The sequence below is a fragment of the Pseudopipra pipra genome, chromosome 1 (assembly GCF_036250125.1).
Source record: "Pseudopipra pipra isolate bDixPip1 chromosome 1, bDixPip1.hap1, whole genome shotgun sequence".
Lineage (NCBI taxonomy): Eukaryota > Metazoa > Chordata > Aves > Passeriformes > Pipridae > Pseudopipra > Pseudopipra pipra.
This window is the reverse complement of record NC_087549.1, coordinates 153,996,750-154,066,828: the sequence shown is the minus strand read 5'-3', so window position 1 is coordinate 154,066,828 and position 70,079 is coordinate 153,996,750. Positions and strand designations below refer to the sequence as shown.

At 42.7% G+C, this 70,079-nt stretch overlaps 2 long non-coding RNA genes across 2 annotated transcripts in view; one reads left to right on the top strand and one right to left on the bottom strand.

Moving 5' to 3' along the window:
• Positions 1–1,508, bottom strand: part of LOC135421896 (uncharacterized) — a 1,660-nt gene extending 152 nt beyond the window's left edge. Inside the window, exon 1 of the long non-coding RNA XR_010434245.1 lies at positions 700–1,508. This is a non-coding gene — a long non-coding RNA (uncharacterized LOC135421896). The remainder of the gene's footprint in view (positions 1–699) is intronic.
• Positions 1,509–23,669: 22,161 nt separating this feature from the next.
• Positions 23,670–24,381, top strand: LOC135421849 (uncharacterized). Its single transcript, XR_010434239.1, has 2 exons — positions 23,670–24,102; positions 24,190–24,381. It is a non-coding gene; the product is annotated as an uncharacterized LOC135421849 (long non-coding RNA).
• The last annotated feature ends 45,698 nt before the right edge of the window (positions 24,382–70,079 follow it).

Below are 70,079 nucleotides of genomic sequence, written 5' to 3'. Positions count from 1 at the left end.
GTACAAAATCATAACATACAAAGGGCTGTCTGCCTCAGAATTTCTCAAATTGGGATCTTCATCCTTGACTGGCCTCAAACACCAGTTTCATTAAGAACCTGAGCACAGCAGAAAATCCAGCCTTTGGTTTAGCCTCTGTTATAACATAATATTTTTCTCACATGGCTTAAAGTAGCCCTGAGATATTAAATGATTCAAGTGAGGGATAATACATAAAAATACCTGTCTCACCTCTACATTGGGAAGACAACTCTTTCAAGTTTTTCCTCCCCCCAAATAACTCCCTAAGCCAGACCCAGGAGGGAGTCTGGGGGCTGGGGCAGGTTTAAGACTTTCCTGTTAACCAGGAGGAACTTCTCCTGTGTCTGTGCAACCCCTTGGGCTGGTCAAGGCCTTCCCACACTTGTTGTGACAGATGCTGAGCTCCACAGCCAGGGCTGGTGGGAATGACATCACCCTCCAACCCCACCCATGGATAAACCTTCGGAAACAATCCCACTGCCAGCCCCTTTCCTTGGGCTTTCTGTTATCTTGGAGTCTCTCTTTCCTGGCTGGAGAGCCACAGGAAGCCTTTAGTAAGTGGGTAATAATAGTTTCCTGTTAATAGGAAATAACAGGCTCTTGGAAGTGGCCATATGGCTGCTGAGGACTAAAAAAGGACCCCACAGCTCTCAGAGCATGTGTGGGAATCCCACAGACCTTTGAAGTGCATCCAAAGCACACAGGCCTGTTTAATTCTTCCATAATTGCCAGTGTCAATAGTCAGCAGGGATCATTTTGTCATATATTGTTTTAGTCTGGGAGCAAGGGAGTCTGACAGAGGGAAAAGTGGCAGGGAGAGAGAGGAGGGGGCGGAACAGAGCACTGAGAGTTGGGGGATAATCCCTCTGTGTGCTGAGAGGAGAGAGAAACAGGAATCTGATGGAAACGAGGGCACAGAGGGCACAGGCATAGAAACATAGAATCACGGAATCATAGAATCACAGAATCACAGAATCACAGAATCATAGAATCATAGAATCACAGAATCACAGAATCATAGAATCACAGAATCATAGAATCATAGAATCATAGAATCATAGAATCACAGAATCATAGAATCATAGAATCATAGAATCACAGAATCATAGAATCATAGAATCATAGAATCACAGAATCATAGAATCATAGAATCACAGAATCATAGAATCATAGAATCATCAAATCATAGAATCATAGAAACATAGAATCATAGAATCACAGAATCACAGAATCACAGAATCATAGAATCATAGAATCACAGAATCATAGAATCATAGAATCATAGAATCACAGAATCACAGAATCATAGAATCATAGAATCATAGAATCACAGAATCATAGAATCACAGAATCATAGAATCACAGAATCACAGAATCACAGAATCATAGAATCATAGAATCATAGAATCACAGAATCATAGAATCACAGAATCACAGAATCATAGAATCAGCTGGGTTGGAAGGGACCTCTGAGATCATCAAGTCCAACCCTTGAAGTAATTCTGTATTTCCTTCCCCTTTGGAAAATAAGGTTTATCTGCAGTGAATCTTTGTGGGCCTGAAGGGCGTATTAAGTCAATTTGAATTTGGTGTGTTGGAGAAATGATGAAGTTATGGAGCAAAATAAACATCTTTTAATTATTATAATATTATTTATTATAATATTATTTATTATAATATTTAATTGCTACAATATTTCATTATTATAATATTTAATTATTATAATCTTATAATCATTTAATCAAACAACATTTAATTTCAAATGGCTTTGAATTTTGTGCGTTGGAGGCAAATGAGACATGATGAAGTTATGGAGCAAAATAAACATCTCTTAATTATTATATAATTTTTTATTATAATATTTGATTATTATAATATTTAATCATTATAATCTTATAATCATTTAATCAAACAACATTTAATTTCAAATGGCTTTGAATTTTGTGCATTGGAGGCAAATGAGACCAAAATAAACATCTTTTAATTATTATAATATTATTTTAATAGTTAGCTATTATGATATTTAATTATTATAATATTTAATTATGATAATCCTATAATCATTTAATTAAACAAAATTTAATTTCAAATGGCTTTGAATTTGGTGTCTTGGAGGCAAATGAGACATGACAAAGTTATGGAGCAAAATAAACATCTTTTAATTATTGTAATATTTGATTCTTATAATATTTAATTATTATAACCTTAGAATCATTTAATTAAACAACATTTAATTTCAAATGGCTTTGAAGCCAAAGGTGCCACTTGAGCTCACACCTTTTTGACTCAGAAAGGGGGGTGTTTTAATACATTTTGCACATTTTAATCCACTTTGCACATCTTTTGCTTGAGTATAAATGTAAAAAATACACAAAAATTCTAAATTCCTTGGCAGAGACGGGTCCAATTTCTAACTATATAAGGGACAAATCTCTCATCTCTTCCACACAGACCAAAGAAGGATGAAGGACGTGGGGAAATTATGTTCTCATCTCTCCTACCTCCCACCTCCTTCTGTTTGCTCCTCCTGGACATCTTCCAAACTGGAGGCTTCCTGGAACTGCTGCTGGTTAATTTGGCCTGAATTCCCACTCCCCAGAAATTCCCAGGTTTATTTCTTTTTTCCTGAGGATGCTCTCAGCACTCGGAAGGTTTTTCCTGCGTTTTCCGGCAATGAGAAGCTTCAAACTCGGGGGGAAGAACCTCAGGTTGGAATGGAGAGAGCTGGGAATGTTCACCTGGAGAAGAGAAGGATCCTGGGAGAGCTGAGAGCTCCTAAAGGGGCTCCAGGAGAGCTGGAGAGGGACTGGGGACAAGGGATGGAGGGACAGGACACAGGGAATGGCTTCCCACTGCCAGAGGGCAGGGATAGATGGGATATTGGGAAGGAATTCCTGGCTGGGAGGGTGGGGAGGAACTGGGATGGAATTCCCAGAGAAGCTGTGGCTGCCCCTGGATCCCTGGAAGTGTCCAAGGCCGGGTTGGAGCAACCTGGGCTATGGAAGGTGTCCCATGGCAGGAGGTTGGAATTAAATGATCTTTAAATTCCCTTCCAGCCCAAACCATTCCATGACTGCGATTTCTCACTGGGAATAAATGTTCATGACATCAATTGTAAACAACAACAGTCAGATTCTGGAACTCTGTGGCTCTTATTGTTTTAATATCACTAAAATTAAGCATGTCAGATATCTTTAGGTATGATATTTTCAGCTATTATTCCCTTATAGTGCTGATTCCCACAAACACTGGAATCAGTGGGAATTAAGGACCCGAATACCTTCAAATTGCAAATAAAATATCAATTCTGACCACTTCTCCTACTAAGAGTTTTTCACAGGATTTAACCTACATATTTTGAAGTTGTATCCTCAGTCCTGAGCACTGAAATTTTCTGGTCTTAGGACTTCCACATTGCCAGTCCTGGGATATATGGTCACATGTTTGATTGGAATGGTCCATATATATATATATATATATATATATATATATATAGTCCATCCATAGATATATATGGTCCATCCAAACCAAAGCATAAAGCGCCTGCTTTGCTGAGGAGGCTTCCCAGACCCTCCACTAAAAAAGAATAAAAATATTTAACCTGTGCATCCTTTTATTTTTGCCAAACAAGGTCTCATAACTCTCAGGGAATCCTAAAAAAAAAAAAAAAATGAGGAAGGGAAATGGGAAAAGAGAGATGAAGTAGAATACAAAGGTTCTGGGGATAAAGGAGCAAAGAGAACACTCAGAGAAAAACTTCCACAGATTTTCGTGACTCCTCCATGAAAGACAAGGATATTTCAGAGTAGAAATAACAGAGTTTCTTTCATTTTAAAAAGAAAATTTTAAAAGCCCTGGCTGCAGGGTTGTCCTTCCCCTGGTCCCCTGGTTCAACCCAAACTCCTGGATGTGTGCAGAGCTTGTTTTGCATTTCAAATGGTCACCCCAGACCTCCTGAGGGGCTTCCAAGCCTTTTCCCACAACAGGAATAGGATAGGGATACAGATAAGGATATAGATACATGTATAGATAGAGGTAGAGATGGACTCATCCCTATTTCCATAGCATTCCAATCAAACAAGACAGATGGATATTTAATTTCCTTTCATTTTTTATTACGTGGATCCCAAATTTAACGTGTCCCAGTGTGGATTCAACCAGTCCTTTCCCAAAAAGACATCCCATGGCTACTTGGGATGGTGAGTCCAGGCAGAAATATTTGTTATTCCTTTATCTTATCCTTCCCTCCCAAGCCCCTCATTGCCTGTATCCCACTGGGATCCAACAAGGAGGGATCTGACACTTTTTGGACCCTTTTAGGACAATTTGATGCCCCACAAACTGTCCCACAAAGGGTCCCTTCAGTAGAAGGGTCATGTGGGCTGCAGTCCTGCTCCAAAATGAAGATATTCCAGGGGAAAAGAGACATTCCCACCTCTTCATCAGCTCCATGGATACTTCTCTCCATGCCCTTCAAAGCAGCAATAGTTTGCCAGCCCTAAAGAATGTTTGGATTGTACTTTGATTTTTGGGCTTTCAGCAACACTGTTGTCACTACGACCCAGCCTGGAGTTGGAATGTGGCTCCTACAATCCCATAAAACAATTCTTTCCCTCAAAAATGATGGCTGGTGAAAGATTCCTTGACCTGCACCAGGTGGGAAGGTGAATTTAGGGAAGATTTTGAATGTGGCCCTTTCAGGTACATGGTGAAAATCTTCCCAGGCAGCTTTTTCTCTCCTTCCCACCCTCATTAACTCTGTATTTTTATTTATCTGTTTATTTTGGCCTGGATGTTTTTCCCCTCTGCTTCTTTTGTGTGTGTAATAATAGTTTAAACCTCCATCTGACCGAGCTGTGATTATTCTAATTATTGCTCATCTGTGTGCAGTGACACAGATGTTTTCACAATGGGGCCTTTATACAGACCTTAAATAAAATGAATGGTACAAAAAAAGGTCCAGGTTGGGAAAATTAATTTCACATTTTGGGAAGGAACAGGGAAAAATACATGTATTGAGAGACTTATTTGCCTCAGGGCCCAAAGCCTTGGGGTTTTTTTCTGGGGGAAGGAAACTGAAAAATGTAGTAAATGAGTGATGATTTGATGTGAAATAAATGGGTGATGATGGGATGTGACAGAAATAAGGGATGAGTTGATATGACAACGAAAATATTTGATCCCAACAACTGAATATGTTGAAAAGACAGAGCCCAAAATCCCTCAGACAATGGGAAGATCAGTGGGAGGATGAATTCAAAGGACTGGAAACCAGTTCAGCCCCAAATCAGCTCCTCAGATGAGCCAGAACTGCCAGACTTGGGTTTGCTCAGACTTGGGGTTTGGGGTGTTTTGACAGGGCAATTAATCAAGACACCTTATTATTAAATTTTATGGTCTAACAAAAAGGATAAATTGGAAAATGTGCCACAAAAAAATGGGGAAAACTGCCTATGTTTTACCTAAGAAATTCCAGGAAATGTACTTGTATGGGGAGCAGGAAATAATCTGAGGACAGAGATGGGAAAAGCTCTCCCAGGGTCAGGCCTAAAGCAAGAAAAGCCTAAGGACTGATCAGAAATAATTTGCTTTCAGTTCTCAGGGTACCTTTTACCTCACAGACACAAGACATTGATATTTAATATTTCTTGTAGCTTTTTATCCAAGATGGTGTCCAGCTGCTTGGGGGGATGTAAAGCAATTCATTCCCAAATTAATTCCCAGTCAGAACAGGGTGTGCCAGGATGGAATACTCTTGTGTGGTTTGTTTTAGGGTTTTTTTGGTTGTGTTTTTGAGGAGATTGTGCTACTTTTAGATGTGTTTCCATGGGATGTGTTTGTGTGTACATATCAATGAAAAAAAACCCACCCTGTATTTAGGTTTTCCATTATGTTGTGCAGTACAGGATACAGGGAATGAGGTTTGAGATGGGGATTGAAGAGCTGGGAACATTAGTTAAGAGTTTAGTTAGATTTTATGGGAAAATTCTCCTCCAATTATCCCAGAATCCCAGAATCACTGAGGCTGGAAAAGCCTTCCAAGGTCCCCGAGTCCCCCCTGTGCTCTAAGCCCACCTTGTCCCCCAGCCCAGAGCACTGAGTTGTTGGATTCCAAAATTTGGATACGAAGAAAAGAAAACTGCTGGGTTTAAACAAAAGCCTTGGGGTGACAGAGACTGGGGAAAAACCTCCATCTAGAGTCCAGCCAAGGATCCATTGATGCCACGGGTTTGGAATGTCCTGCCCAAGCCTGGAGAAACCATGTCCTGGTCTCATTAAACCTGGGCAGAAGACTTATTGTGTTTTATCTCTCCCTTTGTGCTCCCTGGATCCTGAGCATTCTGCAAACCTGAATGCCTCTTTTTCCCTCTAAATTCCCCCGGGATAAAATGGGTTTTCCCCTATGATGTACATGTTGAGACCCCAAATTTGTTAATCTGGGTTTTTCCCCTGAAACCCCCTGTTTGTAGTAGTGACAACCCCCTGTTGAATCTGTAGATCCTAAACCCTTTAAATATGAACTCATGAGTCCAATAAAACATTCCAGTTTCCTGCCTCTGCTGGGATCATCACAGTTATTGACTCCCTGCTCTGAGTGCCCCATCCCGGTCTTCCTTGGGCACCTCCAGGGATGGGGACTCCAAACGTCCCTGGGCAGCCCCTGCCAACACTTAACAACCCTTTCCACGAAGGAATTCCTCCTGATGTCCAACCTGAGCCTCCCCTGGCACAGTTTGAGGTTGTTCCCTCTCCTCCTGTCCCTTGTTCCTGGGGAGCAGAGCTCAACCCTCGCCAGCTCCAATCTCCTTCCTGGGAATTACAGGGAGCCAGAAGGTCCTTCCTGAGCCTCCTTTTCTCCCCCCAGCTCCCTCAGCTGCTCCTGCTGCTCCAGCCCCTTCCCAGCTCCCTTCCCTTCCCTGCACATGCTCCAGCCCCTCCATGTCTTGTCTGAGGAACCCAAAACTGCCCCCAGGATTTGAGGTGTGGCCTCACCAGGGGGACAATCCCTGCCCTGCTCCTGTGCCCACACTGTGGCTGATCCAATGGCCAAGGCCACCACTGACCCGTGTCCCCAAGTGCCACATCCACACAGGTTTGAAATCCCTCCAGGGATGGGGACTCCAAACCTCCCTGGGCAGCTGTGCCAGAGCAGTCACCTATTGAACACATTTTTCCCAATATCCAGCCTGCCCCTCCCCTGGCGCAGCTGGAGGTCGTTCCCTCTCCTCCTGCCCCTTGTTCCCTGGGAGCAGAGACTGATTCCACCCTTCTCCCCCCTCCTGTCAGGGGGTTGCAGAGCCAGAAGGTCCCCCCTGAGCCTCCTTTTGTCCAGGCTGAGCCCCCCCAGCTCCCTCAGCTGCTCCTGCTGCTCCAGCCCCTTCCCAGCTCCGATCCCTTCCCTGGACACCCTCCAGCCCCTCCGGGTCTTGTCTGAGGAACCCAAAACTGTCCCCAAGATCTGAGGTGTGGCCTCACCAGGGGGACAATCCCTGCCCTGCTCCTGTGGCCACACTGTTGGTGTCACAAACCAAGTGACCATTTTGGCCATTTTGGCCACCTGGGCACACACACTGGAAAACAAAGCAAATATTTCTGATCTTTAATAGTTAAAAAGGGTTTTGGGTCCCCTGTTCCTCTGCCAGTGGGGATGTGGAGACATTCAGATCCCTCAGATGTGACACCAAGCGACATCTGAGATATTCAGGATGTTCAGGAGATGAGACAAAAGACCTTGGAAACTCATGACCAGAGATTTTAAAGGGAAAAAAAAGCTCTTAATGCTCCTTTTGAGCGTGAATATGACAAGTCTCCACAACATTTCTGTTCTCATCATACAATAATTACTTTAAAATATTATGTCAGATGGATGGAAATTCAGATTTTAGCATAAATCAAAAAACATCCCATCCAAGTGCAAGCTCTTATAATTTATTTGGGTACATGCAGAGAAAAACGAAGTTAAATTAAACAAAATACTTTTTACAAGCAAAGTTGTTTTCTGGAGAGGAAATAAATTTTGTCTGAAGAGGAAAATAAACTTTTTCTGAAGAAGAAAATAAACTTTTTCTATAGGAGAAAAATGATCATTTTGCATTATTTCTTTAAAAAATGGTTTATTTTGAACTTTCATTAAAATATAAGTTAAAAAATCACGCTTTCTAGAGAGGTGCTGAGTTGAAATAAAACACCCACTTCATTGGGATTTAAGTTTTCCTTTGTGGAAACTTTGGAAAAACAAAACCCAGCGTTCCAGCTCACGTGAGATGGAAATCTTATATCCCAAACACACATTTTCACAGGAATTCTCCTGAAGGGGTTTTTGTTTTCAAGCAGGGGATGTCTCTGAGCATGGATGAACTCCCCAAACTCTGCTTTATGGAATTAAAATTGGGATAATTGCTCCAGCTGTCCCGTGCTGCTCCAGGGAATCCAACGATGACACTGGAGAAGATGAAATGCCTTGGAGACACCTAATTCCATGTGTTAATTCCTGTTTTGTGGGAATCATGGAGTGCTGCCTGTCTGGGGATGGTGCAATTAAATCCCTGAGTCCTCCAGTGTCATTCCCTGATTTCCACCAGGGGTTGGAGACGAAGAACAAGACCTGGAAAGTCCAGAGAAGATGCCAGAGGGATTTATGGGCAGGGTTTTCTCTGCCTTGAACCAGGAGAACTTCAGATTTAAAGAATGGGAAGCAAATCCAAAGGGAAGTTTTGCCTGTTTTGGTTTTGTTTCCCTTTTTTTGCTCATTTGTAGGACTAAACTCCCAGACTCTGGAATGTTTTATGGAATCCTGACATCCCAATTTTAGTGGTGCAGTTTTGCCAGGGTGTGTTTTCCTTTCTAAGTTTGGATTTGCAGAACTCCTGCTTTTAGAGATTGACCCCTCCAGTGTCATTCCCTGATTTCCACCAGGGGCTGGAGACGAAGAACAAGACCTGGAAAGTCCAGAGAAAATTCCAGAGGGATTTATGGGCAAGGTTTCTCTGCCTTGAACCAGAAGAATTTCAGATTTAAGGAATGGGAAGCAAATCCAAAGGGAAGTTTTGCCTGTTTTGGTTTTGTTTCCCTTTTATTATTAATTTGTAGGACTAAACTCCCAAACTCTGGAATTTTTTCTGGCATCCTGACATCCCAATTTTAGTGGTGCAGTTTTGCCAGGGTGGGTTTTCCTTTCTAAGTTTGGATTTGCAGAACCTCTGCTTTAGAGACAGGTCAAAAATGAAATTAAAGCAGGGAAAAACCAAGGATATCACGAGCTGAGACTACTCTTCCATATGTTGGATAAAATCCATAGGGATGAAGAAAGGTTGGGAGCTCACCAGGTAAGACATAGAAGGAATATTTGGTGACAAACAGCTTTAAAAATGAAATATAAAAGAATATACATAAGAGACAGTGACTGAAAACTCCCCAAAAAGGGCTTCAGGGGCCCAAAATATGCTTTTTTTTTTCATTACTAAAAGAGTTTTAAATGGTAAAAGTCCAATCTTTAGTTCTCAACACCTTCTTTTATCTTCTCTTAAATTGTCTGTGATGGAACTTTAAGATGGGAGGACACACAAAGTCCAAAGAAACTTTTCTTGCTGGAAAAAGTACAATTTTTTTCAGGGTAGAAATGATGAAACACCCTGACTTAAGGGAAAACATTTATTTTTATTTTCCCAATCCTTATTATATAGGTTATTTTGACTTTCTCAATCCTCATGATGTAGATTATTTTTACTTTCCCAATCCTTAGGATATGGATTTATCTGAGCATTAATCATGGATTTAAAGGAACATTTCCACCCATTTGCTGGCAGAGACAAGTCCTGCAAATAATTACTAAAATATCTCCTCTCTAGGGAGAGAAAAACAACATTTTCAATCCTCACACAAAACCAACCCCCAATCCTTTATTTTTAGTCTTTTCTGAGTCCATTCCCTTGGATTCATTTGCCCCATAAGTTTGCATCAAAAATAGCATCAAAATAACTAATAAATGTTATTTTTTTATCCTTTTTTTTTTAATATTAATTGTCAGTGAATTGTCAAAGAGCTAAAAATCAGATGTTTAGGTGGAGGTTAAAGACCCAGCTCGGTTCTCCTGTATCCAAAAACTCCAAAATCAGGTTTTCCCACACGAGGGTTGAAACTCCACCACCTCCAGGCTCTTTCAGAGGATGGGAAAAGCAGATTTCCAGCTGACCAGGGCCAGGATTTGGTTTCCTTGAGTAGGAGAAGCACCTGGAACGAGGCTTATTTTTAACAAGGGAGCCTGAAGTGACGTTATCCTCAGCTGGAATAGCTCCAGAGTCCTGCCATCCCAAAACTCCATGGCAAGAGGGGAGGAATCTCGGGAATGTGTGAGCCCACGGGAGCTCTTGAAGTTCAAACCTGGGGGGAAAAAAAGAAGCTGAAATTTAAAAAACCAAAATAAATAAAAATTATTCAGGTTTGTCCCTTTTTTTTTCCAATCCTTGCAGCCCGTCAGGATGGGATGAGTCCAGAGGAGGCCACGGGGATGCTCCAAGGGTGGAGCCAGGCTGGGAATGCCGGGCAGGGTTCACCTGGAGAAAAGAAGGCTCCAGGGAGAGCTGAGAGCATCTTCCAGGGCTTAAAGGGGTTCCAGGAGAGCTGGAGAGGGACTGGGGACGAGGGATGGAGGGACAGCACACAGGGAATGCCCTTAAGCTGAGAGAGGGGTGGTTTAGATGGGATATTGGGAAGGAATTGTTGGCTGGGAGGGTGGGGAGGCCCTGGAATGGATTTCCCAGAGAAGCTGTGGCTGCCCCTGGATCCCTGGAAGTGTCCAAGGCCAGCTTGGAGCAAGCTGGGATAATTCAAGGTGTCCCTGCCCATGGCAGGGGGTGGAATGAGATGATGTTTAAGTTCCCTTCCAACCCAAACCATTGTAGAATTCCATGACTACATGAACATGGTCCCCCATGGAGCCATGGCTGGGGAGGGTCATCCAGTGCCTAAAAGGGCTCCAGGAGAGCTGGAGAGGGACTGGGGACAAGGACATGGAGTGATGGGATGTAGGAATGGCTTCCCACTGCCAGAGGGCAGGGTTAGGGGGAATATTGGGAAGGAATTGTTGGTTGGGAGGGTGGGGAGGCCCTGGCACGAGTTTCCCGGAGAAACTGTGGCTGCCCCTGGATCCCTGGAAGTGTCCAAGGCCAGGTTGGAGCAAGCTGGGCTAGTGGGAGGTGTCCCTGCCCATGGCAAGGGTTGGAACTGGATGTTCTTTAACATCATTCCCAACCCAAACCCTTCCTTGATTCCGTGGTTCTGTGCCATTTGTCCACAGGTCACCCCCACACCAAGGAAAAGCACCGAGATCCAGCTTGGCTGCAACAAATGGGTGGGAAAAGAGGAATGCTGGGGCACAAAGAGGAATGGGAAAAGGTGGGAACTCTGCACCAGATCTGCCTTTGCACAAACTGAGGGTGGGTTTTGGTGTTGGAACACCAAAAAGTCCTGGAAAAGGGATGTAGGGAATCTGTCACCTCCCTCTGCTGCTGGTTCACCCTCAAACCTTTGGATCCACGGAGAATTCCCTGTCCTGCTCCTTATGGTAGGACACTAACCCACACAGGACATGCTGTGTATTTTCGTGGGCATTTTCCAGGCTTTTCAGTGAGTCCCAAACCACTTTTGACCAAACTATTTCAAGTCCAGGAGAGGGAATGGAGATGCTTTAGCACCAAACATTGGCTCATCTAACACGTGTCCCATCTCAGCCAGAAGAACTCCCAGAATACACCTAAAATCCTCCACAAGGTTAATATTTCCCTCTTCTGCATCCTTGAATCATTTTATTTCCTTGTGGTAACTTTACTAAAGGAATAAACCCCTTAATTCCTTAGACAACACTCCCACCCCCACAAGCTGATGCCAAGTTGAAGAATGGTATTTATAAATTTTTTTTAGGTTTTTCATGGAAATTAAATAGGAAAAAAGTTAATTGTGAAACTATTTCAGGACTAGATGAACAGAGAAAATTTATCTCAGAAAAGAAAAAGGATGTTTTCCTTAGTATTAAGAAGAAGCTGCCCTTAATTATCTTAAATGTGAAATAAAGTCATTTGACTATTCTAAGAACTCTTAATAATCCTCAATGTGAAACAAAGTGATTTGACAATTCTAGAGACTATTCTAAAATTACAACATCCATTTTTAAGAGTGAGACACTTCTGACACCTGAGGCAATATTAGTAAAATTAGTAGAAATAGAATTAATAGAAATAGAATTAGTAGAAAAAGATTAAACACAAAAAATAAACAAGACATTGCAAGATGAGAAAAAATAATTCCTCCAAATATTTCATTGAACTTTTTGCCTTGGGTTTTGTTTTGTTTTGTTTTCCCCAAATATTTGCTTTTATCCCCTGATTAAAGATAAATGACGAGATCTTTGAGAAGGAAAAAGGTTTTCCTTGAAAAGAACGACGTGGGTTTCCATGAATCTCCTGGATTCCCAAGAACTCCTGGAAGGTCATTCCCAAGCAGCCACTTTTGGAACACGCATCTCACCTCCGAGTTTTCCCTCCTCCAGAGCTGTGCTGCAACATCACAGGAACATTGGCCACAAATTCCTTTTTTTCCCCTCCACCACAAGCGAGTTTCGAGTTTTATGGTTGCCATAAAACTGCTTCATGTGGCTTTTCCCGAGGACATTTGGAGCTCATGAGCTGCTGCAAAACAAGCCTTTCCTCAATGTCCAATCCCAGAATTTGTTCTGAAGTGTTGGTGGTCCTCTTCCTGCCCCAGAGGGCTCAGAAATCCAAAGGCAATTGCCTATTTTATGGATTTGTTTAGTGGATAAGGGGAAGGGAGGTGTGGCCTGGTTTGTTTGGCCAACCTAGACCTGAAGTGCAGCTCCATGTGAGTCTACAGGCCCCACCCAGAGTATTCCCAACACTTTGGCCAAACTCAGGGGCTCTTTTTGTGGAAAAGATGGGATCTGAGCAGTCCAAAGGCTGCTGGGAGCCAAGGGGTGAACATCCACCAGGAGGGGTGTCTTTGGTGCCCAAAGGGAGGGTTTTGAGCAGTAAGAAATCAGTCTTCTTCTGGTCTTGGGTGGTTGGAGAAGACTCCTGGACACACTTGTGTTTCAGCTCCTCCTCCAAAAAAATCCAGGTTCTGTCCACTTTGTTGAAGAGACTGAAAGAGGTCTGGGATCTTTGGTGGACCAGAAACACAGCAGGAAGAAACTGGAAGTTGAAAAGAGATGAAGCAGTAGAAAACATCCTGGTGGGACCTTTGGGAAAGCTGTCGGATCAATGTTCTTAGGGATTGATCCACAAAAAGAGTCTCTGTCTCAGTGCTGGTAGTTGAGGGATGTGACCAGTGCAGAGAGGAGACCAAAGGCTGCTGGGAGCCAAGGGGTGAATAACCACCAGGAGAGATGTCTTTGGTGCACAAAGGGAGGGTCAGGAGAAGCAAGAAATCAGTGTCCTTCTGCTCATGGATGGTTGGAGAAGACTCCTGGACACACTTGTGTTTTAGCTCCTGCTCCAAAATAATCCAGGCTCTGATTTACTTCCTTTAGTTGATGAGATTAAAAGAGTCTGGTGTCACTTTTGGACATCCAGAAATGCAGCAGGAAGAAACTGGAAGTTGAAAGGAGATGAAGCACTAGAAAATATCCTGGTGGGACCTTTGGAAAAGCTGTGGGATCAATGTTCTTAGGGATTGATCCACAAAAAGAGTCTCTGTCTCCACGATGGTAGTTGAGGGAGTGACTTAATTGGAATGGAATAATTACATCCATTTCTGGACTGGATTCCTCAGGATCCATTCAGTTTGACCTTCAAAAGCATAAGGGAATCATGGAGAAGGAGATGGTTCTCCTGCTCTATCCTTACCCTTTCCAGAGGAACAAATGCACCTCTCCAGGCCCTTCACTGCTGGGCAGACTGAGATGCCCAGATAACTTTCGTGTGCAAAATGCAAAGGAGATATTTTGGATTGGGATCTAAGAGATGATTTTATTTGACTTTATCTCTCCCATTTCTCAAAAAAAAAAAATAAAAAATAGTCAGAAAACCACCAACAAAATTGAAAAAATCTGAAGTAGCAGCAGTGAATGTCTGTAAGATCTTGTCCAATTCCTCCTTCTCTCCCTGTCTTTCTTTCCAACAGTGCAGCTCTGGTGTGCTGACCTGGAAAGGCTGGAAGATTTCATATCATCCCATTCCCACAGATGGAAGAAAAATTGCCTTCAAGTCCTTTTTGAAAGCCGAGGGAAGGGGAGGCGGGGGAGGTAAAGGGTGGATTTCTCACTTCCTGGCAAGGGCTGTGGTGGAACCCCCAGGTTGGTCAGAGCCTGGAGACGGATCAGACGGTGCCTTTTGTGAACAGAACATGTCAAAAGACAAGAGGGCCCATCCCACAGTCGGGTTCCCAACCCGTGGCATCAATTAACTCATTAAAAAGTGAATTTGGGAGCAGCGTGAGACGTGAAATGAAAAGCTTTGCAAACGAGGCCTCCCCACCGGGCCTTTCAGAGGTTTGTGGGAGGTCCTTCTGCCTCTGGCCTGCTTTCCCACCGCCTCCTGTCACTTCCTACACCAACTCCAGCCCCTCAGAATCCCAAAGAAAGTCCCTTTTCTCCGTCACTTCCGAGGTTTCATTGTGGCTTTGCTCCCGGCCACAGGCAAGGCTCCAGCTCCCCTCTGGGACTGTCCCGCTCCATCCTCATGCCCTGGGCTCCAAGCCAGATGCCTCTCTCCTCTCTCTGCTTGTTCCCTGTTTTCCAGAAGCTTTTCCCAATGCAACCAGCTCAGGTGTTTTCAGGAAGGAATTTCTTCCTGTTCCCACAAGGTTCTGCCTGGCACAGCCAGGAAAATGTGGATTTTTTTTCCTTTAACCACATATCATATAACTAAACTCTTCCACCTTCCCACAAAAAATGCCTTCTCACTCTCCCTTTCTTCCCTGCTACACAGTCAGGTGCCGTATGAAGAAGAATTCCATAGAATTTTAGGATGGTTTGGATTGGAAGGTGAGGTCATTTCATTGAACTCCCTGCCACGGGCAGGGACACCTTCCACTATCCCTCATTGCTCCAACCATCCAACCTGGTCTTGGACACTTCCAGGGATGGGGAATCCACAACTTCTCTGGGAAACCTGTGCCAGGGTCTCCCCACCTTTGATAAAAAGTCTTTGTGTTTCTTGTGTCACCTTTTTATATTGAAAGGACTCAACAAGCTCTCCCTGGATCCTTCTCTTCTCCAGGCTGAACAATTCCTAACCCCACCTCCTAAAAGCATCATCCAGAGGGATGTTCCAAGGGAAAATATTCCACCCCCATGGCAGGGTGAAAGTGGGCAAGAGAAGTACCACGGACAGAGAAAAGCAAGCGGGTAAAAGAAACTGCCAAGTTAATTATCAAGGGGGTAATTACCGAGTTAATTATCAATTATCAAGGGCAAACCCAACCTCTCCTGGTCTCACTTGCTCCTTAGATTTTCAAGGAAGCAGTGGAAGTCTGGCTGGCAGAAGGATTTCTCCTTTGGAGCACACACTGACAATCCAACAGTTATTAATAATCCCAGAGTGGCATCCCTGGCACACACGGGGCAGGACTGGGAGCTGTTTATGTCCCTTGGCTTGATTATGCCCCACTTGATGCCAAATCTTTGCCACTGACTAACTCAGGCACTTGGACGAGCCTGGAGCTATTTTTTTTTCTGCCAGAATTTCCTATTTGGAATGGCACCTTTGGAGCTGCTTCTGGGGTGTCTTCCAAACATTCCTGTTGCTAAAGAAAAACTCCCTGTGCCGAGCTTTCTCCCTTAGAACCATCCCAAAACATCCCATATGTCCAGTGTGGTCTGTGGATACTCCATGGAGAGCAGGGGGTGGTTCTTGTCCCGCACCCAGCGCTGAGAAATGTAGGAAAAGGAGCCGAAAATTCCATGTGGCAGGAAGTGGGGAGGAGCAGGAATGGCTGTTGTATCCATGTGGGATACAGACCTGGCTGAGGAGACACGGGAGTTTGTAGGATTTCACTGTAACTGCCCGACAATCTACATTTGGATTTCTTTACATCGACTCAAATCCGATTCCTGCTTGGAATGTTCATCCCAGGATGTACCTGCTGCTCACATTCCTTCTTGGGCAGCCCTGATGCCATGGGGAATCAGGGCATCCATGTGCTGAAAATTGCCTTCCTGTTTTTTTGGACAGAGTTAGTTTTCACTTGGATCCTTTCCCTTCCCTGACTCGGTGTCTGTGCAATGATCTCAACCCTAAATAAAGAATGGGACAGGACTGGGAAGGGAGAGACAGGAGGGAGAAGTCTGAGAATAGTGTGGCAATACCACCCTAAACTGAATAAAATTAAGGATTTACAGGGATCATCCACCACTGTTTTACTCTTTTTTTTGATTAAACCAGCTCTGCATAAAGATGGAGCAAATGTATCTAAGGAAATGGGCTCAGAAGCCATAAAAAATAAAGCATGAGGGTTCTTTTTATGTATGCACTGAAAACTCTATTTTTCTCTTCTTAGAAAGGAGATATTCTAGTAATTATTTACAGGGTTTGTCCTTGCTAGCAAATAGGTGGAAATGCTCTTTTAAATCCATGATTAATGCTCAGATAAATATCATAAGGATTGGGAAAAGCGAGGAAAGATTTGCAGGCCGCGCTCACGGAGAAGTTATGAACTCTTGCATAATAATTAGGCTCAGGAATTAAATGGAATTAAATTAAATCAACCTTAAATCCAGTCAAACTGCCTGGCTGACAATGCCAAGGTGCCCGTGGGGATTGATGGATCCTCCTCCCACATTTTGCTCCCCCGATGATTTTCCCAGAGTCGGTCACTGGGTTCACTGAACTTGAAGCCTCTCCCCTTTCCATGGAGCATGTCCATGGAGCAGGTCCATGGAGCAGGTCCATGGAGCAGGTATTTCTTCCTGGCACGGCCACAGGATTGTTCCTTTGCCAATGACTCAGTGCTGGCAGCACTGGGAAGGCACTTCCTGAAAAAACAACGTCGCACGTGGAGAGTTGTGCAAGTTGGGCAGGGAAAGCTCGGCTGCCTTGGCAGCAGGGACAGGAGAGGAGGCTGGAAAGGGAAGAGAGGGGCAGGTGCCAGATTTTAGCTCCAGATATCCCAGAGTTGGCCTTGGTGGAGAAAAAGGAAAAAGAAAATAAAACCCCCTGAACTTCTGTTCTCCCACTGTTGAAAGGTGAGAGTGGGATGAATAAAGGGGGACACAAGGAGGAGGGAGGAGGAAGGAAAAGATCAGGGGTGGGATTGCTCCTGGCCACAGGCAAGGCTCCAGCTCCCCTCTGGGACTGTCCCGCTCCATCCTCATGCCCTGGGCTCCAAGCCAGATGCCTCTCCCCCCTCTCTGCTTGTTCCCAGTTTTCCAGAAGCTTTTCCCAATGCAACCAGCTCAGGTGTTTTCAGGAAGGAATTTCTTCCTGTTCCCACAAGGTTCTGCCTGGCACAGCCAGGAAAAGGTGGATTTTTTTCCTTTAACCATATATCATATAACTAAACTCTTCCACCTTCCCACGAAAAATCCCTTCTCACTCTCCCTTTCTTCCATGTTACACAATCAGGTGCTGTATGAAGAACAAATCCATGGAAAAAAGAGTAAGAAGGTTGGTTGGCATCCCATCTGGATATGGGTCTGGAAGTGCCAGGGATATGTGTCATATTTATGGAGGGTTGGGGTAGAAGGTGTGTGTTGAAGTCAGTCCCTCACCACCTGAGCAACTGGGAAAAAATCAGTTAAAAATCCCTTAACAAACACAGGGGTTCCCTTAACCACACGTGGAACTCCTCTTCAGCATTCCCAAATTCCTTGGGAATGTTTTGGTTTATATCTGTGGATATCAGCGCCCCTTCTCAGCCACCAAGGTGAAGTTTTCTGCAAAATTTACACTAAAATGTAAATATTTAAATATCTGCACACAGCACTCCTCCACCTGGCAAATTCCCAATGGAAAACTTGATTACTGAAGAAACAGGATTTACCTTTTGTCCTGTTTCTGGAAAACTGGAGACTCATGGATGGGAGGGTAGCAGAGCTTTCACTGGTGCTCAGCAAGGGAGTTGAGTTTGTCCTGGGCCAACAGGGCTTTCCTCAGCTCTTCCTTGGCCAGAGAATTCCTGGGGAAGTAAATCCAGATTCTCCATGGAGGGATCACCAAAGGGACCATTCCTGCCCCAAGTGACCTCTGGAACTGGGCTCCCACACGGCCAAATTCCCAAGGGCCTCCTTGCCGTGGGATACAAGAAGCCTTTGGATTCTTGCCCTTGGTTTCCATGGATCCAGTTCCTTGTCTGGGAATCCATTCCTGGGGGAAGTTGCCTCGAGCTGATCACGGAATCCCATTCCTGGGGGATAATCCCTGTGCTCACACAGAGGAATGGGAACTTCATTAGTTAATTAATTAGTGCTCCAAGAGCATCTCGGCACCATCTCCAAGCCTGGAATGCTGGAGATTCCTGGGATTCCTGTGGGCCCTCACTTTGTGAGTTCACACAAAGCCAATTTATAATTATATTTGTATTTATATTTGTATTTATATTTCTACCCACTCAAAGCTGTTTTAGGGAAATATTTTAAGGAAAATGCAAATATTTGATTTGGTACATTTACACCGGGAGGGCAAGAGAGGCAAAACCAACCTTTTCCCCATTTTTAAATGGTGAGAGCCCTGATTTGGGGTTTTGGGTTTTTTTGATCCTTTCTTTTATTTCTTTTTGTTTTGTTTTGTTTTGTTTTTGTGAGGTTTTTTATTTGGCTTATTTTGATTCTATATATTTTTCACTCTTTTTCTTTTTTTTTTCTTTTTTTCCTTTTTTCTTTTTTTTTCCCTTTATTTTTTTCTTTGTTCCTTTTCTTTTTTCATTTTTTCTTTTTTCACTTTTTTCTTTTTTCTTTTTTTTTCTTTTTTCTTTTTTCTTTTTCTTTTTTCTTTTTCCTTTTTTCTTTTTTCTTTTTCCTTTTTTCTTTTTTTATTTTTTTTTTATTTTTCCTTTTTTCTTTTTCTTTTATTCTCTCTTTTTCCTTTTTTCTTTTATTTTTCCTTTTCCTTTTTCTTTTCTCTTTTTCCTTTTTTCTTTTATTTTTCCTTTTTCTTTTATTTTTCCCTTTCCTTTTATTTTTTTCCTATTTTCTTTTTCTCCTTTTTTCTTTTTTTTCCCCTTTTTTCCTTTATTCCTTTTCCCCTTTTTTCCTTTTTTTTCCCTTTTTTTCTCTTTTTTCTCTTCCCTTTAACATTGATGCCCCACCGAAAGTGACACAAATTCTGTTTAACCAACAAAAAAACCTCAAAAAAACCCAATGCCTTGCAAAGACCTTGAGCTCCAGTTGTGTTTCAGACAAAGCCAAATGTCATTTTTGGGCTTATTTGATCTTCTGATTCATTGTCACACTTGTCAATCCCAGTTTAAAAGACAGGAATAAAGGACGGGATAAATAAAAGGAATAAAAGATAATAAAAGGAATAGAAGACAGGAGATCTGGATCCTCTGATCTTTGTAGGTCCTCTGAGATGAATAATTCTATAAAAATTCTCAATAATTCCTTCAGAGACAAAGGAGATTTAATGGATTTCATGAGGAAGATTCTGTCTGGGATAGAATATGGAATATTTGAAACAATTTTCAATTTATTAATTAAGGTGCTTTTCTGCTTCTTTTGTTTCCAAGATCCTCCCCCTGCCAAATTAAATTAAAGAACAAACTCAAAAACCTTCATCTTACGTTAACTAGAAGACTTCCAGAAGTCACTTTTATTTTATTTTATCCCAAATTATTCAGTATCTGGTGGTTCTCTGAGGTTTTCTTGTGCATTCGGGGTTTTTTTAATCTGTTTTTATTCGGGTTGTTAACTGCAATAATAATCTTCCAAGAGAGAAGGTGAAACATCAGTTTCTTAATATTTTACCTCCAGCTCAAATGCTTTTCTCAAAGGAAAACTTTTAAGAAAACAACCAAGAAAAAAAAAAAACCTGAAGCAAAAACATCATTTTTGGAGCGGAGCAGATGATTTTTACTTTAATTTTTTATTTTTAGCTTGATTTTTCCTCGACCTGCCTTATGCACAAGGTCAGACTGCAGCATCCAAAGCTGATCTTAACCAAAATACATGTTTTCTGGGAAGGCTAATCTTAGTCTGAGGGCTTGTTTGGTGACAGCCGTGACATCTGGTTGCTGTTTCCCACGTGTGAGGTCATAACTGGGAGCTATTTTTCGAGCTCCACTCGGGACCAAACGTCCACCTCCACCCTGAAATATGGGCAGGATTAAAGGCCGAGGAGGTGATTAGTGAGCAGGCAGCAGGAGGGTCATTCCGCAGGAATTCACGGCAAAAAATCCGCCTCCCGGCCCCGGGGCTGGAGGCGTGGACCTGTCAGGGGGGATCTGGGCTCAACTCATAAATCAGGGGAGATCAAGCAAAGCCGGGATGATCCAAGGAGCTTTGCTGGGAATGGGATTCGCTGATTTAAGAGGCGTCTGCCGCCGGCTCCGGCGGCCTCGGAGCTCCACAACGTCTGCCTGGGGCTGGAGGAGCCGAGGCAGGATCTCATGGAGGGGTTTGTCTTCCTCGGGAGGTCTGAGAGGGCAAAAAAAGCTGGTTTAGATGGCATGGTTTGGGTTGGAAGGGACCTGAAAGATCATCTCATTGTGTTCATAGAAACACGGAATCCAGGATGGTTTGGGCTGGAAGGGACCTTAAAGATCATTTTATTGTGACCCTCACATTCATAGAAACACGGGATTCAGAACAATTTGGGTTGGAAGGGACCTTAAAGATCATTTCATTCTGATCCCCAGGTTCATAGAAACATGGAATCCAAAATCGTTTGGGTTGGAAGGAACCTGGAGGATCATTTCATTGTGATCCACAAGTTCATAAAAACAGGAATCCAGGATGGTTTGAGTTGGAAGTGATCTTAGAGATCATTTCATTCTGACCCCCATGTTCATAGAAACACGAAATCCAGAATGATTTGAGTTGGAAGGGATCTTAAAGATCATTTCATTCTGACCCCCATGTTCATAGAAACATGGAATCCAGGATGGTTTGGGTTGGAAGGGACCTGAAAGATCATTTTGTTGTGACCCCCACATTCATAGAAACACAGAAACCAGGAAGGTTTGGGTTGGAAGGGACCTGAAATATCATCACAATCAGACCCCCATGTTCATAGAAACACAGAATCCGGGATGGTTTGGGTTGGAAGGGACCTGAAAGATCATTTTATTGTGACCCCCACGTTCATAGAAACACAGAATCTGGGATGGTTTGGGTTGGAAGGGATCTTAAAGATCATTTCATTGTGTTTATAGAAACATGGAATCTAGAATGGTTTGGGTTGGAAGGGACCCGAAAGATCATTTCATTCTGACCCCCATGTTCATAGAAACAGGAATTCAGGATGGTTTGGGCTGGAAGGGACCTGAAAGATCATTTTATTGTGACCCCCACATTCATAGAAACACAGAATCTGGGATGGTTTGGGTTGGAAGGGATCTTAAAGATCATTTCATTGTGACCCCCATGTTCATAGAAACATGGAATCCAGGATGGTTTGGGTTGGAAAGGCCCTTAAAGATCATCTCACTGTGACCTGCACGTTCATAGAGACCTTAAAGATCATTTCATTCTGACCCCCATGTTTGTAAAAACACAGAATCCAGGATGATTTGGGTTGGAAGGGACCTTAGAGATCATTTAATTGTGACCCTCATGTTCATAGAAACAGGAATCCAGAATGGTTTAGGCTGGAAGGGACCTGAAAGATCATTTCATTCTGACCTCCATGTTCATAGAAACACGGAATCCAGAATAATTTTGGTTGGAATGGACCTTAAACATCATTCCATTGTGACTCCCACTTTCATAGAAGCGCAGAATCCAGGATGGTTTGGGTTGAAAGGGACCTTAAAGATCATTTCATTCTGACCCCCATGTTCATAGAAACAGGAATTCAGGATGGTTTGGGTAGGAAGGGACCTGAAAGATCATTTCGTTGTGACTCCCACATTCATAGAAATACGGAATCCAGAATTATTTGGGTTGGAAGGGACCTGAAAGATCATTTTATTGTGACCCTCACATTCATAGAAACATGGAATCAAGGGTGGTTTGAGTTGGAAGGGATCTTAGAGATCATTTCATTGTGACCCCCGTGTTCATAGAAACACAGAATCCAGAATGGTTTGGGTTGAAAGGGATCTTAAGGATCATCTCATTCCAACCACCCTGCCACAGGCAAGGATGCCTCCCACTATCCCAGGTTGCTCCAACCTGGCCTTGACATCAAATGGAACAAGTTCATTAAATCAGTCAGAAGGATAAGTGCCTTATCTCACCTGCAGACATGGAATTTCCCATACCTGTGCTCAAATCCCATCAGCATTGGATCATTTTTCCTTCATTTTAATCAACCTGGTGAAAAACATCAGCATTTGTGACCTTCATCTCTCCATGATCTTAAAAATCTCTTCCAAACTTGATAACTCCACGATTCCAAGATGGCATCAGGGTCCAGGTGGAGTTCAGACACCTCTGCAGCACAATCCAGGTGTTCCTGTCAGCTTTTCCCTGCCCTCATCCATCTGCCAGGAATCCCTTCCAGTAGGATCCAAGTTTGGGCAGGTCTGAGCCCTCCTGGAAAACCTCATCACTCATCCTAAATTTGCTTACGAGCCAAATCCTCCCCAAATTCTCCCCAAATCCCCCGCCCAGGTGAACGAACAGCGATTGTGTCACGCAGGGGAGTCACACACAGTCCTCACCGAGGGATCAGCACATGGATTTACTGAGCATCCCAAAAATCCCATTGCTCCAGGGGATTTCTGTTTCGTGCCGGGCACAAAGAACGGAGCAAACACGGAGTTTTCCTGATAAAACATTATTTAGAAGCTCACAAATACCAACATTATTGGTGCTGCTTTTTTTAGGGTGATGGATGGCCAGACATCCTGAATTAAGGTTTTATTTCAGCCACCCCAAAATAAGTCCCTAAAATCAGTCAAAGGAATTTCAGTCTGGAAGTGCCTGTTTTCCCATTGGCTCCAGTTTGGTGATTAAATCATACTTGCAAGTCTATTTTTTTGGATGATTACCTTTGGATGAGCTGGATCCCACCCACAGTAGCCCTCAGAAGGATTGATCCATGAAGACACTGTAGGATTTCAGCTCAAAATCCATCCTAAAAAAGGACAAATCCCAGACCCAACCCACTCAGCTGCCAGCAAATAGTTGCTGCTGTTTCACTTATACTTTAGGTTCTTTCCTAAATTTAGACTGAGAACAAGGGGGATTCTGATATCGTTAAAAATCAAGACAATTTTCAGCATTTCAGTGGGAAAGAAACTAAATTGTGACCCTTTTTTTTTTTGATCTAAAATTACTCTTCCAGGAGTAAGAAGCGAATCCTTCAAAATCCAGACGCCAAAACCGCCGGAGAAACGCGTAACTGTGAGAAATAAATAAAACCCCTGTGAGAAATAAATAAAACCCCTGTGAGATGTTCTGCTTTTTTTTTCCCATCAGATAAAGTGGCCCCTGTAAAGTGGGAACACACAGAGGGAAAAACTGAGCGCTGGTGTCAAAGTTCTGTCGCTCCTCCGAGGTGTCGCGTCACAGAGATCTCACAAAACCAACACTCGCTGCGGTGAACACGAACCTCTGAGTCAGAACTTCCAGGACATGGGGAAGTGTCTGCCAGGAGCAAATCCCTGTCCCTGAAGTCTGGTAGAAAAAAAATTTGTGGATATACTGAAATCGGCCTCTTCCCTTCTCCCTTGGGATTCCCTGTGGCTCCTTCCCTGCCCTGGGTCTCTCAAGGCTCCACTGAATAAATGAGTGATCTTCTTGGGGCCTTTCCAGCAGCTCCCAAAGTCCCAAAGAAATAGATTTTGGGGATAGGATGTCCCTTAAATTCTCCAGAGGAGGTGACATTCCTTGAAACCAAGTGTTCACCGCCCTGAGTTTTGCCGTAGGGAAAACTGTGCTCAAACAGATCCCAAATCCTGTCTCCTCCGTGACAACATTCAACGCTTGGAAGATTAAATACAGGCCTGGATGGATCCACCTGTTTCCTGGTAATGCTGCTTCTCCCAGTGGAATGGTTTAGCTCATCCTCTGGGTTAGTCTTAAATCTGGGAAAACTGAGGGATTATTTGTTTCAGCCCCTCTGGAGCCACGGGAACGAGGTGACAGCTGTGGATGGATTGCTGAGCTGGCTCGGAGATGTTTGGCCACTCAGTGGAGGTGCACAAAGCCACATCTCCAAGGAAAACTGGCCTTCAGCACCTCTAAAACTGTGCCTGTGCAGATGTGACACATCTGGAAGACAAGATAAATGGTTGCACCAAGTGAGATGTGGACTCTCAGCACAAATTCCATCTTTTATCTAGGATCTATTCTTGGGTTTGCTCCTTGCCTACAGTCCCACCAGCCCAAAGGAGTTTGGTGGGAACCTTCAGAACTCAACGTTGGATCTCTTTTTGTCTGTCACAGGTTGTCCTGAAACACCCCCTCCAAAATCATGGAACCAGAGAATTGCTAAGGTTGGAAAAGATCTTTAGGATCATCGAGTCCAACCATCACCCAAAACACATCTGGGTAGAACAGAACCTTCTTCACACCCCTGAGAACCCCAACCTTTGCTTTGTGACCTCCTCTGGTGGTTTCTGAAGCATCAAATCCCCATCACTTCAGAGCTGTCCCAGAGCAAAAGAGAATGACCCCCTAAAGGGCAGGTGGGATTTCCTGGGAATATCACCCAAGTTCTGGAACTTTCTCCAGGAATGTATAAACAATCCTATAAGAAAACACACACAGCCCTTCCCACATGGAGTGCTGCTGTTATCCAGCTTTTCCTGGACACGTTTCCAGACTGGAGCCTCTGAGGGGCTCAACCTGTGCCGACCTCCCGTGATTCCTCATGGAGCTTTCACGATCCCAGAGCATCAAACACAAACCCATTTTGAACCCAACCTCCAGCTGAGAATCCAGATCAAACCTGGGTCTTAAAAACAAAATCCCAACTATAAATCTCAGTCTATCCCATCCATCTTGGAAGGCTGGAACATTTGGTTGCATCCCTGCCTGTTATTTTTTTTTTTATTTATGAGGACATGCAGAGGAGTTTTATTTTTTTCTTTAGCACATTTTGGGAGTGAGATCCCATCTGGATTCTTACAGGCGGAAAATCTTTTCCTGTTGGATCTCTGAGCCGTTCCCTGAAGTTTTAACATCTCCAGCTCCCTCGTTTCAGGTCTGATTTCACCAGAAAGGAGAGTTTACAGCACTGGTAATTAATAATCTTTCAAATCAAAAGGTCAAAGCCCGGTAGCTCTTTATCTGAAATTCCATAAACCATTGAAAAGTGTCTGCTTGTCAAATTTAAAGCAGGACCTCAGCACCAAAGGACCTACACTTAAAGACATACAATTAGGACCCCACATTTAAGGATGTACAATTAGGACCCTACATTTAAGGACCTGGCCAATTGCTCTTGTGAATGTTAATTAAAGAATTAATTAGTCATCTGGAAATGGTGGGAGTTTTTCCATCCATTTCGACGGGCTTTGGGTCTTGCTGTAGAACTGTTGTGCAGCCAGTGAAATCATTATATTGCCAGAGAAAAAAATTATTTAATGACTCTTATTAAAATTTAACATGTTTTGCCTTCATGAACTTCATTATTCCCTAGTTCTTAGTGTCATATCCCCAATTCCTTCATATATATTTTTGTTCTTTAATCCTCTGTCCAAACTGATGATTTTATGATTTTTTTCCTGTTCTATTTTCTTTCTGTCTCTTCACTCCCCCCCATCACCCTCTCTGGCAGTGACTTAACCTAAAATAGTCAATTGATCTTTCTCCCTCATTATTCGTGGGTTCATTTTTATTACAACCTGGATAGAAGTGAGGATCAAGAATGAAAAACATTCCATAATTAGGCTTTTCCTTTGACTGATAGCTTGGTGTGAAGAGGAATTTTTGGGAACGAGATGCCCAGAGTGCAGCTCTCCGTGGTGTTGTTGAGGCAAAGCTGGGAATATTCTGCGGCCAAAGTTTTAGGAAAAAAAAATCAAATGTTGTTCTGAAAGTGATGGTGGGAGAAGGAAGGTTTATGTGATCAAAAGAATTGTTCCAGCCTTGTTTTACCAGCACGTTTTGACCAATCTCGTGTTGTTTTGGGTTGTGTTGAGCCACTGAAAGGAAGGATTTGGGTGCTGATGGTTGTCTGAGGACATCTGAACCAGCTTTCTCTTGAGGTTCAGCCATCCTTATTCTGGAGGGTGTGTAAACCCTCAGCAGTATATTATATACATATATAATATATGTATAATATATAATAGATATTATATAATATGTATATATAGAATATACAATATATAATATATAATATATAATATATAATATACAATATACAATATATAATATATAATATATAATATATAATATATAATATATAATATATAATATATAATATATAATATATAATATATAATATATAATATATAATATATAATATATAATATATAATATATAATATATAATATATAATATAATATATACAGTGGTTTATATAAATTTAGGTATAGTTTTATAGATTATATATGATATATTATATATATTATCTATTATTATTTTATATAATATTTTATAATAATATATGTTATATCTTATATATGTTAAATAATAAATATAGTATTTATATAATAATAACATTTAATCATGAATTATATATAATTATATATAATATATATTATATATATTTATATATTTTTTACATATATTTTATATATATTATCTATAATATATAATAACATATATTTTATATCTTGTATATACTATATGTTATATGGTATATATTTTATATATTATCTATAATATAATATGAAATATTATCTATAATATTATATTAGTATTGATATTAATAAATTAATAATAAAATTATTGGTTTGTATTTAATATAAACTATATAATTTATATATAAAAAATTTATATATATTACGTATTATATATTAAATATATATAATTTATATATAATTTTTATATATAATATATCATATATATGATATATTATATATTATATATATTGTATATAATATATATGATATATTATATATATATTATATATAAAATAATAATATATAGTGTTTTCCATAGTTATTTCCCTCAGCTTTAATCCAGCTCAGAAATATCTCAATTTTTTGGAAGTGTCTGCATCAAACAACAAGGACTGAAAAACAGACAAACCCAGGTGTGTGTTGGGGGGGGAAGAAACCTGAGAAATCCTGAGCCAGGACAGGATCAGATCCCTCCAAAAAGCTGAGTCAGGACCGTGGGACGAGCGAAAAACCTCTTGGAGCCTCTGGCAAAGACAAAGTTTGGCCCCCAGCGATGCCAAAACTTTCCTGGAGCCGGAAGAGCTGCCCCGAGGGAAATTCCTGCCTCCATCAAAGCCTTTCGGCTCCTACCTGGCTCAGCCTGCGAGATTCCACTTTTTTCCTCCCCCTTTGGCTCCCGTGGGACAACCCCTGGGAAGGAATTCCCCCGGGAAGGAATTGTTTCCCCTGGGAAGGAATTGTTTCCCGGTGACTGCCCGGCACTGATTTTATCAGGCTGTGACTCCCAGAGCTGAGGGCAGGAAGGAGCAAAGCCATCCCAACGGAGCTTTCCAACTACTAAAGAAAAAAATAATACCGATTTAGAACCAGAACTTTCCCAGATTTATTAGTAATTTAATAGGTCTCACTACCTGTTATTAATGAATTAATTAATAATGGCATCGAAGCACACACAGAGTAAGGGCTTAGCTCTCATCCTTGTGGACAAAGAACAGGGAAAATGTTATTTACAGACAAAAAAAAAGAGGAGTGTTGCTTGAGAACATTAGTAAAAGATGGAGAACTGAATTTACAGTGGGATTCTGACCCCTTGGATTCGTTTTTAGTGCTTTAAAACCCTCAGGTTTTAGTTTTGTTTTTGTTGTGTGTGGTGGTTTTTTTTTAAAAAGAAAAAATTTGGATCTTTAAACATTTTCCTGCGCAAATGAAAACTGTGGGCTTGAGTTTCAGTGCGCTGGTAATTCCAGGTGTTCCAGGTAATCGATGGGACACCGGGAATCTCCAAATGTTGGGTTGGAAAGTGGGATTTCCCCTGTGCGTCTGCTGATCCCGAGGGGCTACAGAGAATCCTTGGGGGTTCATTCCCCTTGGATAATGCCTTTAAAAATAGACTTTTTGGGAAGCAGGGAAGAATTCGTGGAGGTAAAGCCGAGCTTTGGGGGCTGTGACAGCCCTGGGGGGGGCACGGGAGGAAGTCTTAGCTCAGCAGGCACCAATTCCCACCTGTCCCCTCCAGTCTATTGACGGGAGCTAATAATAAAAAGTTTGCCTTCCTACCAGAGCCCTTCATCCCCTGGGATCCCAAAGCACTCGGGAAATCACACCCCCAAAGGTCAGATCTGAGCTGAAATCCAGCCCGGCCACAACAATAGGAAGGGAGGAGAAGCCTCTCCAAGGACAACGAGGTAAATTCCCATTTGGGTGAAATGCTTTTCCAAGGAATTAGGATGGTGAAGGAGCCCAGAAAACTGCAGGGTGTGCTGAACATCTAGAAGAAAAAAAAAAATAAAAAATGAAAAAAAAAAAAAGAAGGCAAACAGAGCTAATGACACTGCTGGAAATCAATGCTGGGCTTCAAGAGAGTTTCAATGTGTTGCTCAGCCTGTTAATCCATCCCCTCCAACGTGCCCTTTCCATGGATTAGATGTGCTCTTTATCCATTGTTTCAGGGCAGTGAAATGACTCACAGCGAGTCTGTTCCCAGGAAATCTCTGCCAGGTGAGGGAGGGTGACATTTGCTGGGGGGACCTATTAATTGGAATCTATCATAGCAATCCAAACAAAGCAGAGAACTCCAGCTCTCTGAGCCTTATCATTCCATCTCTGGGCAGCCCCCCAAGATCTGGGAGTGAGGCCACAACGAGCCTGTTCCACCGGGTGACCCCAAACAATCCCCTTTCACAGGTCCTGCACCTTAAATCAAGACAAGGAAAGGCCAAAGGAGTTGTGAAATGCCACATTCAAGGGCTCTGGGAGGGGAGGGGGGGAAGGTGTCATATCTCACGTTCTCCCAGCAGGCAAAGCCAAGCACTTGCTCCTTCCAAAGCCAGCTGAACACCTTGGCAGGTTGGGAACAACTATCCTGAGGGATGCAGGAATCCTGCTGCTCATTCCCTCTGTCTCCTGTCCTGGGATCCACCCACAGAGACCCAGCAGTTCGTGGCAGCTGAAGATCCAGCAAATCCGGTTCCAAGGTCGAGAGGTTCTTTTAGATCTGCTGCCTCTCTTCCCTTTTTTTCAGTCCCTAAGAATTTATTCCCCGTGTTTAACAGAAGAAAACAGTTGGAAAACCAAGTCAGCCACTGCTCTGTGCCTTAATGTTCGTTACAATTAGAGCAGATCCAGTGAACAGTCTCTGGAGATGATTAATTTGCTTCAATATGTTTTCTGTGCTCCACATCCCACCAGGAGTGCTGGAGTCCTTTCAGGTTTCTATCCATCATTTCAGGCACTCCCAGAAATCCTGTTTCTTATCTGCATGGAGCAGTTGGAAGGTGGTTTAGGGGGGATCAGGAGATGATTAGAGGGCTGGAGAACCTCTGCCCTGAGGAAAGGCTGAGCTGGTTGGGGTTGTTCAGCCTGGAGAAGTGTCCAGGGGGACCTCATCCCTGCCTTTCAGCATTTCAAGGGAGCCTGGAAGAAAGATGGGGACGAACTTTTTAGCAGGGCCTGTTTTGCAACAGGACAAGGAGGGATGGTTTTAAACCCAAAAGGAGTTGATTTAGATCAGCCTGAAGTGAGAATTTGGATTGCAGTGAGGGTGGGGAAACACTGGCACAGGTTGCCCAGGGATGGATGGATGCCCCATCCCTGGGAACATTCCATGCCAGTGACCTCTAAAGGTCCCTTCCAACCCTAAGTGTTCCATGATTCCATGGGCTGTGGCTCCACAAGTTTGCAGTTCTAGCTCTTCTTCCTGCCTTGTTTTTCCCTGTTCATCCTTCCTGCCTTATTTTATATATATACTGATGGCTCCTGCCCAAATTTTAGATTTATTTCTACACCAGGAGCAGCTTCGACTTCATTATTATGTGTTAAATACTATAATAATAATAATAATAATAATAATAATATATATCTAAATAAATAAGGAGTGTCATGAACTAAGCTAAGCTTAATGACTGCAGGTAAAAACAGCTCAGAGCAGGGGAGATTGGTGTGGAAAAATCCATAAACCCAATAATCTGGTGGCTTGAGGAGGAAGATCCTATAGGATATATGACCTCTCATTATGGATTTCAAATCAGGGTTTTGAGCCTTGTTTTGGGTGTATTCTGAAGGCTGAACTTCACCTGTTATGATATGATATGATTGATATGATGCTCTAAATGATTTCCCTAAATCATTGCCATGTGAAAATCCAGTGCCCTGAACAAAAATTCATTATGCAAGGAAGAGGATTTGGTTTGGGTGAAAACAGCCCAGAAATGTTTGTCGTAGTTTTCAGGCCAAAAGTTCTTTTTAATGTGCAACAGAATCTCTGGGATTTCACTTGTTATCTTTATTTTTAAGCCTAATGACTTGTCTGAGTCACATATTCCCAAAAAGAAATTTAGTGGTGGTTCAGAAGCACATTGGAAAATATTTAGTAATTAACATTTAACAATTAACAGCCTGTTCCGGTGGTTGATCCCTCTCCCTGTGTATTTATGTTTAATTTTTATCTATTCTTTATTGCAATAACTAAAAAATCAGGGTGTCAGAAGGTCCTGCCTTCCCCAGGCAAAAATATCTTATCAATTGGACATATTTGGGTTGTCACAGATGCCACCAAAATACGGAATTAGAGGCAAAGGGGATGTGCAGCAGAGCTGGAAAGGAATGTGGTTGCACATAATTATACAAAGAGAAAGGGGGAGAGACACAAATTAAAGCAGGGAGGAGCTTCCAGGACTTTGCAGAAGGTTTAAACCAAGAATATTTGCCATTCTGGGGGTGGGGGGGGGGGAAGAAGAGAAAAAATAATAATTAAAAAATAAACTAGAAAAAAAAAAGTAGAAAGAAGAGAAAAAATATTAATAATAAAAAAAAGAAGAGGAAAAAAATACTAATTTGAAAAGTCCCCCTTTGCCATCTGGTAGTGAATTATGGAGCATACCAATGCTAAAAGTCAAATTTCATCTCCGATTCCACTTCATTTCACAGCCAAAACCACAGGGGAACAAACAAAATCCTGTTCCCAAAGCCAAACACTTCTTTTCCTGCTCCATCAGATTTTTGGGAGTTGTCTGTGTCTTACCTAATTTAGTATTCCTGTGCCTCTGCTCCATCACTTTGCCCTCACCTTATTCCTGAGCTGAAAATCCACCTTTGGAGAGCCAGGGAAGGGAAAGGGAGGGAATCCATCCCAGACAGAGCTGGGCAGGGAATAACAATCCTTCTGGAATGAGAGTGAGACATTTTCTGTGGTCAGAGAAACCTCTGCCGGCTCCTGGGAGTGCTCTGGATCCCTCACAGCCCAGCAGGACAAAATAAAGGATATCAATCTTCCCAAGGAAGGGAAGTTGGGATGTCAGGAAGGTCTCAGCCATGGATTGCACAGGAATGAAGGTTCTTCTGCTCTCCAGAGGAGACACCAGGGGATAAAACTCATGGATAAAAGCTTTTCCTATCAGGAATTCCTGAGGTGTCAGAGGTGTCCCAAGATTTATCCATACAGGGATAAACCTTTATGGATAAAAGCTTTCCTACCAATCAGTGGTTCCCCAGGTGTCAAAGGTGTCCCAAGGTTTATCCATGTGGGGATAAACCTTTATGGATAAAAACCTTTCGTATCAATCAGTGGTTCCCAAGGTGTCAGAGTTGTCCCAAGATTTATCCACACAAGGATAAACCTTTATGGATAAAAGCTTTTCCTAATAATCAGGGATTCCTGAGATGTCAGAGGTGTCCCAAGGTTTATCCATACAGGGATAAATCTTTATGGATGACAGTCCTTTCTATGAACCAGTGATTCCCAAGATGTCAAAGGTGTCCCAAGGTTTGTCCATACAGGGATAAACCTGTATGGATAAAAATCTTTCCTATCAATCAATGATTCCCAAGGTGTCAGAGGTGTCCCAAGATTTATCCATACAGGGATAAACCTTTATGGATAAAAGCTTTTCCTAATAATCAGGGATTCCTGAGGTGTCAGAGTTGTCCCAAGGCTTACCCATACAGGGAAAAACCTTTATGGATGAAAGTCCTTTCTATCAATCAGAGTTTCCCAAGGTGTCAAAAGCGTCCCAGGGTTTGTCCATACAGGGATTTTTGGAGAGCAGTTCATCCTCCTCCCTCAAAGGGAACAAGGGGCTAATCCAACTGTCTAAGCCTAAATCCAAAGAGCTGCCAGGCCTGCATCCCACCCACCACAAGGTTGGTTTTTTTTGGAGGCTTCCCAGCTTGGACACAACAAATTCCCAACTGTAGGAGAACTGATGAAGCTCCAGCCAACCGTAGGAAGCTCCAACAGCTTCCTTCTATTAAAAGGAGCTGTTTTTTTAGGGAATGCACTGATGGGGAAGTGTCTTTAGAAGGTTGCTGATGTTTAAGCTTCACTCACCCTCTTGGTTTTAGCCAAAACACACCCTCTTTTTGTGGACATGCACCAGCAGCTCCCCCACTCTGTGCCATGGGCAAGTCTGGTGCCAGTGACACGAGCCAAGGAGTTGGCATCCTGCTCCCACATCCCAGGGATTCCTCTGGCTGCTGCCAAGGGCCAAAGCAGTGTGTGCTCACTCAGACATGAATTACCAGCTCTCTGGCACGGACTGAGGGAGAACACTGGTGTTATAAGAGAAGAAGTCTCTGCAGTGCTGTGTCCCTTCCACCGAGGGACAAAAAGCTCTGGCTTTTTTCCTTCAGGCTTTGCCAGAAGGGGATGGTCTGAGGAAAGAGAAGGTCTGTGATCAGTGACAGAGAGTCTGAGTTGAGCAAAAGGTGTTCAGGCAACTGTTTTCTTCGTGGAGTAAACGTGGGTTTTTAGAGTCAGAATCCCAGATGGTTGGATTTGGATGGAAGGAACTTTCCACTTCAGGTATGTGGGAGCAGCTTCTTTTTCTTGGTTATCCAAATGTCAAGCTCTGGTCACTCCACTCATGGCTGTGAGGGAATGGCCAGGCTGATGTGACCTCAAAAAGCTGGATCTCAAGGTCGTCACTTCCATGGTCTCACAGCCAGAAGCTTCTCCAACCCCCCAATATTCCTGTGCCAGAGCAGGTCTGTTTGATGTCAAAGTGTCCACCTGAACTCCTTCAGCCCTTTCCACAGAAGGGTTTGGATTGGAAAAGACCTTCAAGATCATCCAGTTCTACCCCCTGGGACACATTCCACTATCCCAAGTTGCTCCAAGCCCCATCCAACCCGACCTTGGACACCTGGAACCCCCTGAACACCAGGAATGGGGAGTTCACAACTTTTTAGCTGAGCCCTGGGCTGTATTTAAGCTCTGACCTTCTGCTCTAATTCAGGACCTTAAATTGGACAGCGGGGTGGTTTTATTCACAAAGAAAGTCCTGTGCCCACGTGGGTGAATTTGTTTGTGGCTTAGGAAGGAGGAAAAGTGATTGGGACAGAGGGAAAGGGAAGAGGAAGAAGGGAAGAGGAGGAGGAGGAGGAGGAGGAGGAGGAGGAGGAGGAGGAGGAGGAGGAGGAGGAGGAGGAGGAGGAGGAGGAGGAGGAGGAGGAGGAGGAGGAGGAGGAGGAGGAGGAGGAGGAAGAGGAGGAGAGTGTATGGTTATACGGTGTGATTTGAATATGAAAACTTAAATGCCAAATACATTTAAAAAGGGGCTGGGAAATGACTGAGTAACTTGGTGGGTCATTGCACAATTTTCTGACTATAAAATTCATGTTTTCTACTCATCTGCAGGTCCAAGGAAAATCTTTCGTGCCTTGTCATGGACCACTGGGAATATTTGAGCTGCTTTTCATTCTCACCCACTTCAGACAGGTGAGAACATCAATAAATAATCAGAACAGAGGTGACCTTCACCAGCAGAAGATTTGGATACCTGGAAGCAGAGATAGAAAATGAAGTGGTTGTTCTCATTAATAAGTCAGCTCAGTTATCAGTGTGAGTGTTGGGGTGATTGTTCCTAGAAACAGAATCCAGGATGGTTTGGGGTGAAAGGACCTCAAAGTCCCATCCCCTGCCAAGGGCAGGGACACCTCCCACTATCCCAGGTTGCTCCAACCTGGCCTTGGACACTTCCAGGGATCCAGGAGCAGCCACAGCTTCTCTGGGCAGCCTCTGCCAGGGCCTCAGCACCCTCCCCGCCAGGAATTTTTTCCTAATATCCAATTTAAACCTTAAGGCCGTTGCCCCTTATCCCATCACTCCATGCCGTTGTCCAAAGTCTCCCTCCAGACTTTTTAGGAAGTGGTGGCCCCAATCGGCTGCATTTGGGCTCCTGAATCAAAGCCATGATTTGTTTGGAGCTGAAATATAAATTAAAACTGGCCTCAGCTGGGCAGTTGAAGGGCTCTAGTGCCAGAGAAAAGCCTGAGCCATCCAGAGGCATCCATAGGACTTCCACAACAAAGGAATTTTGGGACAAAATCCCAACATTGAGCTTGCTTTGCCCATGAGCTGAACTCCTGGGTTGAGATTGGTTGAAACTAATCCTGCCTCATATGAAGCCTAAAAAATCCAATCCTTCTAAGAATTCCTGATCAAATCAGACTCAGGGTCTATTCTTAGCCTGGCCTTTGAGCCAAGCACGTTCATACCCAGGTTTAAAGGACTTTCATTGGCCATGATGAGGATTTAGACACCCTGGGAGCCAAACAAATCTGATTCAAAGCCCTTTTCAATTTTCGAAGTTGGTGTCTCCAGCTAGACTTGAGAAATGCATATTTTAGAGAGGCACATTCGTTATATTATGAGTTGAGGAAGGAGAAAATAGGATAAGAAAGAGGAATGGCCCAAAAAAGCTCCTGAAAGCAGGTGGAGAGAGGCCAAATCCATCTGCCTGGGAATGTCATGCAAAGAGCCAAGGATAGAAGGGATAATTTGGAGGATCATTTGGACAAGTGAAGTTATGATACATGGACAAAACACCACCGGGGTGGAAGAAAATCAATGTCCTGGCAGCTCATCATAGGGACAAAAAGACTTTAAAGGTTCTGATTTGGAACAAGGAAGAGGAGAAAGAAGGGAGGCATCAAATAAGGGTTAAAAAATATCGGGGATTTTTGAGATTCAAAAGTGATTTGTCAGAGTTCTTCCAGCAGGATATTTGTTATTAAAAAAAAAAAAAAGTAAAAAAAATGGACAAGGATCGGTGAAATCAGAAATAAATTCTTACAAAAATCTAACACACACGTAAATGTGTTAATTCTAATTCTGATTCATCTCAGTTTAATCTTTTTACACGCTTCCAATAAATTTATTGTAATCCAGCTCAAAATAATTCAAATAATTCAGAACAATGTCTGTTATCTTTCTTTCTCATGCCAAAAACATAAATTCCACCTGCAGCCCCTTTGAAATTGTTTTTCAATATTCATTTTTCAACCAAAAGGAAACGAGTGCAAAAACGTGCCTGATATTGGTGAACAGGATTTCACGCCCACAACCTCAGAGCAACGAAAATCAATTTAATTCTTTGAGGAAATGTCAGATTTGATGAAAAAAGACCTTTGACTTCAGCGTTTCATCATCTGTTTATTATTTGAGAAACGGTTTCTCAGTAGGAGGAGGAAAAGTGCAAGTGTTTTCCCTCTGGGATTGATCCCTTCCCTTTCCACTGACCAGACTTTTACTTGTTTTTGTTTTTTTTTTTAAAGTCCAGGGAAAAATAAACAGAAGGGAAACCTGAGAGCACTTTCCTAATCTGGAGACAGTAGCAATTAAAAGAAAACAAACCAACCTCCCTGCCCATGAAGGATAAGAGACCTTGGCCTTAAACTTCAGCCAGGGAAAGTCAGTTTAGGAATTGGGGGGGATGGATTTTTCTAATGGAATTTTTTAATAGTAAAATAATTAAAGGGTGGAGCAAATAATCAGGAGATGGTCTGTGGGCATTTATTGACCCTCAGGGTTAAATTATCTCTTCCCTTCTCAGGAGACAAAGGAAATGGCTTCTCAGGATTCCCTTAATCTCTATTTCTTGGGATATTTTCGTTTTATTTTTATTTCGATTTATTTTAGTTTTATTTTCACCCACGGGAACATCAGGAGAGTAAACTCTGTCTGAAGCACATTCTTTGCTGGAGGACACATTTCCAGGAGCAGCTGGAGTCAAAGAGCCATCACCAAACCAAGACCTTTGGAACTGCAATTCCTGAGAGAATTCCACAAGCTCAGGAGCTTGGAGGGCTTTCAGAAGGGGTTTGGAAATGAACTGGAAAGAAACCCATCCCGTTTTTGTGTATATCTGCTCCAGCCCCTCCATGTCCTTCCTGAGCTGAGGGCCCAGAACTGGACCCAGCACTCCAGGGGTGGCCTCCCCAGCGCTGAGTCCAGGGGCAGAATCCCTTCCCTGGCCCTGTTGGCCACCCTGTTCCTGAGCCAGGCCAGGATCCATTGGCCCTCTTGTCCCCCTGGGCACACTCTGGCTCCTGTTCAGCTCCCTGTCCATCCCCACTCCCAGCTCCCTTCCTGCCTGGCTGCTCTCCAGCCCCTCTGGCCCAGCCTGGAGCTGCCGGGGGTTGTTGTGGCCCAAGGGCAGGACCCGGCCCTTGGCCTGCTTGAACTTCATCCTGTTGGAATCAGCCCATGGATCCAGCCTGGCCAGGTCCCTCTGCAGAGCCCTCCTGCCCTCCTGCTGATGGACACTCCCCCCCAGCTTGGTGTCATCTGCACATTTGCTGATGATGGACTCAATGCTCTCATCTAAATCATCAATAAAGATATTAAGTAGAACTGGGCTCAGCACTGATCCCTGGGAACACCACCAGTGATCAGATCCCAACTGGCTGCAGCTCCATCCCCACCACCCTCTGGCCCTCCAGCCAGTTCCTGGCCCAGCACTTGTGCCCCTGGCCAAGCCGTGGGCTGCAGCTTTTTCAACACTGTTCTCCTCCCAGACCCAAAGCACAACACTGGAACAACCACCAGGAAGAAAATTAACTTTATCCCAGCCAAAACCAGGACACAAAGGGACAAATCCACACTTTTTCCATGCTTTCAGATCCTTCAGCACAACCTACTTGAGTACTGGCAGCACGTGGCTGTTGTTAATCCCGGCACAACCCCGAGCTAAATAAAGCTTTGTGGCTCATCCCAGGCTCTCTGGCTGCCAGCCAGGGAATTTTGTGTCCTTCTGGATGGTCCTGCACCTTTTCTTTCTCTTCCCTCATTCCCACAAAAGCCTCACGTGGGGCTCCCAGGGGATTTGTGGCAACTCCAGACCTTGCCATGTCTTTTTGAAACCGGAGCTGGCAAAGCCAGAGGGGAGAAAACTCCTGGAGGTCATCAAGACCTTGCTTTCTCCAGAGGGCACAGCAGCGGGAAACGATTTCATCCAGCTCTGAAGAGCCTCGAATTTCTCCAGTTATGACATTTTTGGGACCTCAGGTGGCTGATTTGCTGCCATTTGACCTTAAATATTCCCGTGTTGTGCTGCAAAGACGTCCCTTCTGTGGGTCAATGATAGACAGAGATATTTTGCAGACATTTCATTCACAGAGAACGACTCGGATTTTTTGGAGGAGAGAGGAAACTGTGCTCAAAAGGGAGAGTCCAAAATTGAATTTTAAATTATATTAAAACATAAAAGAAGGGATAGAGAAAGAAGAGCATCTTAGGTGACTCAAAAAGAGCATCTCAGGTGACTCCAGCCCTGAGGAACCTGATCCATCCAGACCATCATCGTTGGTCACGTGAAGAGTAGATGATGCTGTGAAGATTTTTCACACCTTATTCCTATTTTTCCCGATTAGAATAGGAAAAAATAATAGGAAGAAACGCTGAAAAGGATCTCTGAGGTTCATCTGATCCATCCAAGATGGTTGTGAAGAGTAAATTTAACCTATGGCCCTGCTGACCTCAGTGTTCACTTCTGGTGGGAAGCAGGGATAGGGATTTAAGTTAAATTTTGTGGCTTTAACTTTTAATAAGCTCAGCGATATTGTTGGAATGATCTGATTTTCCTGCTGATCTGTAGAATTTCACAGGAAGCATTTTCAAGCCTATTTCTTTTCCCAGCAACAAAAGAATCTTAATCACACGTTTAAAAAACAGTCACGTGGTTCTAGGAGCGGAAATTTAATGAAAAATATGAAATATCAGCTGAATTTTCACCAATTTCTGTGAGTTAATAGGAAATAAAGTTGGGAAAACTCAATATCCACAGTGCTCTCTTCCAGTGGGAAGCAGGAATAGGGATTATGGACTTCTAATAAACTCAACAATATTCTTGGGATTATTTGATTTTCCTTCTTTATTTTCCTTCCATTGCTCTGTGAATTTTGAAACAATTCACAGGAAATATTTTCCAGCTTTTCAAGCCTCTTTTTTCCAGCAATAAAAGAAACTTAAACATGTGTTTTTAAAAAAACCCCATGATTCTGGGAGCTAAAATTTAATGAAAAATATAAAATATCAGTTGAATGTTCATCAGTTTTTGTGAGTTAATAGGAAATAAATTTGAGAGAACACAATATCCACAGTGTTCTCTTCCAGTGGGAAGCAGGAATAAGGATTATTGACTTCTAATAAACTCAACAATATTCTTGGAATTATATGATTTTCCTTCTTTATTTTCCTTCCCTCTCTCTGTGAAATTTGTAGCATTTCACCAAAATCATTTTCCATCCTTTCCAGCCTATTTTTTGCAGCAACAACACACGTTAAAAAAAAAAATAAAATAAAAAATAAAATCTGGGAGCTAAAAATTAATGAAAAATATCAAATATCCGTTGAATTTTTATGAGTTTCTGCGAGTTAATAAGAGAACAAGCTAAGAAAACACAACATACCCACCTCTAGATAGACCTAGAAAATAAACAAGGTTTGAAGCAGAACTAAGTGTGGGGAGAGGAAAAAATGACAGGAGGAAAACTGAGGCTGATGATTAGGATTTATTTCCTGGAAAACCACACAAGGATCAGAGGACTGAGAGTTTCCCAAGGGAAAGGGTGGGAAATCTCTTCCCTTTGCCTTTTCCTCTGGGATAAAGCCCCGAGGGACAATATCACAGAATCCTTTATCACAAGGTTATCACTTTGGGCCTGGAAATATGACTTTTTGGGTGTCGAATTTTGCTTTTTAAGCCACGATTTTCCCAGCTTTGGAAGAGCATTGAAGCAGCTCCAACCACCTTAATCCTTTTAAAGACTTTTTTTTCCAAACATTTGGCTTTTCAAATCCATCCAGTGAAATTCTTGCCGCGAGAAATCAAAGTTCCAGGCCAGGAAATAATTTGCTGGGGGAGTGTTTTGACACTTTAAAATGGTTTAATACCCACGTTAATGAGTAATAATCACTTTATTAAGTCTCTTTTCAATTGTTTTTTTCTCCCTGAGGGAAATTTAAGGCATCAAACCTGATATAAAGGTTTAGGTTTTTCACAGCTGAATTTTGCATTCTGCATTTTATTCCTATTATCCATTTCCAAACCTCTGCTTCCTCTTTTAGGGAAATTCCATGCTTTTATAAAAAAAAGCCAGCTGGAGGGAATAAATGGCTTTTTATTCAGTGCAAACCCTTTGGGTTTTTCACTTCTGCTGCATCACAGTTTGCCTGTCATTAGGAAGAGAAATTAAATATTTTACAAGGGGGAAGAAATTAATCCTTTTAGGATGGTGAACAACAAATACAGATACAGATACAGGGGTAGGGAGTGCTCTTAAAATCTCTTGATTTTAAATGAAATTTTTGGTACTGGATTCCTTTTCTGAGTAGCTTTTTTCATTACTATGTGAAATACAGGAACTGGGGTTACAAATAGGCAAAATCAAAAATGTTCCCTGTTTCCAACTCTTTCCAGAGGGAATCATCCCTTCTTCGAGGTGTTTATAAATTGAGAGTCTTGCTTTATATAATTTTTTTATGATTCCTTCAGCAATTCATGGAGAACAGGCAAATTTGGAGGGAGTTTCATTCCTCTGGAAGTCCAGGATTCTCCACCTGTATTTTTGGGGCTGTTTGGCCCCAACCTGCCAACAAGGACTCTCCATAAAAGAGGTGCAAGAAGCTTGTGGAATAAGATCTGGATTTATGATCCCACTCTTTTCAGGGGGACCTGAATATTCTTGGGAGGAGATTTCATTCATCCCTGACTCTCTACATATATTTTTAGGGCTGTTTGGCCCAGACCTACCAAGGACTCTCCATAAAACAGGTGTAAGAAGCCCATGGAATAAGACCTGGATTTATGATCCCACTCTTTTCAAGGGGACCTGAAAAGACTTGGGAGGAGGTTTCATTCATTCCTGACTCTCTACACACGTTTTTAGGGCTCTTTGGCCCAAATTTACCAAGGACTCTCCATAAAAGAGGTGCAAGAAGCCCATGAAATAAGATTTGGATTTATGATCCCACTCTTTTGAGGGGGACCTCAATTTATGATCCCACTCTTTTGAGAGGGACCTGAATATTCTTGGGAGGAGGTTTCGTTCATCCCTGACTCTCTACATATATTTTTAGGGCTGTTTGGCCCAGACCTACTAAGGACTCTCCATTAGAAAGTACAAGAAGCTTGTGGAATAAAACCTGAATTTATGATCCCACTCTTTTCAAGGGGACCTCAAAAGACTTGGGAGGAGTTTTCATTCATCCCTGACTCTCTAAATATATTTTAGGGTTGTTTGGCCCAAATTTACCAAGAACTTGTCACAAAAGTCATGGAAGAAGCACCTGGATTTATGATCCCACTCCTTTTGAGGGGGGCCTGGAAAGACTGTCCCAATGAGTTGCTCTTCCCACTCCTCTCCTTCTCCCTCCCGACCCATCTTCCAACATCAGCTTGACCCGACCTCCCAGACCAAAACCAGAAGCACTGATGTGGTTTTTCAGTCTGTTTTTGTTGGTCAGGACACTCCTAAGAGGACCATTGTCATCTATCCTGTAATTCCCAACAGGAAGGTTAATCCATCACCTCCAGAGAGGAGACACTTCAGCTGCACAAATACAGATTTTTATGCTCCTTGGCCCGTGGATTTAGGAGAGGACCTGGCCTGCTTTGCCTAATTCCAGCCAAGTGGGTGATGGTTCTTCTCAGGCAAGGAAGCTTGGATCCATGTTGTTCCTGAAGTGCAGTGTCTCAGCTGGAATATTTTTCTCCAGTTTAAATATTTTTCTCCAGTTTAAATATTTTTCTCCAGTTTAAATATTTGTCTCCAGTTTGAATATTTGTCTCCAGTCGAGGCATTAACAAGGTGGTTCCTGGCTGCCAGTGGCAGCAGATTAAGGTGGAATCATAGAATATTTGAGTTGGAAAGGAATTACTGATCATCTAAATGCTGTTGGACCCTGGAAAAGTCCATCAGAGCTGGCAAACAAGTGACTTATGATGGACTCAGATCTCTCTGAAGAATTTATGTCTTCCCTCTCCTTCAGCACCTCTCTCTGTGCAGTTAATTAGCCCTGCCTCATAATTACCCCTCCAATCTTAGCCACCAGAAAGTTCCAGTTTTGATTCATCAGCTTGAAATGGACAATGGAAAAAATGACGAGAATCTCCAGTTCCCTGCCACCCAAAAATAGGTGGGATGGGAAAACATCCACTCAGTCTTCAGAGGGGATTAAACCTGACCCTTCCTTTCCTGGTGCCTGAGGTTGGATGCCATGAAAATGGTCCTGGATGGTGTGGAATTCCCTTTGCCACTGAGTTGCATCCAAGTTTTCTCCCAGTTTTTAAAATTCCTTTTAATTTGTATCCTGCCCTCACAGCTTCTGGCACCCCAAGGCTGATTTCAGAGGCTTTGGCAGCTGAGTTTCATCCTTCTGTGCCATCAGAACATCCAGCCTGCTGCAGAGAGGTGTTACTTCCCAAATTTTCCAATTCTAGGGATGTCCAAAGGACAAAGGTCTCCCACAGCTTCTTTTCCCACAAGGTTTTCCTTCAGTTCAGGCTGTATAAGGATCCTTTTATCCAATTTTACACCTGAGTGGGTAATGCTGGCCTTCACTTGGGTCTCTCCTGGACATTCTGCTTCTGGTTCTGCTTTCTAGAGGATTCCCAAAATTCTGCTGGGTGTAAATAGTGTTTATCCCACCAGGAATGGAAGGATTTTCAGACTGCAATCCTAATTCTCACCCCATTTCTCTGCATTCCCACCTGCAGCTCTGGCCAACCTGGGGACTTTCATAAAGCCCTTTTTATAGCATCAGTTTTACCCAGACACTGATTTATCTTCATCCCTGATAAGCTGAAGAAATGGTTGGTTTACAAACTTAAGAAGGACAATTTTAGGATACTTCCTGGTGGCAGGGTATCAAAATTACCTTTTAGGATGATTTTTTTTTTAATTACTCTTTAGGATGCTTTAAGGACAAGAAAAAAATGGGATCCACATATTTTGCTGGTGGGGGAAGGAGAATAAAACACCCTCCAAATGTTTGAGGGCAGGGAATTCCATAGGTGGCAACTATTTATTCCTACAAAATCAGGAATGAAGTTGGATAACTCAGACTCTCCCACTAAAGGGAATTCATTTTCCCAGGCCTGAATCTCCTTGCTGTGGCTTAAAAATTGAGCTTTTCCCTGTTAGAAGGTCAGAAAGCAGAGGAGACTTTCTGCTTCTCAAAAGCCAATTTATTCCCCGGTAGATCTGTGATTTGGGGGCTTTTTTTAACACCTCAGAACAAGTAAAATCACCCAAAAACAACCTTATGTCAGTCACAGAACCTCAAATCTGAAAATTCATAGCACTGGGAGCTGCTGGGTTGTCTCCCCCTCTTACCTAAATATCATTATCTTTTATTTATGGCCCCTCAGAACCTGCAAGACCTGAGGGATTATTTTTTTCCCTGTTTATCCTACACGCTCTGAGTGTTGTTTTTTAAACTCTGTCATGTCCCATATAATTGTAAAGTCCTCTCCTGAGGAATCTGGGCTCTGTTTTCATACAATTTCCCATTATTTTTGGTCGGTGCCTACATTCATTTTTATTTATTTTCCCCTTTCAAAACTAACAGCACCAACAAAATAAACTCTGCCCCCGAGAAGCCTTCAGTTGGAATCTTCTCCTCAAGTCACACCAGGTATAAATTTATTTTTCAGGCCAGAATAAAGCAGCTAAAAAATTGCTCATAAAGAAAGGAGTCAGCACTTTGTATTTTCTGCTTCACATTTGTGTGTTTCTGCTGAATTTGGGAGAGTCCTGATCACAGGTTTGCTCCCTTTTAAAGGTTGTGATTTGGGTTTTTTTAGATTAAAGTGTCTGATGCCACCTCTCAGCTTCAGGTTGGATATTAGGAAAAAAAATTTCAATTAAAGAGTGGTTAAATATGGGGACAGGCTGCCCAGGGAAGTGGAATCACCATCCCTGGAAATGTTCAAAAAACAAGTGGATGGGGCACTTAGTGTTATATTTTTTTGATCTTCAGCCAAAGGTTGGATTTGATGACCTTGGAGGTCTTTTCCAACCTTAAGGATTCCATGATTCCCCTTCCTAAGTCACATTTTCCATCCTCCAGATGATTTCAGGAGGAAAAATATAATTAGAGGTATCTTAAAGAGTAATTAAAAAAAAAAAAAATCATCCTAAAAGGTAATTTTGACACCCTGCCCCCAGGAAATATCCTAAAATTGTCCTTCTTAAGTTTCTAAACCAACCATTTCTTCAGCTTTAGCAGGGATGAAGGTAAATTCTAATTATATTAAATGTTGAATTATAATACTTTAAGTTCAGGCTTATTTTTGTCCTAAATAAAGCTATTTCTGCTTCACCTGAGGTGACAGATTGAGATTTCAGGCTTGGTTTTCCCTCTAAAAAGCTCTGCAGTAGAAGTTTGAATTTTATTTTGGTTTGTACAGTGGATGAGTCCCTGACATTGGAGTTAATAAAAGGTTAACCAAAATAATTTATAAAGAATTCATAAAAATAAATTAGTAAAAAATTAATTTATTGATGAATTAGTAAAATCATTACTAAAATTAATAGTCAAAATTAATAAATTAGTAAAAGTCAGAGAGATTTAAAGATGACAAATGGAACAGGAAAATTTCTCCTTGTCCACACGTGAAATTTCCTTTCTAAAATTGTCTTCTTCTTCTTCTCTCTTCATGACTGGGTTGCAGGCTTAGTAAAAGTTTTAGAAGGTGAACATTGATATAATATGGGAATTTGGGAATAGAAACAATGGCCAAAAAACCTTAACTTGCAAGAAAAAAAAGTGCCACACGGTAAAAAAAACCCTTCAACATTATATTAAAATAGAAAACCAGCTTCATCTGTCTCCCTGACTTCCCTCATATCCATTCAGGACTGACTTTCTCAGAATTCTGGAGAAATTGGAATTATTCTGATGATGAACTTGGGCTTTATGACCTTCCTTTCACACAACTAAAGGCAGGTGAGTTACATCCCACCTATTCCTGCCACTGAATCCAGCACAGTTTGGACCCCAATGACCCTAATTAATGGACCCCAATGACCCTAATTAATGCCTGCCAATAATTCCTGGGGGAAAGTAGTTCCCAGATGATAATGAGTTAATGGTTGATGTGGGAATTGTGGGAATTAGGTGGATATTACAACACAAAGACAATTGCATGTCACAGGTGGAATAGATCTCACCTAATTTTAAAGTTAAATCTTGGCAACACCCTAGACTCTCTGATCACTTCAAAACTCAACATAATAATTCGGTTTATGCCGAGGCAGACATCTAAAAAAGCCAAGTTTTGCTTTCCCAGGTATGTTTTTCCTCACTGCTTGTAAAGGATGAACTTTAGGATCTTCCTTTCTCACAACTGAAGAGGGATGAGCTCCACCCCACCTATCCCTGCCACTGAATCCAGCACAGTTTGGACCCCAACGTGCCTTTGTGTGTCTGGCAAATTGTGTGTTAAAGGGCATAAAGATCCTATAAATAAAGATTCTGGGGGCACTGGGGGCACAGTGCCCAAGGGGTGACAAACTTCCTCCTTCACCTGTGCTGGAGGGGCAGAGAAGACCCCGAGACCCCCATTCCCACCTCTGCTGACAGAGGGGTTGTCTCCTGCTCCACTCCACCTCTCAGCTCACCCAGGATTTGGGTGAATCCCGATTTCTCTGAGGGGATTGTGATTCCATGAGCAATCACAACACCCCTGATACTGTGCCCTGTGAGGGGACAGGAGCTGTCTGTGCATTAAAAGCAGCCTGGGAGCAGCTCAAACCCCCTTAAAGGGCAGTGACTTTTAGCTCGGGGACACGGTGGGTGTGTTCCAAAGGCCACTGATGGCAGCAGGAAAAGACCTTTTGCTTTCCACGTGCTTTGGACAGAACCCAGCAAGAGTTAAGTCAGGGACACTCTCCTTTCTCACACAGCTCAACTGAAAGCCTGAAATCCCTGGTATTTGCTGAGCAGGAGTGAGTGTGGGGCAGGAAGGCAGCTGAGCTTTCCTTTCCTCTCCAACTGTTTGTCTTGTTTGGGAGCCTAAAGCAATAGAGGAATTCCACGACAAAAATCAGGGCCGGAGAAGCTGACAGAGCAAAAAAAATTGGGACCAATAGAAAACTTCCAACAGCTCCTCCAAGCTTAAGAATTTCGTTTTATATTGTCTGGCTTTAACTCACGGGCCCTGCTATTCACTGCTTTGAAATGCTGGGCTCAGGTTTGGCTGGGGGGGGATGTTTATTGTTTTTCTGATCAGCACCCTGAGCCCTGAATTTATCCCAAGAAAACCAGAAATGCCTACAGAGCTCAGAAACACCAGAGAGGGAAGGATTTGGGCTTCACTATTCTGGATTTCTGGGATTGAGATGAGCAGGATCTGGGCTTCATCATTCTGGATTTCTGAGAGTGAGATAAACAGGATCTGGGCTTCACTATTTTGGATTTCTGGGATTGAGATGAGCAGGATCTGGGCTTCATTATTCTGGATTTCTGACAGTGAGATGAGCAGGATCTGGGCTTCATCATTCTGAATTTCTGAGAATGAGATGAGCAGGATCTGGGCTTCTCTCTTCTGGATTTCTGAGAGTGAGATGAGCAGGATCTGGGCTTCATTATTCTGGATTTCTGAGAGTGAGATGAGCAGGATCTGAGCTTCATTATTCTGGATTTCTGAGAGTGAGATGAGCAGGGTCTGGGCTTCATTATTCTGAATTTCTGACAGTGAGATGAACAGGATCTGGGCTTCATCATTCTGGCTTTCTAGGATTGAGATGAGCAGGAATGATGGTTCCATGGGTTCATCTGGTGTGATGGTGCTGTGGTTAGATCTGGGTGTGCTTTCTTCTGCCTCTGCCCCTGCTGCAGGTCAGTTAATGTCCTGGGGTCTCCTACTCCCAGCAGGTCTTTGGTGCACTAAAATGGGGCATGGCCTCCCAGTTCCCACCTCAACCCAGAGCTGAAGCTCTCAATAAACCCTCTCAGCCCCATTTGAGAGGTGTTGGATCATGACAGACATCCTTATTTCTCCACCAGCCCCCCAAGTTTTGAGGTATTCTGTGAGGAACCACACTGGCTGAACTGAGCTCACAGACTCCTGTCTCCTGCCAGGAGCCACCAGAGTTGCCTAAAGGAGGTTTTTCCTTCTTTTCAGACTGGCTGAAGTGGTACCTGAAGGGTGTGTTGTTCTCCCCCATTCTCACCTCTGTGTGGACCCCTCTGAGGTGTCAACAGGAGCAGGCACTGAACCAGAATGGTCTGAGAGGAGAAGACACCTGGGACAGCCCAAACTGGTCCCACTGGTAAGTGAGCACCAACCCCCACCCTCAGGAAGATGCTGGGACTCATTTCAGCCTGGAAATGCAGGTCCATGGGTTGTCCCTTTGGATCCCTGCACTGTTTGAAACCCATGGTCCTGTTTGGAATGAAGGTCCAGGGAATCTTTAGCACAACAGGAAAGATCAACCACTCACAAGGGAAAAGAAATTTGTCTGCCCAGCTGGATCCAGGACAGGGTCAAGACAAGGGGCTGAACACTGGGTTGGTCTCTGCCCTCCATGAGTGTCTCCAAGGGCACATGGAAAAGCACAGCCCTCATCACACCGAGAACTGGAAGATTAAGGTCAAGGAATCATGGAATGATTTGGGGTTTCAAGGGACCTTAAAGATCATCCCGTTCCACCCCCTGCCATGGGCAGGGACACCTCTCACTAGCCCAGGTTGCTCCAGACTGGCCTTGGACACTCCCAGGGATCCAGGGGCAGCCACAGCTTCTCTGGGCAACCTGTTCCAAGGTGACTGTGGCTCTGCTGACCCAACCAGATCTGCCAAAATGTGCCCAGGAAGGGGCAAGTTGGGCACCCCACAAGTTGAGGTGGGTCACCTCTCAAGAGGTGGGACACAGGGAAGGTGTGAAACGCTTCAAGGCCTATGGGACACGTGGAAGGTTGAACATCAAACACATCACTCAGACAAATCATTAAATGGACCCCTTTCCCTGCCCACAGACACGTATAAAGTGACTTTCCCCCATTTTTTATCACATAACAACAGTAAAAGCCTTAAAAAAAAAGCCCAGGAGTGGTGACACCTCTGCCTGATGCTGCAAGGAATATCCAAAGATATTGGATATTCCTTATGGAACTCCTGTGCTGAGGAACTTTGATCTCCTGAGGTTTCCTCCAGACCAGAGAGCTCTGAACGTGCTTGGAGACCTTCTGGGATGAGGAATTGAACATGTGGAGATGTTCAGACCACCCCAAAACCTCCTGAGCACCAGAACTCTTCTAGACCTGCTGCTGCTGCTCCAAACCAGGCAGATCAGGAGCCATTTCAACTCTCTGCTTGTTTGGTTTTTTTCTGCAGCTTGACATGTTTTCTAAAGATAAAATATTAACACAATCCCTCTGGGCAAGGCTTGCTTGGCAAGGAATAGGAGATTAATCTGCTAATTATATTTGGGGGTGGATGTTCAAGCTTGTAACTAGGAAACTGAAAAATCAGTGTATCTATATATATTTTATATATATATTTATACATATGTCTATGGGTGGATTTTATATATGCAGTTAAAAATAAGAGATTGTTCAGACTATCCCTGTTACCAGGAATATCTTCTATTTTGCTGTGATAGGGGAGTTGGAGCTCTGTGATGGTTTGTAAATAAAATATTCTAGAGTCAGTCACACTTTGCCTGCCTGAGTCTGCAATAATTGACATTTTGCTTGCACAAGCAAATATGTTCAATTGTGACGTTTTCCAAAGCAGAGAAACTGCTGGAAATATGAGGGGAGGGAATAAATATCTTTATCAGCCTTCTGAAATAGGTAGAAACCAATGTGGTTGATGTTTTCAAGGCCAGGTTGGATGGAGCTTGAAGCAACCTGGACTAGTGGAAGGTGTCCCTGCCCATGGTAGGGAGTGGAATTGGATGATTTTAAAGGTCTCTTCCAACCCAAACCATTCCACGATTCTGTGATGCTTCCTGAGCTGACACAGCTCAGCAGAGAGAGATCTCAGAGCTTTAAAGTCACGTTTTTATTGCAATTACCCCTTTTTTAATCCTAATTACAGGCCCAAGTGCTGGATTTCGACAGCTTGATGCCAATTTACGTGAGTGGAAAGTTTGGTCTGGAGTCATGTGTGGTTTCCTAATTTTCTCAGGATTTTTTGGTGGTTGTTTTTCGGTGATAGAGGGAGAAAACTCAGCTCTGAGCCAGCGACAATAACCTGCCAGAGTGACCACGGGAAGGAGGAGAACAGGACATGGAAAGGAGGGGGAGTTTAGCCCACTTTAAACTTGTAAATTTAAAAAAAAAAAAAAAAAAAACCAACCAAAGCAACCCAGCTGGATCACATGGGAGGGGGAAGAGAAAGAGAAAGGAGGAGGGGGAAAAGAACACGAGCTCAGCAAAGTTTCCAGCGCTCTCTGAAGATTATTGCTGATGCTTAAAGGTTGAGAGACCCCAGATTTCATTTCTTGGCAGCTCAGGCAAGAGGGATGGTCTCCAAGGAGCTGCTGTCTCAGCCTGTGGAGGTGAGTAGCCAGAGGTTTATCCTGGAGGCTACTGGGCCTCTTGGAAGTTGGAATTCTTTCCGCGGGAAAGGCGGTGAAATATTAGCGCTTGAAAGAGCCCGTGGCTCTCCCAGCCATAAATCCCAACCCTATCAGATGCCAGCGTGTCCATCACTAATAAAGACAGATGTGTGAGCAGCTCTTTGTGCACACGCAGGAATATCCAGCCCAGGGGTGATGGGAAAGAGGGAAGGGGCCAAAAAGGAAGGAATATTTCCAGGCTCAGACAGTCGAAGCCTCCGTCTCCCATAAATCTTCCCCAAGCTCAGGCCAAAGCTTCACTGCTGAGTTTTGGGTTCTTCCCTGACATGAAAGCAATTAACAGCTGGCCAAGAGAAATTTGAGAAAATTAGGGAAAAAATAAGGGGAAAAAAGGGAAATACTGCAGCTAAATGCAGGTCCAGTATGAGCAGAATCAACGTCTGACCCAGATGGGAGGTGGGTCTCTCCTTCCTTTCCTTCCCACTGCAGATTTTACAGAAAGCACGTCAGAGGAACCTTTTCTGGTCTGCTTTCCTCAGGAAATGGACCTTATGCAATCAAGTACTGAGCCTACATTTAGGTTTATTTTTAAGCCATAAGCCAATTTGAACTGAATTTGACATCTGAGATCTGCCAGTCTGGGGAATTCAGGTCCTGCAGTTTGGAGGAGAAGAACTGCTTGGATAACAGGTTGGTATTAGAAGAAAAAGAAGTCACGTCTCTTTATAGGTACAGAAATAAAGATTAAATATATAATATCTAAGTATATATTTAAATTTATTTATATTTATATAATTTTACTAAAACATATTTATTTATTTATTTATTTATATATTTATTTCTTTATATATTTATTGGAGGTCTTTTCCAACCCAATCTATTCTATGATTCTATGATTCTATGATTCTATGATTTATTTAAAATTTATCAGTTAAATTTTCTTAAATTATTTTCATTAAATTATTTTATTATTATTGAATAAACTTCATTATTTTAATTTATTATTTATTTATGGTTTTTAAAATATATTAATATAACATTTATATAAATATAAAAATATACAATATCTAAATTTATAATATATTTATATTTATTTTTATTTATATAATTTTACTAAAACATATTTATTTCTTTATATATTTATTTAAAATTTATCAGTTAAACTTTCCTAAATTATTTTCATTAAATTATTTCATTATTATTTAATCAACTCTATTTTATTTTAATATTTATTTAATTTTTAATTTTAAAATTTATTATTAATTTTTAGTATTTAAAAATATTTATTTAATATTTAGCTTTCTTAAAGCTGCCAAAAATCCTGTGCCTTTCAAGCACCAAAGCTTTGGGAGGTGGCTCTGAAGGAAGTCAGGCTTTCCCCACCACGTGGAGCTCTGTAGTGGATTGTTTAAACCCAGGAGTGTTTGGACAATGCTCTGAGGGACAGGGTGGGATTGTTGGGGTATCTGTGCAGCGCCAGGAGTTGGACTGGATGATCCTTGGGGGTCCCTTCCAGCTCAGGATATTCTAAAGACCAGACTAACATGTCTTTAAGAGTTCAAATAAAAAGTCAAGCTGGCCACTCAGGTCATCAGTGTAGTCACTGTGGTGGTGGGACAATGGTCTTTTGGGGTATTTTTCCATGAATGGGACAGGTGGAGAATCCTTTCCTGTGGGTTTGTGTCAGAATCCTGAGTCTTCCATGCACAGATTCCTCCTGGAAGGTTTAGGTTTTCTAGCACTGGTGCTCCTGTTTGGCCTCTTTCCTGTCTCCTGGGATCAAGTTCTTGGCCTGTGCTCATGAAACATGTTCTTTCTGACCTCTCCCCATCTGTCAAATTGGGATGGAATTACTGCAGGACTAAAAAGACATGAAAGATGGATGAGAGGAAGTGAGGACAGACCAGGTGAGCTCACCCATTTCACACAATCCTAGAATGCTTTGGGTTGGAAGGGACCTTAAAGACCATTTAATTCCTTTGGCACTGGGAAATCCTGATTTCTTTTACTGGGATTTTTTTCTACTTTGAGTCTCTCTTCTTTCACTAAAATCATTTTGCACCTTTATTTTGGCTAAAGTGCCCACTAATCCTATTCTGAACCTGACATTTCCCTCAAGTCCAACAGACACCCAGTGTTATAAATTCCAGAAGGTCATATCCCACTCTAGGGAATGACACCCCCCCAACACTCACAACATTCAGCTTTTGGAGCAGTTTCAATCATGTTCCCACTGAACAGCCCCTTCAACTCAAATATTCTTTGTTTAATCATGGTCTTCTCATGCTTAAAATCTCACACAAACCCTCCTGGCTGCTTTTGGGCTTCAGGGACACCTTCCACTAGCCCAAGTTGCTCCAAGCTTCATCCACCTTGGCCTTGGACACTTCCAGGGATCCAGGGGCAGCCACAGCTTCTCTGGGCAACCTGTGCCAGGACCTCGCCACCCTCTCAGCCAAGAATTTGTCCCTAAAATCCAATATAAATCTATTTGAGCTTGAATCCAGTCCTCCTTGTCTCAAGAGAATCCATTTTCTGTGCAGGACCAGCCTGGAACCCACATTGGAGAAGAGCAAATCAAAACAAGTGGAAAGGTCAATTTATTGACATCAGCAGAACCTGCTTGACCAGCTCCACCTGTGCTGGTCCCAGGTGCTGAACAGAGGGTTTTTCACAGGTTCCAGCTGAAATAAATCCAATTAAATCAAAGAGCTCAACTCTTATTAACAGCAGGAAGAAGGGAGCAGCAAATCTCTTCGTGGAGCAGTCACTAGAGAGCACCAAACATCCACACTCCCTCCAGGTGGCTTGTCCAAGTGGCTTGGAATCACTGATATTTAAGGAAAAGGTTGTGGTTTATCACTTGTGTCCACCTCCCTCCATGGATCTCCTTAGGTGGAGGGTCCAGCATTCCTGTGAGGGTCTCATTGTCTGGCTTTTGGGGGGAGTTTTTGAGGGGTTGGTGAAGAGAAAGAACAGAAAGTTCCTTCTCCTAAGCTGAAGGAAATAGTTCAGAAGCAGCAAGGGAGACTTAGGCCCTTGTACCAGAGAACTGCTGGCAATTAAGTAAAGTCAGTTAAAGATTTCCTCTATCTCCAGAGGGCCATGGAGTTGGTTTCTGTCCCAGCTGAAGCCTCCTGAGATACCTGTCTCACCTCAAAGCCCAGTTGCTCAGCAATCAGCTGCTTCATTCTGATTCATGAAGTCCCTCTGCAGCTTTCAGGACTTAGAGCAGCTCAAGCAATCAATGATTTTAAGATATCATCAGCAAATTTGCAGGTGACACTAAGCTGGGGGGGAGTGTCCATCAGCTGGAGGGCAGGAGGGCTCTGCAGAGGGACCTGGCCAGGCTGGATCCATGGGCTGATTCCAAGGGGATGAGGTTCCACCAGGCCAAGGGCCGGGTCCTGCCCTTGGGCCACAACAACCCCCGGCAGCTCCAGGCTGGGCCAGAGGGGCTGGAGAGCAGCCAGGCAGGAAGGGAGCTGGGAGTGGGGATGGCCAGGGAGCTGAACAGGAGCCAGAGTGTGCCCAGGGGGACAAGAGGGCCAATGGATCCTGGCCTGGCTCAGGAACAGGGTGGCCAACAGGGCCAGGGAAGGGATTCTGCCCCTGGACTCAGCGCTGGGGAGGCCACCCCTGGAGTGCTGGGTCCAGTTCTGGGCCCTCAGCTCAGGAAGGACATGGAGGGGCTGGAGCAGGGCCAGGGAAGAACAACAAGGCTGGGGAAGGGACTGGAGCACAAGTGCTGGGAGGAGAGGCTGAAGGAGCTGGGGCTGTTGAGCCTGGAGAAGAGGAGGCTCAGGGGAGACCTCCTCACTCTCTGCAACTCCCTGACAGGAGGGGGGAGCCAGGGGGGGTTGGTCTCTGCTCCCAGGAACCAGCAGTAGGACAAAAGGGTCTCAAGCTGTGCCAGGGGAGGGTTAGGTTGGACATTGGGAAGAATTTCTTTGCAGAGAGGGTGCTCAGCCATTGGAATGGGCTGCCCAGGGAAGTGGGGGATTCTCCATCCCTGGAGGTTTTTAAGCTGAGACTGGATGTGGCATCAGTGCCATGGGCTGGGAACCACAGCGGGGTTGGATCAAGGGTTGGACTGGATGATCTCGGAGGTCCCTTCCAACCCAGCTGATTCTCTGATTCTCTGATTTTCTGTCTAAAGCCTTCATGGCACCATCAGGCCCTTCCTGAGCTCCTTCACCTTCACCACGTGTGTGGAAAGCAGGGAAAAGGTTGTATTTAAATCACTGGGAAGTCATTTAACAGCCATGAAATGAAATATTTGGGAACTAATGAACCTTAATTTTGTTCTTCTCATGGTCTCTGTGTTTCATTGCTTTCAATACCTTGTTGTGGGATGTTTCATCAGCATCACAGGATTTCACATTTATCACTTCTGTTGATTAGAAAAAAAGGAGTTTGGCTTCAAATATATTTGGCCCAAGAGAAAAACACCTTTCCTGGAATTCCACCCGGGAAGATGCAAAATTTGCTTGCACCTTTAATACAGGACACAAAATCATAGAATCACTTAGATTGGTAGAAACATTTAATATTAGTAAATCCAACTCCAATAGATTCCTTCTCTGGTTAATCTACAGGAAAAAGGGATAAATAGAAGATTAAAATTAAATTCTTATATTAAAATATATTTTTAAAATAAATAAATATTAAAATAAAATAATAGAGTTTATTAAATAATAATAAAATAATTTAATGAAAATAATTTAAGAAAGTTTAACTGATAAATTTTTAATAAATATATGAAGAAATAAATATGTTTTAGTACAATTATATAAATGTAAATAAATATAAATATATTATAAATTTAGGTATTATGTATTTTTATATTATGTATTTGTATAAATATTATGTTAAAATATATTTTAAAAACCACAAATAAATATTAAATTAAAATAATGTTTATTCAATAATAATAAAATAATTTAATGAAAATAATTTAAGAAAATTTAACTGATAAATTTTAAATAAATATATAAATAAATAAATATATAAAGAAATAAATATGTTTTAGTGCTATATAAATATAAATAAATTTAAATATATTATATATTTAGATATTTCATAGTTAGATATATAAATAAATATAAATAAATAAACATATTTTATGAAATAAATAATAAAATAATAAATAAAAAATAATAAATAAAATAATTTAATAACATTTAATAAATAAGTAAAAAAAAGGACTAAAATAATGAGCAAAATCAAAACAAAAGCAAATTAAATTTCTTTTAGACCTCAATTCCTTGCAAAGGAAAAAAATACCAGAACTAAAGCTAAACAGGTTACCCAAAATGTTGGAAAGGTCTTTTTTGATGGAATCAAGGCAGAATTATTCAGGTTTTCAAGTAGGAGGATTAAAACTAAACACTTGGACTTGTTTGGGGCTTAAATAGACTTTGGGTCTAACTATTTTTACCCCTTTAAAGATTAAAGCCATTTTAAACCCTGCATGCCAGGCAGTATGAAAAATCTGGAAGTTTTCTCTTCAAAATACAAAATTCAGCAGTTTTGAAACACTTCCCTTTTTTTTTTTTGTTTTTATTTCCTGGCCAAAACATTTTCTCAAATTCAAAATTAATTTTGCTGGTCCGTCGTGTCCCTCCCACGCTTCTCAGGTGCCGGATTGCAGCAGATTTATTGCTCATCACAAATGGCATTTGGTCGTCGGCCAAAACGCGCCCGGGAGGTGCCAAAAAAAGAAACTTTGGAAGATAAAGCACATCTTACCTGGTGAGATCGTGAGGGGTGAAGGTCCACGAGCTGAAGCACCAACCCAGCTGGTGGGGACCCAAAAAGCTGCTTGAGATGGTGCAAGAACTTCTTCCAGTGTTCCTGGTAACAGGGAATTTTGGTCTCTTTTCAATGTGGGTTTGGAACTGGATGATCTTAAAGGTCCCTTCCAACCCAAACCATTCCATGATTCCAAACTGGTGGTGGTCATGAGGTCCTAAACTGATGATGGTCATGAGGTTCTAAACTGGTGGTAGTCATGAACATCTTCTTCCAACTCTTCCAACCCAAACCATTCCATGATTCTAAACTGATGGTGGTCATGGACACTTTATTCCAACCCTTCCAACCCTTCCAACCCGAACCATTCCACGATTCCAAACTGATGGTGGTCATGAGGTTCTAAATTGGTGGTGATCATGAACATTATTCCAACCCTTTCAACCCAAACCATTCCATGATTCCAAACTGATGATGATCATGAGGTTTTAAACTGGTAGTGGTCATGAACACCTCATTCCAACCCTTCCAACCCAAACCATTCCGTGATTCCAAACTGGCGGCGGACATGAACACTTAATTCCAACTCTTCCAACCCAAACCACTCCATGATTCCAAACTGATAGTGGTCATGGACACCTTATTCCAATCCTCCCAACCCAAACCATTCCATGATTCCAAACTGATGGTGGCCATGAGGTTCTAAACTGGTGGTGGTCATGAACACCTTATTCCAACCCCTCCAACCCAAACCATTCCATGATTCCAAACTGGTGGTGGTCATGAACACCTTATTGCCACCAAAAGGCTGGGACAGTGTCTGGGCATTTTCTTCCAGATCCATCTGGGAAAATGGGAACAAATGTCACCATTAGTATCACCTTCAACTTCTAAAGGCAACCACCACCTCCTGACCAGCAACCCAGGAGTAATTGTAGAGCTTCATCATTCACAAGGATCAACCTTTGAGCAATTTTAGAGCCTCCTAATTCACAGTGATCCACAGGCTGCCCATGGAAGTGGAAGTGTTCAAAAACCATCCCGGGAAGTGTTCAAAAAACACGTGGATGTGGCACTTAGGGACATGGTTTAGAGGTGAACAAGGTGGTGGGTTGACAGTTGGACTTGATGGTCTCAAAGGCCTTTTGCAACCTTAAGGATTCTGTCGTTCTCTTGTGTAAATAATTTAGGAACACTTGGATTGCAGTGGAGCTGCTCAGAAGGATGCACTTTGTTGCTACCAAAGGGAATACAGGCCTGGTTTGGGGATGGATAACATTCCCAGGTTTTTTTCTGAGGTATGTTGCTTATACAGGCAGTGTATAAATATTTTTATTTACTGAGGGTTTGTTTTAAATCAAGGGAATTTTGCTCTAAGCTCAAATTTGCAATGAAGTGCAAGAACTGAGGGATCAGTGGGGGCCGAATACAACTCTGTTAAGTCTGGTTTAACATCCTCCAAAAGAAATCCTTTATAGCCCCGTGCAAATCTGAATTACACATGAGAAAGGACTTGATTTCTCCCTAGAAACAGACTCCATTTCTCCCTAAAAAAAGGACTCCATTTTTCTCTAGAGAAAGGGGTCCATTTCTCCCTAAAACAAGGACTCCATTTCTCCCTGGAAGAAGAAAGTTCCATGATTCATACACCAACCAAATATGTCTGCTTAGAAATAAAACTAACTAACCAAATAATTCTCTCCTTGTCCCAAATATTAACGAGAACACTCCGAGTTTTCCTTCCCTTCTCTCTTTGTTTCTGCTTTTTTGTTTCCAGGATCAAAGCACAGGAACCATTTCTGGGGGGGGTGAAAAAAACCCAAACAGCTTTTTGCACAATATTTACACAACAATCAAAACTGTGTAACCAAAACAATCAAGAGGCTGAACAATTTCATGTTATCATGGAATCACGGAGTGGTTGAGGTTGGAAGGGACCTTTGGAGATCATTTGGTCCAACACCTTTGCTGAAGTTACCTGTGAAAGGCTCTTTAATCCCACCCCACAGAAATCCTAAGGAAAACCAAATCTTTCCAAAAGTTTCCATTAACTTTGAAGCTAAAGGGGCCACCTCTTTAAAGATAAATCAGGAGTCAGGTGATGAATGCTTTAAACTCATTTAATCAGGCTTTTTTTTTTTTTTTCTTAAGCTGTGTGGAATGAATTAATTTGAAAGAATATCTCTAATATTCCTTGATTTCATAGCTTTGGGAAAACTGTCTCTTCTCCTGCATCTCCAGGGGAGATCACAGGGGTTTCCCATGAAAAGAGGCCCAGAGAGTTTGGACTGTTCAGTCTGGAGAAGAGAAGGCTCCAGGGAGAGCTGAGAGCCCCTTCCAGGGCCTAAAGGGGCTCCAGGAGAGCTGGAGAGGGGCTTGGGACGAGGGATGGAGGGACAGGACACAGGGAATGGTTTAAGCTGAAGGAGGGGAGATTTAGGTTAAATATTGGGAAGAAATTCTTTACTATAAGGGTGAACAAGGGGTTCTCCAGGACCTGTCAGGCATAATAATATGCTTTTAAGGACATGTGTTCTCTCCATGATGCAACCCATGGACTTGTACAGGAAGTTTCTTCAAGAAATCCCTGACTTGACTCCAATCCACTGCTGGAATTCTCATTGAATCCCAACTCTGGGAGACCTGTTGGAAGAACAAGGCAAGGAAGAGGTTGAGTATCTCAGACTCTGTGTCAGCTGTCACTAAATCACCCATCCCACACAGAGACAGGCACGAATTGTCCTTGGTCATCCTTTTATTTGTTATTAATGTGGAATTAAAAGCTCTGGACACCTTGAAAGCCTCAACTCTGGTTCAGCTGAGCTTTCCTAGGACCATCCCCACATGTCCAGTCCTTCATTCTCTGCAGAAATGAGTTAAATCTACTCCAGAGACTTTGTTCTTTATCCCAGCTATCAAAACTGACTCATTACTTGCCCTCCTGTGGCTTCAGGTCGTGACAAAAATAAATCACTCCGACCACGAGCAATTTTCCATCCTCACCCTCTGCCTTTCCTTCCCTGCCTGCTTTTATTTGCCTTTGCTCTTGAACAAGCTATTTATTTGGAAAACATTACAAGAACACTTAATTTTGATTGCATGAAAGCAATTTGACTCTGGCTGATTAAGGGATGTTTTCCCTTCAGGAACACACGGATAAACTGGGGGGGTGGTTTTACTATCAAAAGACAGAATGTTTGAACCAGAAGGAAGAATTTGCACCAGCCTTGGATTCCAGGAACAATGTTGCCACCAGATGTTGATGAGGACGAAGCTGTGCAGGACCTCACCATATCTGCCCCCGGGGTTTCAAATATTTGATCTCAATTTATAAAATTTATAAGAATATATATTTTGTGACACCTCCCGGAGAAAACCCGAAACCACCTTTTGCTTATGGAAAAATCCTGTTCTCACCCAAACTGGGCTGGGCAGGTTCTTTGTTCTTCTGGGGGAGCGGAGCTGAAAATCCCTCCTCTGAAAAATCCTAAACCAAAAGCAGCGTTTTCCAAGGCCACTAATCCGAAGGGAATGTCCCAGTTTTTAGCACAGAAGTGACTTGATGCTTTGCACATTTACTCTCCTCTCCATCATATGGCTGAAATCGTTCACAGCTGACAGGGAATAATCAGGAGAGCCAGACTGGCAAAGGCAGTTGTTTACCCCAAGAAAAAAAAGGAGCCTCGGACCAAAGAAGCTTCTTCAGGAAGGAATTTTCCGAAGAAGCTTCTTCAGGAAGGAATTTTGGGTTGTTTTCCTCTTTCTGTAGCTTTTTGGGAAGATGAGAATTTTGCCCAAGAGAAATTTAGAGCTCTATGTTAATGTACAACCCAGTGGAGGTTATAGAAGAGTTGAGGGAAGGGTTTTGGGGCAGGGAGTGAGGTGGTGCTTTTCCCTTCCTGGGAGCCTGTGGGATTCCTCCTCCTGGGCCCTTCCCAGCATTCCAGAGCCCTCTCCACACACCAAGGCTTTCCCAAACCCTGTCTTGATAATTTTTGCTCCCCCAGGGGCTGCATGGACCTGGAAAACAGTATTTATACCTTTTAAAAATCTAAATATTAACATCAAGCTGTGCCAGGGAGGGTTTAGGTTGGATCTCAGGAAAAGGTTCTTCCCCCTGAGGGTGGTTGGGCACTGGAAGAGGCTCCCCAGGGAAGTGGTCACGGTCCCAAATCTGCCAGATCTCAAAAGGGAGTTGGAAAGGGACATGGTGGGATTTCTGGGTCCCTTCCAACCCGTGATATTCCATCATTCCATGACTCCATGGGTTATTCCCTTCAGTCTTTCCAACCACCTTCTATCGAGCTGTCAGTGATGCCAATAATGCTCTTGGAAAACAACAGTTGTTATAAAACACCCACTCCTACCCTCCAAAAATGCCAAAGGAATTATCCATTTCAACACAAGGTGCCAGTTCAAAGCTTCCTTAGATCCAGCTGGGAATTATTTCTGTGCCCTCTCATCTCAGGAGCCACCAGAGATGGATTTCACCAGAAAGATGTGATTGTCAGATCATAGGAAATCATTTTTCCAGTCAGAAAGGAAAATAAAAACATTGCTTTAGTCCCATAAATTATTACAGCTTTTTTTTCCCTGTATCAATTCCATAAAACCTCCATTTCTGGGATGGGGAAAAAGGGTTGACTGGATGGGAATGGCTACTAAATATTCAGTTGGCAGCCAGACAGTGCTGGAAAATCCCGACTTTTCCATATTTAAATGCCATGACTAAACCTCCCTCACCTTCCCACATAATCTGAGGTGTCAGATGCATCCTATGGTGCATGTCTGGGATGTGATTCCTAAAAATATTCCTGGCTAACGATGCAGCCACTTGTGATTCCGAGGCTGTGACTCCCTTTTCCCGGCTCCTGTCACAGAAATCTCCCTTTCAGTTTGTCCCTTATGGAATCACAGACTCATTTAGGTTGGAAAAGATCTCTGAGATCATCAAGTCCAACCCGTGATCCTGCAGTGAATTCCAAGGATACTGAATTTTATCAGATCATCTGAGCTTTGACTGAGAAAATGTGGCATCATGAGTATGAGCATAAATCCAGTTCTAAAAGCCTAGAACTAGATCTTGCTTGGGGCTGTGCAACATCAGAGGTATTTGGAAGTATGTTTTCACCTTCAATTCTAACTGTTTATTTGTTTATTGATTGTTTAAATTTTGTTTTATTTCTTTTTTTTTAACTGTTTATTTCATTTTAACTATTTCAACTTCAATCATCCAGCTTGGCTTTGGAATGATAGAGAGACACGAGTCATCTCCCAACCTGAGAGGGAAAATGAGTCTCCTTCTAGTTGTGTTTGTTCCTCTATAATGATCTTAAGAGGGCAACTGCACAGAAATATTTGGCATAACTTCCAAACAGATAAAGTGAGCTGGAATCAGTCCTATCCTTCATTTCACAGCATCCCAACTCCACATTTTAAAACTGAGCTTAGTCCTTGTACATTCAGGCTCCAACATTTCCGTGTCAAAGAGCCCTTTCAATGAATATTTCTTTAATATTTAATATTTGACAACTGACCCTTGTCAAACTTGAGGTTATCTGAGATCTTCCCATGTTTCTGCAACAGCTCCCTAAAATAGGGGCAGCACTCGTGAAAAGCCAGGTTTTATCTGGAATAAGTTGGTCTCTTTGCTGGTTTTAGAGCCCTGATCTATTTAGTGGCCTTTTCTTCTAAATTCACATTCTTTCAACACCGAACTTCCTTTGCTGCTTTAACAACACAGGAGGGATTGATTCCATACAGGAATCTGGTGGCACATACATATTTCCTGTGTCTTTTTTTATTAGGGCTGACTGGGGATATGGTACAAGTTAAAGGGCAGCTCTGGAATGGTTTTCACATGATTGCTGTAGGAAAACATGCTGAGTTCTTACCTTCATCCAGCTCCAAGAAAGGGGGGAAAAAAGGGAGAAAGGAAAAAAAAAAAAAAAAAGAGTGTTATTAATTTTTGAACATGTGCAGATTCCATATCAGGGGAGTGTCTGGAAAAAAAAATTGCTGTGGAAAGGGTCAAAAAACAACAACTGTCCCTCCCCACAGGGATAACAAAGAACACAGAAAAGGTCTGTCTAAACAAAATAACAATTAAAAAGTAGCAGCAAACCCAAGGAAGAAATCAGCCTCAGGTTTAGAGGACTCCAAAGCCACCTGTGGATCTGTGTTTGGAGGATGTTGTGGTTCTGTGACCACTCTGAGCTTGGATCACTGTCAGATGTGTGGACAGAAGGACAAACATCTGAACATACAAAGGTGTGTGTGCATGGCCACTGTAGGAGAGCACTTTGCTCAAAAAGAGCACCTGAGCTCTTAAAAAGGACACATGAAAGGTCCTTGTAGTCCAATAATTTAATTTCCACTTCTGACTCGCTTCCCTTTTATAGAAAAAATTATTCTCTGTATCCAGAAGATTGAGCATATGCACATTTAAAGGATAAAGGATGTTTTCCATAATCTCAGCCTCCCTTCTTGATGCATCCATGCCACAGAAACAGCTGGAAATTCGTGTCTGTCTGTTTTCATCCTGGAGTGACCAACAGCAAACACGGGTGGAAGGAGGACAATCTCCATGTCTATGGACTCTTCATCTGGGGGTGAAGGCAAAGCAGAGCAGGGAAACTCCCAGACTCACAGAATCAAGCCCAGAATCCTGGAATCCCAGGGTGTTCCAGAGCTGGAAGGGACCCACGAGGATCGTTGAGCCCAACTCCTGAAGGCAAGGAGGGGGGTGGTGGTAGGAGACAAGTGATGTCCCAGAGGTGTGACATGCAGGAGAAGGGTGGGATCCCCCAAAATTACATCACTAGAAGGGGGTTATAAGAGGGGAGACTCCCAGAGCTGACCAGTAACACCAGTTGTGTGTGTGGGGTGAAGCAACAGCCACGAGTCCTCAAGAATTGTCCTCAGTGGATTGACCCCGAGTGAGGTGGAGGAAACCCCTCCTTGTCCAGGTCAGCGTTGGGATGGAAGGCTGCAGGTGGGAAGGCCTTGATTTGTGTCCTAACACTGTCCCTGCAGACCATTTCTCAGTTGAATCTTCTGTTCTTCACCCCCAGTTGCAGCACAACAGCTCAGATGCCTCCAAATTCCCAAACACCCGAACGGGGTGGTTGAATTCCAGGCTTCAAAGCTCAGCTCTGCCCGTGGCAGGGGACAACACTCCAGGCCTGAGCTACCTGTGAACAACACCCCAGCCTTGGGTGACATCCCCCAAGTGGAGTCAGTCCAAAACACCCAGAGAAGGATCTGGACTTTGCCAACTTCTCAAGATATTTGGGTCTGGTCAGTGGGAAGCAGGTGATTCCTGGGATTCCACACATCTGAACATACAAAGGTGTGTGTACACGGCCGCTGTAGGAGAGCACTTTGCTAAATTCTTGCCACCTGAGCTCTAAAAAAGACACGTGAAAGGTCCTTATAGTCCAATAATTTAATTTCCCCTTCTGACTCGCTCACCTTTCACAGAAAAAATTATTCTCTGTATCCAGAAGATTGAGAACTCGGATTTAAAGGATAAAGGATGTTTTCCATAATCTCAGCTTCCCTTCTCGGTGCATCCATACCATAGAAACAGCTGGAAATTCGTGTCTGTCTGTTTTCACCCTGTTGTTTTCAAAGTCTTGGAAGAGCAGCCCCTCCTCTGAAATCTGCCTTTATTTTGGCTTGTTTACGTGGATCGCCAGGATTCCACAGCTGATTTAAACATAAGTCACTTCTCTGACTTCCACTGCGTTGTGATTTATTAAATTTGAAGCCTCATCCCAGTGAATCATAATCTTCTGTCTTCTGGTTTTAACTTAAACGAGGAGGCACAAGGCCAAGGAAATACCTACAGCAAAACAGGAAAGGGAATGGCTTCTTTTTTGAACCAAAAAATAAAATTAATGTCTGTGCATTTTGGTGAACGTGAGGTTGAAAATAACATTCTTAGCTATGGTTTCTCTTCATAGTTTCCTTTAGAGCTTAGGCCCAGTTTGAATCATGGAAGTGTTGAGAGAAGGGAGTAGAAATTTCTGGTTTTGGATGCTGTGTCTGACTTGCCCTCGAAATGTTGACAATCACCTTGGCTTGAGAGACCATCACATCAGCTGAAATGGGAGTATTGGGTGTGCTGAAAGGGAAAGGGGGTTAAGAGAGAGTCATAAAATCCTTCAGGGTGGAAAGATCTTTAAGGTCATCAAGTTCAACGACTCCCCAGCACTGCCAAGGCCACCACTGACCATGTCCCCAAGTGCCACATCCACAGGGCTTTGGAATCCCTCCAGGGATGGGGACTCCACCACTGTGCCAGGGCTGGGCTGCCTTTTCCAGGATAAAATTTTCCCTAATATCCAACCTGACCCTCCCCTGGCACAGCTGGAGGCCGTTCCCTCTCCTCCTGTCCCTTGTTCCCTGGAAGCAGAGACTGATTCCACCCTTCTCCCCTGTCCTGTCAGGGACTTGCAGAGCCAGAAGGTCCCCCCTGAGCCTCCTTTTCTCCAGGCTGAGCCCCCCCAGCTCCCTCAGCTGCTCCTGCTGCTCCAGCCCCTTCCCAGCTCCCTTCCCTTCCCTGCACACGCTCCAGATCCTCCGTGTCCTTCTTGTCTGAGGGTCCCAAAACTGTCCCCAGGATTTGAGGTGTGGCCTCAGCAGTGCCCAGCACGGGGGACAATCCCTGCCCTGCTCCTGTGCCCACACTGTGGCTGATCCAATGGCCAAGGCCACCACTGACCCGTGTCCCCAAGTGCCACATCCACACAGGTTTGAAATCCTTCCAAGGATGGGGACTCCACCCCTGCCCTGGGCAGCTGTGCCAGGGCTGGACAGCCCCTTCCAGGAAGGAATTCCTCCTGATGTTCAACCTGAGCCTCCCCTGGCACAGCTTGAGACTGTATCCTCTCCTCCTGTCCCTTGTTCCCTGGGAGAAGAGACTGATTCCATCCTTCTCCCCCCTCCAGTCAGGGAGTTGCAGAGCCAGAAGGTCCCCCCTGAGCCTCCTTTGCTCCAGGCTGAGCCCCCCCAGCTCCCTCAGCTGCTCCTGCTGCTCCAGCCCCTTCCCAGCTCTGTTCTCTTCCCTGCACATGCTCCAGCCCCTCAGTATCTTATCATGAGGGTCCCAAAAGTGCCCCCAGAATTTGAGGTGTGGCCTCACCAGGGGGACAATCCCTGCCCTGCTCCTGCTGGTTGGTTCAGAGAGGGGCTCAGAGCAGGTGGCCAAGCACTGTCAGATGTGAATATAAAGCACTTCTCACAACAATATTTGCCTTCCAAAATTATCTTCTTTGCTCAAATCTCATTTCTCTGACCCTCTGAATCCTCTGTGTTGTGATGCAACAGAAGAGAGCTGGTCCTGACTGGAATTGGAAGCACATGGCCACCACTGTGACTTCCACAGGTGAAAAGAGAAGATACTTTCTAAAGTCATTTCCTTCAAGACTTGAACTGTCCCTCTGTGTTTTCAGGAACAGCCACTGAGGACAGAAATTGTGGTGTGACCTTGAGGAGTTAATGAGAGATTCCTGGAGACACCCCAGCTGGGATGGATCTCACCTCAGCTCTCGGAGTATTTTGGAGACAGGTCACTTTTGAGGCGTCACCTTGCTCTAAAATAGATGTTCAAACAAGCTGGTATCAAATTTGATAGAAAAGAGCCTTGTTCTAGCAGTTTTCCTCCTCTAACTGAAACCAGCCTGTGTAGGCTTTGGATGACATGCTGTGCCTGTCAGCTGCTCAGAATAAAACAAATCTCTTTTTTTTTGCAAAATAATACCCTTTTTTTTTTCCCCCTCCTCACATCCACAATCCTGCCCAAACACTCTTTCCCACTGGTAGAACTCAGGACTTTATATTGCCTTTACTGTCAGGAATTTTACAGCCTTCCAAGGAAAAGTCCAGAGGAGGAAATTTCTTTTCAGACCTCGCTAAGATAACATTTTCTGCCTGAAACTCCATCCCCATTCCCATGATTCCCACTTATGACCTCAAAACTTGAGCTTGGGAATTCCTTCCTTCAAGTAATAATGTCAATATAACACTTAAAATGTAGGTGCAATCCCAAAGAAGTGATATCTAAGGATCACAAGTTTGTCAAGGCTCATTTCTAAACTGTTGTTTTAGAGGCTGCATTTTTCCTGGGGGTTTTTGGTTGGACTTGAGGAGGTTTTATTGTCGTTTCCGAAGGATTATTTGTTCTTTTTTATTTCCAGCCCTAATGAGTTTGATCTGGAATCTTTGTCTTTCATTATTCCCTGCAAAGCCATTTCCTCCCTCTGCCCAAGCCCTTGAGTTGATTAACTGTTCCAAAGCATTCCTGGGACACTCAGTAAATAACGATGCAAACATGTTTATGTAACAGTTTAACGCCCTAATCATGTTTTTATGCCGGAGTTGAACGTCCTGGAGTCTGGGACTCTTCAAACCCTGGCTCTTTGATGTGAGGGGAGCTCTGGGAAGCACGTTGGGATCTCATCTGGCCGGGATGGAGGCTGCTGTTTGCACTTGGTGTCACTTCTCCACGCTCTCCACGTGCTGACGGCCCCCGGGAAAGCAGCAAATCCCTGTTGGAGCCACGGGAGCACCACCAGCAGCTCCTGGAGGGAAGGATGGATGTTTTTGTGGAATCCCCATGTTTGGGACCAGGCTGTGATGTGTTCTCCAGGAGAAAACTTGGGATCCAGGCTTAGTGAAGCCATTGGAGAACATAAATTGGAGCCGTGTTTTAAGAGGATAAAATTTTCCTGGATGGAGATTTAAGTCCCTTTCGCCTCGTCCTTCTCAGGATTCAGACTCGATGATCTTGGAGGTCTTTTCCAACTTAGTTGATCCTGTGATTTCAGGGGAAGTCGAAGGGCAGGCACAAATTTCTCTGCGAGCAGGGACAGGACCCAGGGAACAGCTGGAGCTGGGCCAGGGGAAGTTTAGGTTGGATATCAGGGAAAAATTCTTCCCCCAGAGGGTGTTTGGGCACCAACCAGGCTCCCCAGGGCAGTGGGCACAGCACCAAGGCTGCCAGAGCTCCAGGAATGTTTGGACAATGCTCTGAGGGACAGGGGGGGATTGTTGGGGTGTCCTGGGTGGTCCACTCCACTTGGGGTTGGACTGGATGATCCTTGTGCATCCCTTCCACCTCAGGATATTCCATGATTCCACAACTCCATGACCTCCTCGATCAATTCCAGGTACATTCAGCTAAGAACTTCCTTAAATTAAACACAAATAAATAAATTTTAAAATTTCTACAACCTGAGCTATCACAAGGAAAATTCCCAACGTTCTGAAAAATGAAAACAAAGAAATAAATTTTAAAATTTCTATGACCTGAGCTATCGTGAGGAAAAGTCCCAAAATTCTGAAAAATGAAAACAAAGAAATAAATTTAAAAATTTCTACAGTCTGAGATATCGCGAGGAAAATTCCCAACATTCTGAAAAATGAAAACAAATAAATACAAAGAAATAAATTTAAAAATTTCTACAACCTCAGCTATCGTGAGAAAAATACCCAACGTTCTGAAAAATGGAAACAAATAAAAAAATTTAAAAATTTCTGTGATCTCGTGAAGAAAATTCCCAACATTCCGAAAAATAAAAACAAAGAAATAAATTTAAAAATTTCTACGATCTGAGATATTGTGAGGAAAATTCCCAATGTTCTGAAAAATGAAAACAAAGAAATAAATTTAAAAATTTCTATGACCTGAGCTATCGTGAGGAAAATTCCCAACATTCCAAAAAATGAAAACAAAGAAATAAATTTAAAAATTTCTACGACCTGAGATATCGCGAGGAAAATTCCCAACATTCTGAAAAATGAAAACAAATAAATACAAAGAAATAAATTTAAAAATTTCTACAACCTCAGCTACCGTGAGAAAAATACCCAACGTTCTGAAAAATGGAAACAAATAAAAAAATTTAAAAATTTCTGTGATCTCGTGAAGAAAATTCCCAACATTCCGAAAAATAAAAACAAAGAAATAAATTTAAAAATTTCTACGATCAGAGATATTGTGAGGAAAATTCCCAATGTTCTGAAAAATGAAAACAAAGAAATAAATTTAAAAATTTCTATGACCTGAGCTATCGTGAGGAAAATTCCCAACATTCTGAAAAATGAAAACAAAGAAATAAATTTAAAAATTTCTACAATCTGAGCTATCACAAGGAAAATCCCCATGAAAATTCTGAAAAATGAGGATTTTTCATAAACTTGTCCTAGAAGGGAGGACATTTTTCATAAACTCGTCCTACAGCAACCAAATAATTTAGACTTGAACTTTCTTCTGCACCCAGTAAAACCCATGTTGGAGGTAAATATTGGCCAAATGGAGTGTGGTTGATCCAGTCTGAAAATCCTGAGGACACCTAGGAAGCAATTTTAAGCCAGAAAATTCCACCTAAATCTCTATTCCACGCTCAAACACTGGGCCTGTATTAAAAATTCGTGTGGAATTCTTCCTGATCTTCTTGTGAGTGAAGCACAAAGGACATGGGGAGTAGTGGGGCAGAAATAAAACTTCATTTGATACATTATTCCTTAATTAAGCCTTAAGGAACTAATATGACATTTTATTTTCCTAGGCCAGTCCGTGGGAATTTTCTTTCCCATTAAGTTCTATGAAATCATGGCATAAACTTGATCTAGTATAAAAACACAGGCTACTGAATATTTTATATATATATATATATATTTATATTTATATTTATATTTATATTTATATTTTAATATATATATTTATTTTTTTTTTTTTTTTGTGACAAACAAGGGCTTCTTCTTCCCTTTCACATTAGAACAAATCATAACGACCCCCTTAAATTGGCCTTTTTGAAATTCCTGTGTTTTTCAACCCAACACAGAGTCACAAAGTTTCTTTGCTCCATTACCAACAGGTGGGAGTTGTGACAAATTTTGGCATCTGGAAGAAAATCTCAAGGACTCATTCTTAAGGAAAAGTCTTCCTTTATCCAAGAATCTCCTGTTTCAATAGTGAAGCATTTGAGGAGCAAACCCCAGGGCTGATAATTACTCTGATCGTGGTGGTTGGAGTGACAACAGGTTTGTTCCCCTCTAAATAAAAGTCTGCTTCCAATTTATCTAAGTGGGGAATCACTGTAATGGTTTGGGAGCCCCAAAATCCAAAAGAAATCCAGATTTCTCTTCCTAAAATTTCTCTTCCTAAGAGAAATCTGCTTGGTGGGTGGGAATTATTCCACTGGAATATCAGAACCTGGATCTAGGCTGCCACAAAGTGTGACCCCCCCACCGTGAAGCTCTCCTGGTTTAGATCAGATTTATTTCTGCTGGCCCAGACCTCAGAACATGCATTAATTTGGGTAAAAGGTGTTTTCTATCCCTGCTATCCCTACTCCACGCATATTTTTCCCAATCTCTCACCTGCAAACTTGTGGAATGTGGAGGGAAGTGCCTGGAGTGTTGCTGAGGCACCTCCAGCAGAAGAGGAGGCCAAGCTTGGTGTTATTTGGTGTAAATGTGCTGTAAAGGGTTCTGCACCTTCACAGAAAATCTTAGAGAGTCTGCAAATTGATAAAGGTCATAAATCTCTTTATTACCCCACAGCAACATCCCCTGAAGAGAACATTGTCGGCCTTGAGCAGAGAACAAACCCTCAGGAGCTGGCAAAGCAAAGGGAGGGAAGAGATCATTCCAACCCACCTCTGACACAGAGAGGGAATTCAGAAATGTCCTCTCTGCTCGCTGTGCTTGTCCTTGTCACTTATGTCACCTCGGTGGACCCGTTCAGCACTCCCCCAGCACTTCCCAGAGCCCCTGACTGGTCTCCAAACCTCATTCCCGTGCTTTATTCCTGCACGAATTGGCTGGTAACGCTTTCCAGATGTTTTATTGTCCTCCAGGTGATGGGGAAAATATTTGGTCTCGAATTCCTTCCCCCTGCGGTGGGTTCTTTGTTTTTTTCCCCCAGTTTTTCCCAGTCTGAGTAAATGAACAACCACACCAAGACCTTCCTGCAAACCCAGAGGGTTTTCCTCAACTTCAGCCCTAATTTAGGGTCTGATTTCCTAATTTAGGAAAACGTGTCCTGTGAGGAGCAGCTGAGGGAGCTGGGGTTGTTTAGCCTGGAGAAAAGGAGGCTCAGGGGGAACTTCATTGCTCTCTACAACTCCCTGACAGGAGGTTGGAGTGAGGTGTGAGTTGGTGTCTTCTCCCAGGTAACAAGTGACAGGACAAGAGGAAATGGCCTCAGGTTGCACCAGGGGAGGTTTAGATTGGATATTAGTATAATAAATAATATAAAAAAATATATTGGAAGGGTTTTAAAATAAAAATATATTTAATTATGTTATGTAATTAAAAAATATAACTGGAAAGGTTGATTTTTTTTTTATTATTTTTTTATATATAAAAAAATAACTGGAAGGGTTTTAAAGAATTGGAAGTGGTGGAGTCACCATCTCTGGGAGTGTTCCAAAAAAACCTGTGGATGTGGCACCTGAGGATGCTGTTTAGTGGTCAAAATGGTGTTGGATTGACAGTTGGATTTGGTGATCTTAGAGGGCTTTTCCAACCTTAACAATTCCATGATTCAAGTGTGCTTCCAAATCTTATCTGGGAAGACATTGGATCCTTTCCAGATTTATGTGCATCCTCCTAATTTGGGAAATAATCTTCATTGGGAGACAAAATAGATATAAGAGGAGTGGTTTTATAATTTTTTAATCATTTTTAGGTAAACCTACATTCAATTTTCTTGTTTCTATTATTTTTTTACAATTTATATTATTTTTATAATTTCTCTTGCTCGGTTTTGTCATCGTGTCTTTCACGATGGCTTCTCTTTGAAATCTTAATTTCTGAGTTGGTCACTCTTAATTCACCAAATACGTTTCCAATGTAGTTCCAATGTTAAGGAACTCACTGGCAACTGAACTCATTGGAATTTTGATAGGTTAAGGTCGTGGGCAAGGCAAGATTTTCAGTGGTAAATATATTTTATTACACTGAGTATCACCCCTTCCTAGAAATATGTCCCGTGTCAGGCAGTACCTTCTCTCTAGAAAGGAGGTGTAAAGAAAACTTCTCTTTCCCATATAATTACAAATTCATAAATCCTTGCAGAATTAGTGTTCCAAAATCACCTCTTCTTGCCTAAAGAGAGATTATCTAAAATATAACACT